At 47.0% G+C, this 68,847-nt stretch overlaps 5 protein-coding genes across 6 annotated transcripts in view; 2 read left to right on the top strand and 3 right to left on the bottom strand.

The window, feature by feature from the left end:
- Positions 1 to 4,391: 4,391 nt before the first annotated feature.
- Positions 4,392 to 10,094, bottom strand: Hapln2 (hyaluronan and proteoglycan link protein 2). Its single transcript, XM_028753274.1, has 7 exons — positions 9,968 to 10,094; positions 9,432 to 9,487; positions 6,364 to 6,505; positions 5,799 to 6,152; positions 5,560 to 5,676; positions 5,257 to 5,439; positions 4,392 to 4,849 (listed from the first exon to the last, which is right to left on the bottom strand). The coding sequence occupies exons 3-7, from the start codon at positions 6,449 to 6,451 to the stop codon at positions 4,566 to 4,568; spliced, it is 1,026 nt and encodes a 341-aa protein (XP_028609107.1). The 5' UTR covers positions 6,452 to 6,505; positions 9,432 to 9,487; positions 9,968 to 10,094; the 3' UTR covers positions 4,392 to 4,565.
- Positions 10,095 to 24,374: 14,280 nt separating this feature from the next.
- Positions 24,375 to 34,528, top strand: Gpatch4 (G-patch domain containing 4). 2 transcript variants are annotated; one of them, XM_028753290.1, is made up of 9 exons: positions 24,379 to 24,438; positions 25,172 to 25,271; positions 30,217 to 30,344; positions 30,740 to 30,813; positions 30,912 to 31,004; positions 31,098 to 31,184; positions 32,447 to 32,538; positions 32,808 to 32,858; positions 33,053 to 34,528. In XM_028753290.1, the coding sequence occupies exons 3-9, from the start codon at positions 30,266 to 30,268 to the stop codon at positions 33,789 to 33,791; spliced, it is 1,215 nt and encodes a 404-aa protein (XP_028609123.1). In that variant the 5' UTR covers positions 24,379 to 24,438; positions 25,172 to 25,271; positions 30,217 to 30,265; the 3' UTR covers positions 33,792 to 34,528. The 2 variants fall into 2 exon arrangements, with proteins under 2 accessions (XP_028609124.1, XP_028609123.1); XM_028753291.1 differs by lacking the exon at positions 25,172 to 25,271 and having other exon boundaries at positions 24,375 to 24,438.
- A 77-nt stretch (positions 34,529 to 34,605) lies between these two features.
- Naxe (NAD(P)HX epimerase) lies at positions 34,606 to 36,620 on the bottom strand. The gene is made up of 6 exons (XM_028753292.1): positions 36,440 to 36,620; positions 36,243 to 36,351; positions 36,029 to 36,139; positions 35,833 to 35,946; positions 35,096 to 35,243; positions 34,606 to 34,862 (listed from the first exon to the last, which is right to left on the bottom strand). Exons 1-6 carry the CDS (start codon positions 36,601 to 36,603, stop codon positions 34,660 to 34,662), a joined length of 849 nt encoding a protein of 282 aa, XP_028609125.1. The 5' UTR covers positions 36,604 to 36,620; the 3' UTR covers positions 34,606 to 34,659.
- An 8,414-nt stretch (positions 36,621 to 45,034) lies between these two features.
- Ttc24 (tetratricopeptide repeat domain 24) lies at positions 45,035 to 51,028 on the bottom strand. Its single transcript, XM_028753374.1, has 10 exons — positions 51,017 to 51,028; positions 49,903 to 50,587; positions 49,537 to 49,740; positions 48,027 to 48,155; positions 47,793 to 47,905; positions 47,376 to 47,474; positions 46,284 to 46,381; positions 46,067 to 46,164; positions 45,380 to 45,470; positions 45,035 to 45,116 (listed from the first exon to the last, which is right to left on the bottom strand). The coding sequence occupies exons 1-10, from the start codon at positions 51,026 to 51,028 to the stop codon at positions 45,035 to 45,037; spliced, it is 1,611 nt and encodes a 536-aa protein (XP_028609207.1).
- An 8,543-nt stretch (positions 51,029 to 59,571) lies between these two features.
- The window catches only part of Iqgap3 (IQ motif containing GTPase activating protein 3), a 39,264-nt gene continuing 29,988 nt past the window's right edge, over positions 59,572 to 68,847 (top strand). The window contains exons 1-5 of the mRNA XM_028753275.1: positions 59,572 to 59,608; positions 61,509 to 61,596; positions 64,360 to 64,516; positions 65,249 to 65,326; positions 68,478 to 68,554. Of these exons, the coding sequence (XP_028609108.1) occupies positions 59,572 to 59,608; positions 61,509 to 61,596; positions 64,360 to 64,516; positions 65,249 to 65,326; positions 68,478 to 68,554 (437 nt within the window). The remainder of the gene's footprint in view (positions 59,609 to 61,508; positions 61,597 to 64,359; positions 64,517 to 65,248; positions 65,327 to 68,477; positions 68,555 to 68,847) is intronic.

The following is a 68,847-nucleotide window of genomic DNA, read 5'->3' on the forward strand; positions in this document are numbered from 1 at the left end:
ACTGGCCTGGCCACTAGTGTACCATGAGTCCCCCTCCCCCTACCTCTGCCCCTCCCCATCTTCAGTTATCAGAAGAGCTGGTCCTGCCCTCTCACTGGCTATAGTACTGGCTATAGAGAGTGGACTGTGCACCTTGGCTGGGCAGCACAGTGAACTGGCTCTGGGGGAGTGAGTCAGGTGAGCCAGGCACGGAAGCAGGACTCCTGCTGGCCCTGACTCCTGCTGACAGCAGCATTGGGTGGCCTAGCCAGAGCAGTGTCAGAGAGCTTGCCCTGGTGGTGTGGATAAAGGAGAGCTGGTGGACTGACCAGCTCAGCTACCACGCAGGCCCAGATCCAGGCTCTGAGATGGCCCACCCCAAAATCTACATCATCTGCAAATGGTTGGGTTGTGTGAAAGTTCTGCTGATCCAAAGCTGCAGGATCTCCATGACACAGGGCAACAACAAGATAACTGGGAGGAGTCCTGTTGGGGACCTAATATTGATGGTGTCACAGAAGCCAGGGACCTTGAACCAGATCAATGACTCACTGGAATGAACATTTGCAAGTGAAGCTGTGTAGACAGAGGGATCTACTGTGGGGCACACTGAGATATCTTCTATGCTTTGTTTGTTTGTTTGTTTGTTTGGAGTTTTTTTGTGTGTATTGTCGTTTGTTTGTGTGTCTGTGTTTTATTTTGGGGGGAGATTGCAAGGGCAAAGTATAGGATAAAATTTAAAGGTAGCAGTTGCTGGTGTTTTTTTTTTTTAACCTGGTTAACTCCCAAATAATTGAGACAAGACCTATTGATTTATTCAACAAGCTTTAAGCATAATAACTGAGCAGGCGTTCCCAACCCTCTATGCTGTCTTAGCTCTTTTCCAGCCACTCACTCTGAGATAGTTGCATTCTGTGTCTCCTTGGCTCCGCCCACTGTTGTTATCGGTCCCCATGGAGAACTCCATTGCAGACTCCTCATCATGCCCGACCTAATGCCGAACCCCTTCCTCTTCCTCCGCCTGCCTCAGGTCCCTTCTCCTCACCTGCCTAGTTGTGAACTCCTCCCTGGCTCTCCTCCCTGGGACCCCTGGCCGGGACCAGAAGTTCAGTCTTTATCTCCTCTTCCCAGTCATTGGCTGTTCAGTCTTTTATTAACCAATCAGAGATAGTTGAGGAACATTCTTTACACCATATTGATAGAGTCTTCAATCTTTATGACAGTGCTTGTGCCCAGACTGTAACAAGATCTTGGGACACAGAAATCAGCATTTGAACACGAAGAGCAAAAGAGTCTCCTCCAGCAGCAAACAGTGGACACGAGGGCATGGGGAGATGAGCAGGACTGGACTGCAGGATATGAAACTCATAAAGAATCAATAAAAGATTTTTTAAAAAAAGGATTAAAAAATGAAGCTTTTCTGTTTTTCTATGAAATATATCTATGTTTTAAAGTTTATTTTGATATTAAATGAGATTCAATTTTTAAAAATGTGATTTTTAAGGCTGAAAAATATTAGGGATAGAATTATAAACCCTTAATTTATGAGAATTACCGATTTATTGTAAACTGTTAAAAGTAATTAAGACAGAGAAGATAATAAAGCCAGGCATGGTGGTGCATGCCTTTAATCCCAGCACCTGGGAGGCAGAGGCAGGTGGATCTCTGAGTTTGACATCAGCCTGGTCTACAGAGTGAGTTCCAGGACAGCCAGGGCTACACAGAGAAACCCTGTCTCATTCCCCTGCAAAGATAATGATCTTATAAGTTATTAAGTGTCTTTAATGTGTCCCAAATTGTGTTTGTAGTCAAGCTAAGTACAAATGTAATTCATTTACAGTGATAAGCTTGGAGGGAGAAACCAATTTATACCTCCCATTGTATATATTGTCAGTTAAGCCTAAAACATGTAACTCAGAACAATTTTAAGGTAAACTTAAAGTTTATTTAATATAAAATAATAGTCAAAATCAGGTGTATTTTAAAAGCTGTTGAAAAATTTGAAAGCTTGAATAAAATGGGTTAAATTACACTCACGTGGCTACACTTTCATGGCAAGACATCCCAGGCTCGAGCAATCCCCTTTTCCTTGGATGGGACACAGACCCCATCAGAGTAAATTGCATGTTAGTGTCATTACAAGAGTAAGACTCCTGGGAAACTATACTTCCAGGAAGTTTGCTGCTCCTGTCTCTGGCTGTGTAGGCCAGACCTGGGAACCCTCCTCCTTAGCTCCAGGGAAAATGAATCACTCTTCCTGTCTCACATGACAGGGGATGAACTCTGTCACCCAGCAAAGGGTCTTGCAGTCTGCATTTACATCCTCAATGTCTCCCCAGTGGACATATGGGGACGCTGTGAACAGGAAAAGCCTGTACCAGCTGCCTGACTGGCATGGGACCTGCATGCTAGTTCAATTGGCTACGTCCTCTACTCTGCCTTTCTATTATTCCTCGTAGCTGACAGGAAATTACCTGATTCCATCAGAAGTCCCTCAGAGAGTTTCAAACACTATACAACAGAGGCTCTGACACAGGGTCAGTTAGCCTAGCAGGCTCAACTATGGACATTCGTTTAGTACAGAGTTATAGGTGTCACTTGGACCCACCATTACTGAGTCCTGAGGGGGAAGAAACCTGGAAACCCATCATAAGGCTTAAGAAACCCAACAGTGGACATTTGGAGATAGGGATGGTTAGATCCCCGAGGCACCATAAAGTGACAGAGGCAAAAAGAGACCAGAAGAGACTGTTTATTTCAAACAGCAATGGACAGGCTTTCTCCTGATGGAAAAGGGGTGCCTTTCAAGGGAGAAGGGAATGCTCAGAGTTTATATGGGGAGTGTTGGAAATAGAGACGTTAAATGTAGCTTCAGGGGGCTACCTGCCATTCTGAAGTCTCTACTTCCTGGAGTTGCTTGTCCAGACAAGGCCATTTCAGCTTTAGGAATGCCCTGTCCTGGCTATCAAGATGCAGGTGACAGAGGGTGATGGAGTTAGGTGAAGGCAGTGGGGGAGGGGCTGGAGTGTCAACATAGGGACAGGGGATTTCAGCAAGTCTTAGGGCAACTCAAACTTCCTTGGTCAGGATCTGGTTTTATTTCTTCAAGGATTATGACGCTCTTTTTTTCCCTTTGGATTTATGGTAATATTAGTTGTCCCTTAGTAATAATAAATAAAAATCACCAACAGTCCCTGGTTCCATAGCTGGTTTCACTGGAATCCATGGTCAACAACCTTATTCATAGCCCCAGGGGTCTGATTGTCTTTGTCCTCCTACGTCTAATGATCAGGCCCTGCCTAATTAACTGATTGTTACTCTTCATAAAAAACCGTGATTTAAAAGTAACTGAAATATACGGATGAGTGACGTGTCCTAGGTAAGACTGTCTTGTCTTGACTTCATTTTGGTCTGCTTAGACACTTCTCAGCCCCTTGACCCTCCCCACACAGTCTACACATTGGGGATTTCCATGACTCTGAGCATGGTTCAGATGCATTAACCAAAATAATATGTTTATGATAAATGAAGAAGGCATAAGTTAAAAATAATTGCTATGCTATGCATGAAAAAAACTACTATGTTCTGCCAAAAATAAATGTTGCAAGTTTACTCTGACTCTCATCTGACATTGATGTAACTGTGGTTTGTATCTTTAAAAATGCTATACCCCTGAGCTTGGGCACCAAGAGACTCAGCCACTCTTGATCACAGCCAAAAATAAAGGACTCATTTGCTTTTAATTGTCTTTATCAGCATGGTTGTATCTTTCTCAAGTGGATTTACTATAGTGTGCAAGCTCACAGTGTGTCTGCCTGGTGCCTGTGCAGGTCAGAAGAGGGTATTGGATTCCATTCAACTCCTGGAATTGGAGTTACACGGATGGTTGTGGGCCCTGATCCTCTGAAAGAGAATCAAGTTAGCTTAGCTGCTGACTTCTCAGTCCACACAAATTTACTGTCTTTCATTGTAGACTTTAGCTGGATGTGATCCCAACACTTAGGAGGTAGAAGGAGGCTGATCTGTGAGAATTCAAGGCTAGCCTAGTCTACACTGGGACTTCTAAGACAGTCAAGGAAAAATTGAGAGGCCCTGCCTCAAAATAAATAAAATTAATAAACTAAATAAAGCAGACCTTGGAAGTGCTAAGTACAATTAGAAATGAGTTTAGTTTGAATATTTGTTTTGTAATGTCCAAACAGCTCTGGAAGTTTGGAGTGCTACTGGAAAATTTGAATAAGAAACCTTTGGGTGGCTGGTTAGACATAATGGCAGCCTGGGTTCTCAGGTAGATGGCCAGGCCTGCTGAGACTTCCTCTCCTCCTTCCTCTCCTCGGTCCTTCGTGCTGTTGGTGCTCTCTAATCACAAACCCAGTATATTGCTGAGCCATAGATGCAATATATGTTTGTTCTTATCGAACAAAAAAGGTGCCATGTTATTTTATTGGTCATTTAATGCTCAGGACGCCCTTTTACCCAGGAGCCTGGAGCACCGCGCTGGCCTGGGAAGGCAGGTGTGGGGGCTTGGCCTTCATCTGTCCAGAGGGGACCCGCCACTCTGTCGCGCGTGGCAGGGCAGTGCACTCCTACTTCTCCGCATAGCAGTAGGTCCCGTAGGCCGCCTGCTGGGGCCGGGGGAAGCCGAAGCTGCGCACCCCGGGGTCAGGGAGACCCCCGCAGCGCGGCCGCGGCGTGGTGATGGGGAAGCGAACGCTGCCGTCCGCCAGCCAGCCTCCGTCGCACCGATCCAGCCCCGAGAACTTCCAGGCGGCGTAGAGGTGCCCGACCTTGGCTACCACAGCTCCGCGCCGCCGGCAAGCCGCGTGGGCTTCGGTCAGCGTCAGCCGCCCGGGCACGAAGAACACCTGGCCTGGGAACGTGAGCCGGTGACCGGCCCCCTGAAGCAGCTGGCGTGGGACGGGGACCGGCCGCGAAGCTCCGGAAACGACAACCCGAGAACCCCTCACCGGACCGTGCGGAGGAACATCGTCTAGGATGCTCCCGGCCTGACATCAGACTCCGCCCACACCCTGTCTCTCTGTCCGGCTCCTGACACTGGCCCCGCCCCCAGGCCCAAGCCCCGCCCCGCTCTTCCTCCAGGCCCCGCCCTCCACACTGGGAGCTGACCGGCCCCTGCTCAGCCTACAAGTCCAGCTCCTGCCACCTCCCAGGTCCTTTCCCCCGGCCAGGGAGTCCTTCCCCCGGCTCGGACCCGGCACCGGCCTTTCTGCAGGCGGAGTCCCCAGGCCGGGCCCCGCCTGCCCGCAGTTGGCTCACCTGCCAGGGCCGAGGTGAAGCAGAAGGCGTCGTAGCGGTCGCGGCTGCGGTCGCGGGGCCCGTAGCTGCGGATGCCTGGCCGCCCGTGGCCGCCGCACGGAGCCCGCGCGGTGAGCACAGGGTATCGCACGGAGCCCTCGAGCAACCAGCCGGCGTTGCACCAGTCCAGCCCCTCGGTCCACGCTGGCGGAGGAGGGGGTGGGGAAGACGGGAGTCACCGGTGCAAGCCAGACTCTAGCTCCCCGCAAGCTCGCCCGGGCCAATATGCAGCCAGCGGCCACCAGCAGGGGGTCCGCCGCTCACCCTGGTAGAGTTGGCCGTAAGTGGCCAGGCGTCCGTCCTGCTCCTCACACGCCTGCTTCGCCTCGAAGTAATTGAACTGGTAGCGGCCCCGGCTGGGTTGGTACGGAAACACCACACCTAGGGAGCGGAGAGCGTGGGTAAGGCAGTTGGATGCCGCGTTTAGCGCGGGCAGGGGGCTGGCAGAGGTGAGGTGGCCCGATACAGCCAGGGAACCTCAGTGCCCGCGCAGGAAAGCTCACCCTCCAAGCGCAGGGTCAGTGCCACGCTCTCGTCCTCGATGCCATTGATGAGCTCGCAGCGGTACCGACCCTCATCCTCTAGACGTACGTTCTTGATGATCAGGGAGGCATCCAGCCGATGCCCCTTCCGCAAGCTGGCGCGCCCTCCCAGAAGCCCGTAGTCCCGGGCGTGCAGTCCGTTGGTGATGAGGATTAGCGTTTCCCGGAGCTCCCCGGGCTCCACTTTGCTCCAGCGTACTTTGTAGCTGGGAGGCGAGGTGCCCAGGACGCAGGGCAGTGTGGTCGTGGCCCCACGACGAGAGTGAATGACTTCGTGGATGGGGGGCAGGAGGTAGTGGGGACTCGGATGGGGGGCTGAGCAGAGGGGCCACAGTGGCAGGCTTCTTATCTCCCCTGCCCCAAGTGCCCATTCAGACCTAGTCTCCAGAGGCTTTCCTCGGGCTCATCCTTACCTCTCCCCACTGATTCTCACTCCCTAGGTACTTTCAACAGTTGCCCCTTTTATTCGCCCATCCCTTGGTCCCCTACCCCAGTGTCCTGGTTGGGGGCTGGGCTAGGATCTTACCCGGGTTGCCCAGGGCTTTGTGAAAGCTGGTGAAGGCCCAGGGGAGAAGGAAGCAGCAGAATGCAGGAAGAGGGATCCGGCTGGGCATGGTTGTGTCAGCAAGCACTGTCTGCAGGGCACAGGTGAAGGTCACTCCTTAGGACTGGAGGGAAGGATGGGACGGCAGAGATGAGGATTGGCTTCCTGTTGGGTGCATGTAGGCTGCAAGCCCACAAACCAACGGGGCTGATGACAAATCATCTCAGCCAGCAAGTCCTGACTTAGCATCTCCTTTCTGGGTCCCTTCATCCCAGCTACTTCCCAGGCCTTCCCTTGGAATTTTAATCTCTGTATTCATTCGCCAGCATCACTTTCTACCCCAGAGCCAAATTAAATATGATTTTTCCTGCTTGGAAGAGTGGCTCTCTCTCCCCTCTTCCCTCCTTCCCTCTTTCCCTCCTCCCTCCTCCCTCTCCCTCTCCCCCTCCATCTCCCCCTCCTGCTGATAAAGTCAAACCTCCTTCACCTCCAAGGCTCCAGGATGCAGCTTCCCCTGTTGTCAATAACTCCCCTAATGACTCTGTACTGGAGTCTAGGCGCCCTGGACTTGAGAGTCGGAGATTGGCCTGACCTCTGGAAAACCTTCCCTCATTCTTCAGTCTGTCTCACTGTGGCATGTGAAGTCTCCTGGAGCAAATGGGGAACTTTTCCCTAAGACCCTTACTATCGCCTAAACTACCATGCACACGAGTGGGTAGGCTGTGTCACTAGGATTTTCCAGGAGTCACAATGCATGACACCATCAAGTTATCAGGACAGTGTAAACTGCAGCTGTCTGTCTGGGCTATGGAGTCTCCTCCCCCACACCCTGTTTTTTGATCATTTCTATTCTTATCACCTTGAACTTTTTTTTTTAACCAAAAGGTGGACTGATGACCCCTTGTTTTTATTTATTTTATAGACTGGGCTCTTCCATATGCTACATGCATAATCTTAAAAGAGTAGCTGACCCTCAGCCTCAATGTCTTGGTTAGTAAAGTCATAGTTGTAACATCCTGCCTATGGTAGCTAGTCCTCACTGCCAACTGGAGAGGACTTAGAATTACTTGCCCGGCAGTGGTGGCGCACGTCTTTAATCCCAGCACTTGGGAGGCAGAGGCAGGCGTATTTCTGAGTTCGAGGCCAGCCTGGTCTACAGAGTGAGTTCCAGGACAGCCAGGGCTATGCAGAGAAACCTTGTCTTGAAAAAACAAACAAACAAAAAACAAAACAAAACAACAGCAACAACAACAACAAGGAATTACTTAGTAGACTTTGAGGCAAACCTCTGGGCATGTCTGTGAGAATGTAGCCAGAGAGAATTAGCAGGGAAAGAGGCCATGGCAGGAGCACCAGACAGAAGGAAACAGAAAAGGAGAAAATGGGTCAAGGCCCAGGATTCCCTTCCAAGCCCATGCTGGTGAGAACTGCTGTTTTGCCATTTCTCCAAGGAAACTGAGCCAAAACCAATCTTTCTTTAAGCTGTTTATGTTGACTATCTTGGACATAGCAACAACAAGCATAAGTAACACACTATACTTCACAGCTGTGAGAATTAGCTGAATGAAACATGTATTTGTAAAACACTTAAAACAGTGCCTGGCATGTAACATGTGTGACACATGCTATAGAATACAGAGTAAGGCCAACCTGTGCATGCACTGCTCTGAGTTAACATTAAGGGAAGAAGACACCAGTAAAGAAAGGCCTTGAAGAGTATCTAATGTGCTGGGTCCTAAAGATCAGTTTGTAGCTAAAGAAACAGGTTAGTTACATTAAGAACTTTCCCGCCAGGTGGTGGTGACACATGCCTTTAATCCCAGTACTTGGGAGGCAGAGGCAGGCAGTCAGCCTTGTCTACAGAGATTTTCCCCGTGCTATACAGAGAAGCCCTATCTTAAAAAAACAACCAAACACAAACAAGACAAAAAAACAAACAAATAAAACCCACTCCACCAAAAAAAAAAAAAAACAACAACAACAAAAAAAGGAAAACCACCCTCACCTTTCCAATAGGGGTTGAAGACACCAGTGTTTGGTTCCCAGTACCCATGCCAAGCAGGCCACAGTTCCAATGGCACCCTTTTATGGACTCTGAGGGCACCTACTTTCATTAGCACACACCCACACTTACACACATACACATTCATAATTTAAAAAAATCTTCCAATAAAAAAAATAAAAGCCGGGTGGTGGTGGCGCATACCTTTAATCCCAGCACTTGGGAGGCAGAGGCAGGTGGATTTCTGAGTTCGAGGCCAGCCTGATCTACAGAGTGAGTTCCAGGACAGCCAGGGCTATACAGATGAAACCCTGTCTCGAAAAAACAAAAAACAAAACAAAACAAAAAAGTGCCATGGTAGTACATGCCTTTAATCTCAGCACTCAGGAGGCAGAGGCAGGTGAACCTCTGTGAGTTCGAGGCCAGCCTGGTTTATATAGAGAGTTCTAGGACAGCCAGGGTTACACTCTTTCTCAATTAAAAATAAAAGCATGTGGGACAGGAGTCCATATGGGACAACCTGGCCATTGAGAGTGCTTGTTATGTTTAAGAGCTACCAAGATAGCTCAGTGTCTGAAGATGATTCCCACCAAGCCTGATGGTCTGGGGTCATTTCCTGGGAACTCACACCCTTAAAGGAGAGAACTGACCCCCAGAAGTTGTCTTCTGACTCCATTCACTCAAGCACGGCACAAGCACACCACACCACACATAAACACATAATAAATAAAAATCCAATAAAAAAAGTGGACTGAGAGTGATCCAGAATAAGGTACCACGGACATGTTTAAAGTCCAATCTGACTTAGGCACTTTACTGTATACTTCTGTTCTGACCCCTCTGGCTATCCAGGGAGGCATTGATGAATGCCACAGGTGCAGTCACACAGCTATGAAAGAAGGGTTGTCTGGGGTTTGAATCCAGATCGGACCAGCTTGAGTTCTTAGTCACTGGTCTAGAGTTCTGTATTTCAAGAGCGGCACACATGTAACATTTCCATACCCCTTGCAGAAAGAAACAACACAGCAGCCAGTAGCCCACTGCCTACCTGCAAGATGGTCTCTCTTCAGCGGCAAAGGGAGCCGTGCTCAGCAGCTTCCTGTCCTGCAGAAGGAAGACGTTGCACAGTGGGTGCATTAGTGATCCTGGAGTTCAAAGCACCCTAAAGTCTCAGGGCTTGAGCACCTGATCAAGATGTTGTGGCTCCTCTGACACTGTTCTACAGAGACTTGCTTCCTGTGCTTAAAGAATCCAAGGCACTGAGGCCTATGTTCATGCAGCACACTAAGCCAACTGTGACTGCATCTGTGCCACTTGATGTCCTGGGGCCAGGGCAAGACTCCAGTTGGGATGGTGGGGGACAGAGTAAAGCAATCCAGGCGATTACCTAAAAGAGTGCAGAAAGTGGGTCTTGCTACTTACTTCTCCTGTCCTTAGACCAGGGGTGGGACAGACCGACTGTAAATACAAGGGTGCTGGTCCAGGAGAGGTGGGGACAAACCCTAAATGTGAATCCAGCTCTGTATTTCCATATGAACCCCGTCCAAACAACAGAATTGCCCTTCCCCCAACCAAAGCCCTCACCTGCGCCCTCTGTGCCAGGCAACATATGGCCTTTCGGAAGAGGCTTTCAAGATGGGAATCAGACTTTCAGGATGTCCGGCTGCTTCAGGACCCTGACCCTTTCTGTCTGTCTGTCCTTTTCTTTTCTGTCCACACCCTATTGGAAACACAATTTCCCATTGTCTCTGTCTTCTCCCCCATTGTTGGGTAACAGGGACTCTTTATTCATCCGTTGGGCAATGGCATGGAAATGTCCACAGCTGGGTATGTGGGATGCAGGACAGGCTGGCACAAACCACCGGAAAAAGGCCTGGGTGGGTGATTGGCACGCAGCAGAGATTGACATCCAGTAAGGGGATAGGAGAAAGTTGAAGTGGGGCACCCTCAGTACTTCTAACTCCAGGGTCATGGAAAGATCGTGTGTGATGCTGGAGGACCACCTCACCCATGTGGCACAGCGGGGCAGCTAGGATTGCTCCTGGCCCGAGAGGTAGAAATCACATGAAAATGTTTCTGTCCCTGGAAAGAGACTCTTAGCAAGGAGGGACTATGGGAGTTCTCTACCTATTTTTATTTTATTATTTTAGATGTATGAGTGTTGCTTTTAGAAGTATAGTGGTGTATGTCTGTGCACCATGTCTGTGGTGCCTAAAAAAAGGCTAGAAGAGGGCACCAGATACCATGGAATGGAAGTTACTAATCCTAGGGGCTGTAACTTGCATGCTGAGAATGAAACCTGAGTCCTTTGAAAAAGCAACAAGTGCTCTTAACCCCCAGCCATCTCTCCAGCACCATGGGGATCTCACTAAAATAGAGTCATCTGATTTCACAGTTCCTCCTTCCTCTGCACCAGTGGATGAACTTTTTTAAAAATTTCAGGAAGACTGGTGATATACTCTGTAGGTTAAAAACCACATCCGGGCAACTGAATTTAATCACCAGATACACAGTGGAAAGAGAAGACAGACTCCCAAAAGTCGTCCTCTGACCTCCACACCCAAACTCAACCTGAAGTACCTCACATACAACAAAACATTTGGAGAGGACACAGATGTGGACTACCACTTGAAATGCTGAAGCAGGAGGATTGCCATGAGTTTGAGTCTGCCTTGGGCTATGGAGTGAAACCTTCCTCAAAAACAAAAACAGGGCCAGAGTGGTTAAGAGCACTAGCTGTTTTCTAGAGGATCTCAATTCAATTCCCAGCACACACATAACAGCTCACAGCTGTAACTCTAGTCTCAAGGGATCTGACACCCTCTTTTGGTCACAGTAGGTGCCAGGCACACATATGATGCATAGGCATACATGCAGGAAAACATCCACATATATGAAATAATAAGATTATAAAAATAAATGTCTGAAAAGGAGGATACTTAGTCTTTCAGGTGGAAATTTATTTCCTGTACAGCCTTTCTGGCCTCTCCTCATGCTGAAGTCCACTCCCACAGACCGAGTGACAACTCACACACACATACACTTGGTATGGCATGGTTTTTATGTATGTACACCATATAGACAGGTGCCCATCAACAATTCAGAGTAAGGCTAAGGCTTTGGCTTCTGTCAATGCAGCAGACCTGCCCCCAAGACAGTTATTTACAATCCCTTAAAGCTTCAAATTTTTTCTTCCTCCTTCCTTTCTTTTTTTCATATTTTATTATTTTTAGCTGAGAGTGATGGCACATGCCTTTAATCTCAGAACTCAGAGGCAGAGGTGGTAAGTCCTGTTAGAGTCTGAAGCCAGCCTGATTTACATAGCAAATTCCAGGACAGACAAAGTTACATAGAGAAGTCCTGTCTCAGAAAAAAAAGAAAAAAAACCCCAAAACTTTATTTGTCATTTTTTTAACAGATTTATTTATTTTATATATATGAGTACACTGTAGCTGTCTTCAGACACACCAGAAGAGGGCATTGGATCCCATTACAGATGGCTATGTGCCAACTCATGGATGTTGGGAATTGAACTCAGGACCTCTGGAGGAGCAGTCAGTGCTCTTAATCATTGAGCCATCTCTCCAGCCCCTATTTGTTATTTTTAGTCATGCATGTGTCTGAGTTTGGGTAAGTGCATGTAAGCTACTGAGGAAGACAGAAATGTCATGTCCCCCAGCCTAGAGTTATAAACAGTTGTGAACTCCCTGACAGGGCCCTGGGATCTGAACTCAGGTTCTCGGCATAAACGGCTTAGGCTCCCAACCACTGTCTTTCTAGCCCCTTCAGATTGCTCCGAGCCATCGTTTTCTCTGCTGAACAACCCTGCCTGGTAGTTTCAGGATTCTAGACTTATCTATTTTAAAAGAGGGGCCCAGACACTGAAGATATGAGGGACGATGCTGTGCACTAAGGCAGGGCTGTGACTTAAGCGTCCCAACTTTTTGTTGTTTGTATCCATTATAGGTCTCATTATGGTAGACCCAACTGGCCTGGAACTCGATATGTAGACCAGGCTGGCCTCAAACTCACAGAGACCCCCCTGCCTCTGCCTCCTGAGGGCTGGGTTTGAAGGCAGTTGACCCCTTCCTCCACTCCTATCCCTTAAGTGTGTATCAATGTTTTATTTGCATGTGTGTCTGTGCATCAGGTGCATGCCTGCTTCCTGCACAGGTCAGAAGAGTCCATCAGATCCCCTGGACCTGGAGTTACAAATGGTGCTGAGCTTCCATGTTGTTTTAGGAATCGAACTCAGGTCCTCTGGAAGAGCAGCCAGGGCTCTGGACCACTGAGCCATCTCACCGGCCCTCCGATTTTTCTGCTAACCCTTCTGTTCTTCTTTTGATCTCCTTAAGTCTGATGAACCCCCAGAATATCATTTGGGTATATTTAACAAGGGACCAACGGGGTTATACTCTTCAGGGCCTGGTTGACTGTCCTTCTCCAAGCAGCTACACCCCCAATCCTGCTGCTAAGCCCTCCCCTCCTCCTGGGACTTACCCATCCATTCCTAGTGAGAGGACAAATAGCCTGCTGTCTCAGGGTTCAGGACGGCCTGATCCCATGCATCTGATTGGCTTTCTCCCAAGAGAAACAGAAGAGAGGGGAGGGTCAAATCTAGAGAGCTGGGGCTCCTCCACGGAGCCTGCTCGTTCCCTCTACTGTAGTTACACATTGGGTTTCTCCATCATGGAAGGGCTGAGCTTGGCCAGCTCAGAACTACTCTCGCTGCAAGAGGAGGCCTCTGAGGAAGACTGAGGAAAGAACCCGCAGTGTGTGTATTCAAGGCTACTCTCTCAGCTCAGGTCTCCAGACCCTGGAAAGAGGAAGCGGGTAAGTGCTACCAGGCCTTGCTCTCCGGACTTGACTCCCCGTCTGCAGCTTCGAGGCTTCCGACTTAGTGGCCATGGTAAAGGCGAGCGTGGTCCCAGTTTACTACCAGATGGTCTTATGAGTTGCTGGAAAGGCTGGCAGGATGCCACTGCAGAAGTTGGGAGAGAGGTAAGTATGATTGGCAGGGCTTCCATCCGTTACAGTGACATTCATACAGCCGCATCCAGGGGCCTCTTTGGGCGGCTGAGTCTTGCCACACTAAGGGGCGAGCCGGAGAATGAATCATGAAGACATTACGCTTCCAGTCGGGACGCTTTAAAATGAGTTAGGGTGAGGGTTCAAGTAGGGAAACGAGAAGGTCAAAGGGGAGGGTCCTGGAACGGAGAGATTTGACATTACTAATTAGCAACAGCCACATCTTCTCGGGTTGAAGGAAGGCAGGAAGAAGGAGAGAGGAAGCTAAAACATAGACATATCTCAGCCTCCTGGCGCAGTCGATGTAGAGCCCACTGCCCTAGCAGGAGACTGCGGCTCCTCTCGCTGTCCTGTCAGCCTAGAAGTCCTGGCTGGGATTCAGCAACCTGTTCTCCACGCTGATCTCATTATTTGGGACCCTTGAGTAGGAGTTGCCCAATAACCTGCCGAGAATCTAGAACCCAAAGGAGTCTGTGGGAGGAAAGAAGTCGGGGCGTGGTGTGTGTGTGTGTGTGTGTGTGTGTGTGTGTGTGTGTGTGTTTGCACGCACGCGCATGCACAGGCACCTTCCTGATGTCATGTTCTCACCTCAACCTAGCAGAGACCCAGAGGTCCAGGAGCTCTTCTCAGGGCTGTTGAAGACTCGCCGACAGACTTTTGCTTATGAACAATCATGTCAACCCACCCTGCAACTGTCAGTCCACTATTAAGTCAAAAATTTTGCCCAACTGCCCCTGTAGATAGTGCAAGATCTTGACCCTCACTCCATTAATCCATTTTCTCCTGGGCCTCAAAGCTCACTGTTTCTGAAGCCTAGGCAGCCCTTAATCTCCAAATCCTCCTAGCTCAGTCTCCTGAGAAGCTGAAGTGTATTTGAGACACTAAACGCAGCTTCTCTTTCTCAGGCCTTGGCTGTCTTCCCTGTCTCTTGGTGCACACACCCAGACTCACTGTGGCCAGTCTTAAACCCAGAAGTGGGGTCTACAAGTGTGGTGCCTTCACTCTCAGGCTGGATGGAATGGTTAACAGAAACATGCATGCCCCATTTCTCTACATTCTTCCAAACAGCAGAAACCAACCTCAGCAAACAGGACTGTTTATTTCAAAATGGCGAGGGGCAGACGCAGTGGGCATGACAGCTTCTTCTTGGTTGTCAACTTAGTTACATGTGGGATTAACTAAAACCCAAACAGCTGAGCTCACCTGTGAGGGATCATCTTCATCTAATTGAGGAAGACCTGGCTTTGTTCCTGGAGCATCCCCTATAAGACTGCAGTGGCAGTGTGTGTGCGTGTGTGTGTAAAGGGCTTGGAGATGAAGCACTCCGGAGACAGTTTCAGGGAGCAGCATCTGCTGTATTGCACATGAGCAGTTTATCTTGTGGGAGCCTATCTACTGTGATCGTTTAGCAGATTACCTCAGATTGGACAGCAAGCACTCGTATCACCAGGGTCTCTGTGCAGAAGAAGCACATAGACAGGTGACTTGGAGTGTGCAGACTCATCAGCAGGCAAGCTACCACCCACAGATGCTACCTCAGCATTCAGTGCTCTGACTCTGGGAATACCCAGGAGCATGGTGTGCCATGTGTCTTAGAAGTAGTGTGCTCAAAAAACAAAAAAACAAAACAAAACAAAAAAACCAAACAAGTAGTGTGCTCATAGTCAGACTGCCAGGTCATGCCTGCAGTCTCTCCTACAAAAACCCACCCTGAATCTGGATCTTTTGAGGTGGGACCACACCTTCTGGTAGCAGTCTCTATAGAGGACATGGAAGAAGGAGGTTTTTTCTCTTTGCCTGCTTGCCCTTGCTCTTGCCTCATTGGTCTTAGAGCCTATGTATACTGAAGATCGAGACATCCAGGCTCATGGACTGAACAAGTGTTGGATTCTTGGACTTTACTTTGGAGTCGGCCATTGTTGGACTAGCTGAACCACAGCCTGTAAACCACTCTAATAAATCATATATGATTTATTCTTGTTCTTAAACCGAGAGACTCCCAGGAAGGTGGAGGGAGGAGGAGGAGAGACAGGAGAGACAGAATGAGTCTGTGGGTGTAGAGTTGATTCAAGGTGTGGTGGTCTGAATAAGAATCTCCTCACAGGCTCATATATTTGAATGTTTAGTCATCAGGGGCAGCACTACTTGAGAAGGATTAGGAGGTGTGGCCTTATTGGAGTAGGTGTGGTCTTGTTGGAGGAAGTTGATGGACCAACCTGATTTTATTTTAAGATTAGAAACCATCTATGCAACCTGGCAGTGGTGGCCCATGCCTTTAATCCCAGCACTTGGGAGGCAGAGGCAGGCAGATTTCTGAGTTCGAGGCCAGCCTGGTCTACAGAGTGAGTTCCAGGACAGCCAGGGTTACACAGAGAAACCCTGTCTCACAAGAGCAAGTATTTTTGCTATTGTTCTCTTGCTCTCTTGCCTCTAGCTCCTCTCTGTCCCCTTGCTTCTCCCCACTTCCCTTCGCCCTCTCTGCACATGGTCATGGCCGGCCTCCACTTCCCTACTCTCTCTCTCTCTCTTCTTTCTCCACCATCTTCCCCTGTTTCTCTCCCCACCTTTGCCCTCTGCCCTGAATAAACCCCCTACCCCCTGGGGGGGGGGTAGAAAAGAAACCATCTATGTTACAAGGTCAAAATAAGTTCATTCCTATTTTCTGTAAAAATTTAAATTTGATCATGTTTTAATCCATTTTCTGGAATTTTACATGTTCCAAATCCTATACCATTACCTGATAAGATTAGATGTTCTGCTTCATAGTTTTGAGATATTCTGCCAAGTTTCTTCAAAACCAAAAACCCTTGGAAGTCTTCTAGCCTTGTAGTTTTTTGGCTACAAAATTTCTTTTCTACTGTGTTCAAGGCTCTTCTCTTAAACATGGAGGTAGTTTGTCTAATAGAAAATAAAGCTTGCTTAATTAGACCAAAAAATTGGGTTAGTGGTCTTTACTCTCATTTAGCAGGGTTAAGGAAGTGTGTCACTGGGGGTGAGCTTTGAGTTTTAAAAAGCCCAAGACAGGCCCAGTGACTCTCTCTTTCTGCTGCCTGCAGATTTGAATGTAGAACTCTCAGCTCCTTCTCCAGTATTATGTCTGCCTGCATGCCACCATGCTCCTGCCATGATGATAATGGACTAAACCTCTGAAACTGTAAGCAAGCCCCGATTACATGCTTTCTTTTATAAAAGTTAGAGTGGTCATGGTGTCTCTTCACAGCAATAGAACAGTGACTAAGACAGAAATTGGTATCAGAGTTTGAAATATTTATATAACAGGCCTGACCATGCTGCTCATTGGCAGATGTGACCTTGGGGACTGGACTAGAAAAGCTGTTGAATACTTAAGGGCTTAATTACCCTAGTAGGACCTTGGAGGACAGTGGGGCTAAAGGCAATGTAGATTATGTAGCCCACCTCAAGAAGTTTCAGAGGAGAAGAATATTAGTAAGTGGCTGAAGGGACTGTGCTTGTATTTGGTGAAGAATGTGGCTGTTTTCTGTCCTTACTAAAAAAAAAAAAAATCTTCCTGAGTCTAAATTGAAGAGTTTTGGACTAACGGCACTGGCAGAAGAGATTTCAAGACTCTGATATTGACTGCTGTGTAGTCATTAGTGATCCCTTGTATGGTGATCTATAAAGTAGGTGTGACAGTGATTAGTCCCACTGCCCAGGAGTGCTGTGCCAGAATGAGCCAGGAGAAGCATACGTGGGCTACAGAGTATCAAAGAAGAGGACGAGGAGAAAATAGAGTACTGTACAGAACCATCTGGCCTGGGTGAACGGGATGAAGGCCCACTGCAGCCAGAGTTTCTTCACACCATCTGAAAGGTCTTTCTGCAGACATATCAGGATCAAATGGAACAAATGGAGCCTGTTGTAGGGTGAGAGCCATTGGGAGAGCCTGTGGAACATTTTGTTTGGGTATAGAAGGAAGTTCTATAAGTAAAATGTTTAAAAGACAGGGAGAAAATAAGAGGATAATAAGAAAAAAAGAAGCGGTCAAGGGTCAAGGGGAGGAGTCAGAGTGGGAGGAGGCTTGTGGTGAATTTTTTATTTGGTCCTTATGTCTTTGGGTCTTGTCTCAAACCAGCTAGTACTCCTCTTGGAGTTCACCTGAGCTACAGAGGGGTTTAGGGACACTAATGTTTCTTAACTGTTTCCATCTGACAAAAGGGTAGTGTAGAAGGGGCAACCGATAAATTATCTCACAGGAGAGTCCCTCCGAGGGACTGAAGTAAAACTTAGTAAATGGCAAAGCAAAGATAAAGAACATAAGAAAGCCATCTGGTAACTGCATTCCTGTAGCACATATGCCAAGAAGGCAGTGCCTGTAGCGTAGCGTATGAAAAGTGAGTCAGACTGCTGGTACTATTGTCATTTTTACTGAGCATATAGTTAAGAAAGTAGGGTCGGGCAGTGTGGGTACACTCACGCCTTTAGTTCCAGCACTCAGGAGGTAGAGGCAGGCAGATCTCGGTTTGAGGCCACACTTGTCTACAGAGGATAGCCACAGCTACACAGAGAAACCTTGTCTGAAAAGGTCAAAATCTATCTATCTATCTATCTATCTATCTATCTATCTATCTATCTATCAATTCAATCAATACTCCTCTAATAAGGAACCATGGGTGGTTAGAGTGTGCCTCCTGGAATTAGCGTGGGCTAAGAAGAAGAATTGAAAGCAGGGTAAAGGGCATGACCAGTTAACGAGCATGCAGGTCCCATCCCAGTCAGGAGGTGGGCTTATGTTTAAGGTTCCTGTCTTAGTCAGGGTTTCTATTTCTGCACAAACATCATGAGCAGGAAGCAAGTTGGGGAGGGGAGGGTTTATTCAGCTTATACTCCACATTGCTGTTCATCACCAAACACAGTCAGGACTGGAACTCAAGCAGGTCAGGAAGCAGTAGCTGATGTAGAGGCCATGGAGGGATGTTACTTACTGGCTTGCTTCCCCTGGCTTGCTCAGCTTGCTTTCTTATAGAACCCAGGACTACCAGCCCAATGCTGGCACCACCCATAATGGGCTTTCCCACCCTTGATCACTAATTGAGGAAATGCCTTACAGCTGGATCTCATGGAGGCATTTCCTCAAGGGAGGCTCCTTTCTCTGTGATAACTCCAGCTTGTGTCAAGTTGACACACAAAACCAGCCAGTACAGTTCCTTGTTCACAGCATCCCCATATGTCAGTTCTGGAGACACTGAGGGCAGAGTTGTTTGAGACATTTAGGATGTGGATGCAGACTCTGAGATCATCCATTAAGTCAGGGAATCCATCCTCCCATCACGTGAGACATGAGGAGTAATTCAGCTTTCTTAGAAGCAAGAAGGAGGTTTTTGTGGTTCTGCTGATCCAGCCAGATCCAGTCAGATGTTTGAGGGTCTCATTTCTCCATGTGTTGTAGGTCTATTCACTAGAGAAGACTGTTCAGACATGGGTTTAAGATAATAGAAAGTTGGGTCTGGAGAGATGGCTCATCGGTTAAGAGCACCAACTGCTCTTCCAGAGGACCTGGGTTCAAATTTCAATATCCACAGGGCAGCTTATAACTGTCTGTAACTCCAAGATCTAACACCCTCAAACAGACATACGTGCAGGCAAAATACCAATGGACATTAAAAAAAAAAAAAAAAAGAACAACAGATAACAGAAAGCCTTTATTAGCTGGGGGTTCCAGATCCCAGTGTAGCCTGGAGCCTTTCTCTGGGTCGAGCTTTTAAGCACAAAAACCATGTCCTGGGTTGATACACTTCAGTTAGCAACAAAAGTTAGCGGGAAACAAGACTACAGAAGCTAAAAAGCAAGGTTAGTACATTTAGAGACTTTCCCATACCCATGGACTTTGATGGATTAGACCTTTGTTTTAGTTTTGGCAGGTGGTGCTGTCTACATGTTGAGTTTTACAGCCTGCATAGGGCTTCCATCATGGAGTCAGTTGTGCTAATGTCTGGGGGCCTACTAAGTCTGTTACACATTCTTCCTTGTCCTGTAATGAAGTTAGTAAGTGACTCATTCCACTCAGATAGCAAAGAGTAGACGGATGATCCTAGAACAGCTGTGGTGATCACTGCGTTTTCTAGGGGACTCGTAATGATCGTGAATGGAAAGGACAGCCAAGATATCCTGCAAGGGAATAAACTGATTTTAACATAGAACTTTCGCACAGAACTCCTGTGAACCTGGAATCCTGCTGTCATCCCAGAGATCTATTCTGAGATCCACTTGCATTCAGTTTGCTCTCAGAGGTCTGGGGAGACTAGGATAACAGAATTTATTTGGGCATTGAAGAAGGGGTTCAATCTAGCAGACTGAGGTGAGGGCACCTGTGTTTGATTAATCTTAGTTGCCAACTTGATCAGGTCGAGAATCAGCCACCTGGGAGATGCCTTGCATAAAGAAACCTGCCCTGCATCCTGTGGCCATTCTGAGGTGGGGCCTTGGACTCACTGGCTAGCAAGGCTGCTGAAATGCCTGGGCCTTGGTGTGGGCAGAGAAACAGGAGGGGCTGTCTTGTTCACATTTTGCAGTTCCAGATCCATGGTTCCTGCAGTCACGATTTGTCCTCTCTGACAAGTCGTCCCAGTGGGGACATAATCTTGACTTTATGGCTCACTGCCCTTGTCTGGGAAGCCCTTTGGGGGAAGGGGGAATAGAAGTTAAGTTTGCACTCTGGGGGAAGTTGCAAGCAGGAGTGGAGTAGCAGGAAGAAGGAGGATTAAGATGAGCTGGGAGTTTTATGGTGTGAGGGGCCTCAAACCATTCTCCATTGTGTTTTAAGAATTTATCTAAGTCAGTTTAGATATTAAAATCAAAAATTTCAAATTTGGGCCACTGGTGGTCATTGCCCAAGGTATACTGAGGCAGAATTGTACCTGGAGTGGAACAAGGATGGCTGATCTCAGATCTCCCAAACGGAGGCTTTTTAGATCAGCCTACACACAGGCTAACGGTATGTAATTTAGAACCCGTGGTATGTACAGAACCAGGTAAAAACAGCTATCCAGGGGCATTCCATACGTTCCTGATAAACCAAAAGTGCCTGGAAAGTAGGAGGGTGTCCCCAGACTAGTATTTTTTTTTTTTTTAAAGAGCCAAGAGCTCCCAGACTGCAGACAGCTCCCATAATTCTCACCTGAGCAAGTCCTGCAGGGCCTGTGGAGAGTTCCAGAAAGCTCCCACAGTTCTCAGCTGAGCAAGTCCTGCAGAGCCTGTGGAGAGTTCCAGAAAGCTCTTATAATTTTCACCTGAGCAAGTCCTGCAGGGCCTGTGGAGAGTTCCAGGAAGCTCCCACAATTCTCACCTGAGCAAGTCCTGCAGGACCTGTGGAGAGTTCCCACAGCCTCAATTGAGCAAGGTGTGTGGGTGTATGGAAAGTGCCCAAAACCAATCTCAAGATGAGACACAAGGGTCCTGCCCTGAGCCTCTGAATACCTTGCCCTTATGTTTTTGGCTGTGTTGGGAACCTGTTCTGGTTGATTGAAAATTGCCTCTTCTCTAGAGTCAGTGAAACTGACATGGGAGGGGAGGAATGTTAGGGTTTTTTTTTTTTTTTTTTTTTTTTGGATAGGAAAGATGATGGTGGAGAGGGGAGGATCTTTTTTTGTTTCGTTTTTTTGTTTTTTGTTTTTTCAAGACAGGGTTTCCTCTATGTAGCCCTGGCTGTCCTGGAACTCACTCTGTAGACCAGGCTGGCCTCTAACTCAGAAATCCACCTGCCTCTGCCTCCCAAGTGCTGGGATTCAAGGTGTGCATCACCACTGCCCAGCAGAGAGGGGAGGATCTTGAGAGGGACAAACAGGTAAGTCTGCCCGTTAGGTGGTCTTGAAAAGACTCAGAAACAATGCTAGACAATCATGTTCACCAGAGCCCAAGCTGTCAACGACCTTCGGAGACTTGAGGCTAGCAGGAAGCATCCAAGGACTGATCCAAGGTGAGAAGGGTGGGAAGAGAGAGAAAGGTCAGGTGAAGGAGTGGCTACCTGAAAGGCAGATGGTCCAGTCAAGCTCATGTGGGTTTACATAGAACACCAGTGAGGTCCCCAGGGCCAGAGACCCCATCCACAGAATTTACATCATTCATGGAAGCAGAGGACACAAAGTCTTGAGGCACTAGGTAGACTGGTGGCTGTTTCATCTATATAGTGAGCTTGGCTGGCATCTGTACTCCCAAGAGGAATGGGTCCCAAGAGTAGGCAAGGATGGTAAGAAAGACAAAAGGTCTCATAAAGAGGGCTTGGAGCCATTTGCTAGGGTCAAGGGTCCAGGTGCCCTCCTTGGATTTCTAATGCTGCACAATATTGGATTGCTGGGGCAGCTTAAAGAGACAGGAGGTAGAAAGAAGATAGTCCGACTTCAGCTGACAGGACTGTCTATTTCAACCTGACTTACAAAGTAAGTTCTGGGCTAGCCAGGACTATGAAGCAAAACTCTTTCTCAGAAAACACCAAGGAATTCAATAGAGAGGCAAAACAGCAAGGATAAAAGCAGAAGGTTCCATACTGGACTCTACGTGAAGCCTGACTGTGATCCATGACCATGGGTTTGGTTCTGCCCTTAAGACAGGTTTTCATGTAGCTAGACTGGCCTTGAAATTGCTATATAGCTAAGCATGACTTTAAACTCATGATTCTCCTGGTTTCACCTCTCACATGCTATGTATACAGGCAAGCATACCATAACATACACCAAGCATTTGTGATACCCTCTGCAAACACCTAGAGCCGGACATCTAAGGACCCACTGGCCTTGTCTATTCCTTTTCTATTCCTTTTCTATGACCAAGGCAACTTAGAAAAGAACGCATTTAATTTTGTTTTTCTTTTTTTCTTTTTTTTCGAGACAAGGTTCCTCTGTATAGCCCTGGCTGTCCTGGAACTCATTCTGTAGACCAAGTTGGCCTCAAACTCAGAAATCCACCTGCTTCTGCCTCCCAAGTGCTGGGATCAAAGGCATGCGCCACCACTACCCTGCTTAATTTTGTATTCATGGTTTCAGAGAATTAGAGTTCATGACCACCATGAGAGAGCATAAAAACAAACAGGCAGGCATGGCACTGGAATAGCAGCTGAGAGTTTGTGTCTGATCCGCAAGCACAAGGCAGAGAGGAAACTATTGGGAATGACATCGGCTATTGAAACCTCAAAGTGACACTGTTCCTCCATCAAGGTCATGCCTCCTAATCCTTCCCAACAGTTCCACCAACTGGGGACCAAGAATTTAAACATGAGAGCCTAGCAACATTTGTGTTCAAATTACTACAGGAGGTGGTGTAAAAATGTGTTGGTTAACAGGATAGTGAGATGTTCCTATCTGTAGTGGTTTGGCCCCATAGATTCATGTGTTTGAGTGCTTGGTCCACAAGGAGTGGCACTATTAGGAGGAGTGGCCTTGTTAGAGTTGGTGTGGCCTTGTTGGAGGAAGTGTGTCTTCTATGCTTGAGCTCTGCCCAGTGTGGAATTCCAGTCTCCTCCTGGCTGCCTGTGGAAGACAGTCCCCTTCTGCTGCCTATGGATCAAGATGTAGAACTCTCAGCTCCTCTAGTACCATGGCTGCCTGCAAGTTGCCATGCTTCCTGCCATGAAGGTAATGGACTGAACCTCTGAAACTGTAAGTCAGCCCTAATTAAATGTTTTTCCTTATAAGGGTTGCTTTGGTCATGGTGTCTCTTCACAGCAATTAAGACACTATCCTAATATGGTCCTCACACAAATGGCACACAGATGTGACTAAACAACTTGTTACAAAGGAACTTCTATTCTCTTGTCTGGGTCAGGGTAGTAGAATGATTCTCTCTCATTCACCCATTGCAGCTCTGTTTCTGCTATTGTGTGTGGGTTCCCCTCCCCCTTTTAAAGATTCATTTTTAATTATGTGTTTCTGTGAGTGGGTATGTGCATGTGTTTACAGATATTAGCAGAGGCCATGGGTGTTGGGTCCCCAGGAGCTGGAGTTTACAGGTATCCAACATGGGTACTGACAACTAGATTTGGATGCTCTGAAAGATTCACCGCTGTACTTTCTTTTCTTTTAAAATAATTTTTAAGGATTTAATTTTATGTGTGTGTGTTGCCTGCATGTATGCATCTGCACTTCAGAAGTCAAAAGGTGTTTGATCCTCTGGAATCCATGTGGGTGCTGGGAACTGAACCAGAAACAAACATTCTTAACGGGTTAGCTATCTCTTTTGCGCCCAGTGTATTTTCTTTATTATATCCTTTGTTCTAATTGCGTTCTAGATAGCAAGCAAATGGCTATTCCGGTATGGGGAGGCAATATGAAACGCCCTTTTCCCTTTGTTTTTGGGCAGCCGCAGAAGCCTACAACTGCTGGTGGGGATGGTGTACTTGTGCAGCTCCGGTACTGCCTTCGGACCCCGTCTCGCCTCCTCTTTCCGGAGCAAGTCTACATGCTCCTCCAAGTTAAGGGTCGAATCTTAAGCGTCCTTGAGTTCCCAGTACGAAAGGGACTAGTTCTGGCACAAGGTAATATGCAAACAACGCTTATTCCACTGAACTGCAGCGCTGTGTAGAGCCTTATTATTTTTTTTTTAGATTTATTTATTTTATTTATGAGTACAGTGTACACTGTCGCTGTCTTCGGACACACCAGAATAGGGCATACAATCTCATTACGGATGGTTGTGAGCCACCATGTGGTTGCTGGGATTTGAACTCAGGACCTCTGGAAGAGCAGTGCTCTTAACCGCTGAGCCATCTCTCCAGCCCGTGTAGAGCCTTAGTGTCCAACGTCCGTAAACCTCAGGCGAGGACGGCCTTGGGAAAGCTCGGGATTGGCTCCTCCCGAAACAGAGGTTAGGGGGGAACACTGGCTTCCGGCAACTGCGGGAAGGAAACTTGCACAGAGCCAGGAACTCAGTTTCCGTGGCAACCACCTAGAGGTGTGGCCACTGTCAGGACGTCTCTATGGTTTCTGCATCCTAGAGGGACCGAAATTCACTTCCGGGAAGATGGCGGCACCCAAGTCGGGTGTGACACGTGCTTCCACGGAGAGAAGTGTACACTGACGGTAAGGAGCTTGCTTTCCCCAGGGGCAAAGGCGAAAATCCGAGAGTGGTTCCACCCTGTTGACTCTGTGGCTGCGGGGCTTGGATTTATAACAGGAGGAAAAGGCGGCGGCTGGTGCCAACGGGTGGCTCGGGCCTTCCTTTGGAAACTGGCTGGAGAGGAGGCAGCGTCTCAGTGTACTACTTGCAGCCTTCACAGATCAGGCTGTGTCTACCCACGGCTGTCCATTACAAGTGCGTTAAAAGCGATTCCTACTGTGTCACTTGGTTCAATCCAAAAACGCTGAACGCATTCTCGCTGTAATTGTCAAAGGCTGGAAAATAAAGCTTGTCTCCGACTTCCGGGGAGTGTGGTTTTGAGTTACTGTGATGAAAAATAGGATGTGAGAAGTCTTATAGCAGAAAGAACAAGCTGTAAAGCCCCAAAGCAGTTGCTCATGAAATGCGTCACTACCAATTCTGGATCTACTACTTGCCAGTTGTTTGGTTCTTTAATTATCAGTGTTCGATTTCTTCTTCGTAAATTAAGGATAAGTAATACCTTCTAATAAGATGTTGGCAGGCATCAATATAAGATGGTCCACGTGAAGCAGTTAATAGCAGGCTGGTGGTGAATCAATGCACCACAAGTGTGGGGTATGATTATTCTTACTGTTAAAATAATCAGAGATAATTTCTGAGAGGTGATAGTTGCATGGTGACCACAGCATCTAAATTTTACTTGTGTTTTCATAGCAACAAGCAAGGTAGCACCTGGAAGAGAGGCAGGCCGGTGTAACCCTGGCCAGCCAGGCTACTTAGTGAGACCTCAAAAACAAAAAATCCAAGAGGAAAGGTAGGACTATTTCTTCACCCTGTTTTTCTGTTGCTATGCTCACAGTTCCGTTTTCATTTGGGCTTCATGTAATTACCCTTCCTAGTGAAAAGGTGGATAGACACGTGATTCTTCCTGAACTCACCGACATGAGACACCTGCCAACACCCTGCTTCCATTTTATAAGGTTTTGTGAGCTTTAGGGTATTTAGCTATGCAGAATCGGAGAATATTCCTAGACACCAGAGTACACAAGAGCATATTCCCTTAACAAAGGAATGTTATCACTGGGGTGATACCCGGGAAACTACACAGTCTACACAGTCATAAGAAAGAGAAAGAGACAGAGGGAGGGAGGGGGAGAGAGAGAGAGAGAGAGCATGCGAGCGAGCTAGGCATTAGTGTATGCTTTTGAGGCCATCCTTGTATACAGAGCTAATTCCAGGACAGCCAAGGCTGCAAAAACCTGTCTCAAAAAACAAACAAATGGGTTGGGGGGCAAGTAATAATATGGGAGGATTTCTGAGAAAAGACTTTGACCTCATAGGTCTCTAGAAAAGTCTCAGCCCAAAGGGGGCCCTGGGTCACATTTTGAGAACTGATAGAACGGATTATTATTATTAATGTAATATTCCTTTATTATTTAATGTATATTTAATGTATAATGTTTTTGCCTGCTTGTATTATGTGCATCCAGTGCATGCTGGATGCCAGTAAGCGGTGTGGGGAGATGTAAGCTGCCTTGTTCTTGCTGGGAACCAAACCCCTGTTTTCTGCCAGAGCAGTGCTCTTAACCACTGAGTGATCTCTCCAGGTCTCACAACTTGTTTCATACATCATATCAATTATGTCATCTCTTCTAATAGCCTCTTGTTGCCACTATTTAGTGCATTGGCTTCATTGCTGTGCTACATAACAAATTTCTACAGATTTAGTGGCTTAATTCAATAAATAAGCAAACCTAAAAAGAATTTTTGTGTACAGGTGTTTTGTCTGCTTGTATGTCTGTGTGCCACATGCATGACTGTTTCCCCGAGGAGACCAGAAGAGGGAACCTAATCCCCTGGAACTGAAGGTTGTGAGTTGCCCTATGGATACTGGGAATCAAACCCAGGTCCTCTGTCCTCTTAACCACTGAGCCATCTCTCCAGCCCCTGGGATGTGTGTGTGTTTGTGTGTGTGTGTTTGTGTGTGTGTGTGTTTGTTTGAAATGTGTATGTGAGCACATGTGTTGGAGGCGGTGCATGCATATTGAGGCCAGAGGTCAACCTCAGGAATTAACCACCTGTTCTTTTGGGACTGAGTCTAACGGATTAGGCTGGGTAGGCTGGCCATCACTGGGATTAGAAGTGTACACCACCATGCCTGGCTTTTTGCAAGGTGCTTTTGAAGTCTTGTCCTAAAGTCCTGACCACTTTTTATCTCCTAGTCTCTTCAGTTTTTAGAGGAGTTATGTTACCTTGGTGTTTTGTGTTCCTTGAGATTTGCACATCAGGGATTAGGTCATTGGTGGAATTTAGTGGGTGGGAGAGGTGGCTCAGTCATTAAGAGTACTTCTCTTCCAGAGGACTTGCATTAGTTCCTAGCACCCACACGGTGGCTCACAACCGCTTACAACACCAGTTCTAGAACAGCCTCTTCTGCCTTCCGATGGTACTGTGCGCACATGGTCCATTTACATGCAGTCAAAACGCTCATACAATTAAACTAATTTTTTTTTTTTAAGTTTTAAAAATACCTTTCTTCTTTCAGAAGTATTCACAGTGTTCAGTAGGGACTCTGCTATTCTAGGGCTGAGCTGTCTTTTTCTTCTAGACTAATGATTAGAAATTAGAATACCATCTGCATAGTCAGTATCAAAGAGTAGGCCTACTGTGAAATACAGTAATAGCCAAACAGAAAAATAAGCACCAGTCATTTCAGGGAGTAACAGAATATGTACAAAGAGAAGAAACTTGGGGTAGGACAAGTGGTCAGTCCTGCGTTGGTAGAGAAAGGTAAAGGGGAATTATACAAGAGAGAGTGGAGGGCTGTGGAGCCAGGTGGTTTGGGCCGAAAGCTGATCACAAAAGAGAAATACAAGCAGATGTGAAAGGACATCCTACCCCCTGGAGTCTAAAACACATATGAGGTCCTGTAGACCTGGCTAGTCTGTGTTCTCTGAGAGAGACAGGCAAAAGGAGAGAGAAGCAGACCAGGACAGAGCTGGCCCTCTTCACGTTCCCAGTTGCAAGTGCTGGCCCTGGCCTGTGTGATTCCTGCATGTTCAGCACACTGCCTGACTTCTATATTTAAGTCCCCTGCAGACTCTGGTCCCACCGAGTTCCACATCAAATGCTTTAAAGACCTTTCCCTTAAATCTAGACGCTCCTGTGTCACTTGTGTGTTTCTTAAGAGGCTAATCCACAAGAGGGGACCCTTTTGAAATGTTGTTTACAGCTGTTTTAACAGCTCCAAGAGAAAGCCAGGCATTTGCACCTACTGAAGTGTTCTTGTAAGGACTCTGCCTCATTCTGCTCTTGAAAGTGTCTGTTACTGGAATTAACTGAGGCACGGGGCAGGTTTTCTGAGCCCATTTCTCTTGAGCCATGTCTCCCACTCTCTGATGCTGACATTCCTACTCACTAGGAGTAAGGAGCTCCCAAACCAGACTCTGGATTTTTATTTGCTTTGTAAAGTTCTCTATTTTACTTTGCTATTACACCTAGAAACATTCAGGTGTCACTTACATATTATTAAATACCTTTTCCCAGCTTATTCCTTTGAGACTTGGACAGCTCGTGCTTGGATGGACGGCAGATGCCTGTCACCTATTGGATGGAATTCCTGTTCCTCATTCTTAAGCCTAATATATAATGTTGAGGAGTATTGCCTAAAGTTGCGTTGGACTTCATAAACGGTATCTAACAGACTTTAGAGCTAATGGAAATTTGCCCTTTAGAGCTGCCTTTTTGAGAAGCTCAAGGTTTACTCCAGGAGCCCCACTAGTCAGGTTTAAGTTTTCTATAGCCAGAGTGGTGGCTCACACCTTTGATCCCAGCACTTGGTAGACCGAACCAAGCAGATCTCTGTGAGTGTGAGGCCAGCTTTGTCTACATAGAGGGTTTCAGGCTAGCCAGGGATACATAATCTGAAAACAAAAACAAAAAGCAGTTGTGTCCACAACAAATTATCTTAGCACAAATTGATATTAGTAGTCTATGTTTTTAGTAGCTTGTGTAATGTGCCATCTTACACTTTGGAGGTAAATTTAGTGTACAAGTAGGTAATGCCATTTTGTGGCAAAGGGAAGTGTGTGTGAAGAAATTTCTTCTTCTCTGAAGAAATTTGGCTACTTAGAATCAGGGCTAGTATTCAAATTTCCTGAAAAGGCAAGAAACCCAGCCCTTTTTTCCTCACTTGTAAGATGAGGATGATACCTATTTGATAGGACTGTCTCTGAGCTGTAATGAGGTGATGCTGCATAACAGCCATCCTTGTTTACTTAGTGCTCAGTTAGCAGCCCCTTCCTATACTAGACAGTTTCCAATGGAAGCTTCTGAAAGCCTGATAAGGCAGTAACGCAGGCGGAAGCTTTGGCCCCCACACCAGGTCAGTGCAAATATTTGCTGGACAATAGGTGTAGACTGTGGGCTCTCTTAAGTACCGGTCTCGAGCTCAAGTTACCAAACACCTCAGCTTTGTTTTCACAATATAAACTGACTGCACATAGGTTTCCTGGTTTGAATTCTTCACACATTAGTTTTGTGACTTAGTCTAGCAAGCTGACTATGCTGTCTTACATGTTAGTGTGTGTGTCAGAGAGAGAGACAGAGACACAGAGAGAGAATGAATATGGGTATGGAGGGTGGAAGGCAGCCCATGGAAGACGGTCTCTAGGATCAGTTTTGACAGGAAGCTCCTTTACTCGCTGAGCCATCTTTCTGGCTGTAGATTCCTTTAGTCCAGGACTCAAGGCCAGTGAATGGTGCCACTAATTGAGATTTCCCCACCTCAGTTAATTTAAAAAGGCTAATCTCTCACAGACCTGTACAGGGGCTAACTAATCTGCAGGTGTAGCTGGAGGCTTGCCATATAGGTAATTCCTGCTCTGTTGACTTAAGCTACTTAAGGCTCAGCTTCCTTTATCACCTGAGTAGGGTGGCAAGATTGAATGCAAGTTTTCACATTCACATTCGAAAAGCTTCAGTGTAGCCTGATACCACATATCTAGGTATCAGTATTAACACTACCCCTCCTTCATCCTGCTTTGTGTTGTGTGTTGGCCCCTTTGACCAGAGAGAGGACTCCCCAAAGAACAGTCTTCCCCCTGGTGACTCCCAAGATTCAAGAAGAATTCAGGGGCTGGAGAGACGGCTCAGTGGTTAAGAGCACTTCTGCTCTTGCAGAGGATCTGGATCCAGTTCCTGCATGCATATAGTGTGTATACATACACTTGGGCATACACACAAACTATTTTTTTTTCCAAAAGAAAAGTCTTACACAAGCAGCTTTATGTACTTTAGGCACAGACAGGGTCTCAAGCATTCCAGGTTAGTCTCATGCTCCTAGTCAACCTTGAACTCCTGAGCCTTCTGCTGCCACTTCCCCAGAGCTGGAATTACAGACCTTCCACACCTGGTTACACAATGCTTGGGGATTGAACCCAGGACCTCATGCTAGGCAAGCATTCTGCATTCTACCTACTAAGGTACACTAAGATACAGCCCTAGCCCACACTACCACCCTTTTTTTTTCCTCATTGAGGGTCTTGTATAGCACAGGCTGGCTTCAACCTTTCTATATAGTTGTAGATGATAAGAACTTCTGATCCTCTTGTCTCCACATTCCAACGGCCGGGATTACATGTGTGGGCCAGCATGGCTTATTTTACATGATGCTGGGGTTGAAGCCTGGGGCTCTGTGTGTGCTATAGAAGCACCCTGCTATCTAAGCTCCACCTCCAGTCCTTTCTTTCCCTATTCAGAGGATGGTGCCACATTTTCCCTGGTGAGAACCTGAGGACAGACCCTACCATGAGTGTCACCGCAGAGGTCAAGAGTCGTGGGATGAAGTTTGCTGAAGAGCAGCTGCTGAAGCATGGATGGACTCAAGGTCTCTTCCGTATCCTCCCAACTCCCTGCTCTCCTCTGCCCCGTGTCAATTCAGCCAGAGCAGAAACTAGTTTAAAGAGAAATCTTTAGAAGCATAAGTTTTCTGACCCATCTGGATTAGGGAAGAATGGGAGAAATCCTCATTTTGGATAACGAGAGACAATGAGGGGCAAGTGTCTGGGCAGACTGGAGGAGGCGGCAAGGAGATAGACAGGAAAGTTAGTTCTCCCTCAGACGGAGGCATTTACTAAGGAAGGCTATAAGGAATGGAGTGAGGTAGGTTTCTGAGAGGCAGAGTATACTCAGTGATCAGTATAAGGAATGGCAGTTAGCCCTGGAAGACTTGATGAGGGATCAGGTCAGGCTACAAAATAAATCACTCACTCTCCTCTGCAGGCAAGGGCCTGGGCCGGAGAGAGAATGGCATTACCCAGGCCCTCAAGGTGACACTGAAGCAGGATACTCATGGGGTAAGACTGGGAGGAGGTCAGCATGAATGGGAGAGGGGACTCAGGAGGGCCAGTGGGCGGGGCTCAGACTGTGACTTCTACTCATTATTCACCTGGAGGTGGGACACGACCCTGCCAAGGAATTTACAGACCACTGGTGGAGCGATCTCTTCAACAAGACTGCCGCCAGCTTGGTAGTAGACTCGGGGAAGGTATGAGCTTGTCAGGTATATCAAAGAAACTTGCAGGCCTGGGTGGGGTGGGGCAGTACAGCATGCCACTTTCTCACTGATACTTCCCAACAGGATGGAGTGCAGATAAGGCGTCTTTCTAAGGAGACCACCCAGCGCAGTCACCCCAAGCCCAGTTTGCTGTATCAGAAGTTTGTGAAGGTACTAGAGTGAGAGATCCAGCTCTCAGCTGCTCCCATCTCCCTGAGTCCTGATCCACTGCCTTGTGTGTCCAACTGATTCCCAGGATAGCCCAGTACACCCAGATCCTGTGTCCAGCCTTGCCGTGCCCATACCCTCACCCAGAACTGAAGTGTTAAGGTTCCATGGACCATTCCATCTGCTGGGGTAGCAGCGTGCACCACCACTGTCCAGCTCCATGCTTTTTAGTGAGACTGTCTCTGGCCCTTTATGCTTCAGGTCTGTCTCACTCACTCCTTTCAGGGACCGGTGTACACTAGCCAGCAGGTCTTTTTTTCCTCCTTTAAGAAGCCATGTTTTCCCACCTACCCTTTCCTCTGTCAGTTGTTCTTCCTTTACCCTTCACCTGCTAACCATGTCTTGCTGCCAGATTGGGATTACACATACACACTCACTAGAAACCACTCCCCACACCCTGGCCTGAGTTATCTGTGGGACAGGCAGCAGTCATCATAACTGCCCATGTTGTTACATCTGGACTAGACTCATCTCATCTCATTCTTTTTCTTCCTGCCTGCCTGCCTTCCTTTCTTTCCTTCCTTTCCTTTCACTTTGGTGTGTGTATGTGTTACATATGCATGGGAATGCTTGTGTGCAGAATGCCCATGCATGTGTGCAGATGGAAGCTAGGTATCTTTTTTATCTCTACCTTATATACTGAGCTAGGGTCTCTACTTCAGTCCAGAGCTTGCCAATTTGTCTAGTTTAGCTATCAAGCTAGCTTGCTTGCTGAGACTACAGGTGAGCAGTCTGCCTGCTCAGCATTTATGTGGGTGCTAGAAATCTGCACTTAGGTCCTCATGCCTGCATAGCAAGTGTGATTATCAGCTAAGCTATCTCCCCACCTGGATCCATTTCAGCTACATGGCCCATAATAGGTTATGAGTCTAGTTAAACAAGAATACTGGGGATAGGGGTGTTGTCTTTATTGTCAGTCACTGGTACTTTCTCCACTATGGACACTCAGAACACTTTTCCCTGCTTGTTCTACAATCAGCCAGCTGTGAGCCAGAGAGGCCCTGACTGCTCTACTTCCCAATAACTGTAGCCCATCATCTCGTGCACAAATTAAAATGCTCAGGCTGCATGGCTTTGCAAGGAACAATGGTGAGGGCTGTCAAATTCATGCCTTGGACATGAATCCCTTGGGGTTTCAGAAATGGAGGAGAATTGGTAATGGTATTAAGGTGGCTTCATCCATCTCTGTGGTCCTTTTCTTCTAGACAGCCACACTAACCTCAGGTGAAGAGAAGCCTGACAGAGATTTGGGGAGCTGCAGTGATGTTGACAGCCATGAACCCATGCCCCCAAAGATGTGAGACTTTATTTTGGTACTGAGGGCATATGGGAGAAGCTTTGGGATCTTAAGAGAATGAGCCTAAGCCTAATGCTTGACTGAGCTCTTGTTGAAGGAGAGTAGTTGTGTATTTGTGGAATTAATTAGATTGTACTAATCCTTGTATTCTTAGCACTTCAAAAAGTGCCTGGTTTTGAACAAGAGTGAAGATGAATATTTTTTAGAGAGAAAGAAAAAAAAAAGCCCTCTTACCATATCTGTTTGTGACTTGTCATCTGCCTTTACAGTCTGACTGATGAGATGCTACTCAAAGCTTGTGAGGGGCGAACAGCACACAAGTAAGTTGTGGTCCCCTTCTGGGTTCTCCATCTTTTCTGCCCATGCCTGAGGACAGCATGGGCCACCTCCCAGTTATTCCTATTCCAAGGGAATAACTGCTGTTGTTGACAAGTCCGTGTTTGAGGCTAGCCCTCCCTCTGTCCCAGCTGTCTCTGTAATACCTTTGCTGACTTGGACCCATCATCTGTCTTAGGGCTGCCCGGATTGGAATCACCATGAAAGCCAAGCTTGCTCGCCTGGAGGCCCAAGAGCAGGCCTTTCTGGCTCGGCTCAAAGGCTCAAAGGCCATGGACACCTCTCAACCACTGACCGACAGCAAGCCTTCCCAAAAAAAGAAAAAGAAGAGGAAGAAGAGAGAGGAGGAAGAGGCTGCAACAACTGAAAAGAGTCTAGGTGAGGAGGTCCTGGAACACACCGACAAGAGCTTCAGGAAAAGCAAGAAGAAGAAAAAGAGGCAGAAAGATGAGAGAGGGGGACCGGCTATAGGAAGTGAAGAGGAAGAGGCTGCAGGAGAGAGTGGACGTGGGGAACTGAGCACAGAGCAATCTGATCAGTCGTCCAGGAAAAAGAAGAAAAGGAGGAGGCAGCACCACGAAGAGAGGGAGATGGGAGTCTGTGATGAAGGAGGCAGAGATGTGGCAGGCGGGCCAAAGGCAGTCAACAGTGGAGCAGTTAAAGACCCCAGGAGAAGCAGCAAGAAGCGTCAGATGTGTGGGGAGGACTTGGATACCCAAGAGGAGGAAGGGAAGGCTGACCTAATGAGAGGAGAGAGAAAAGTCCAAAGAAAAGACAAAAGGAAAAGCCAGCAGTGCTATGAGGAGCTCTTGGATGTCAGCAATAAAGATGATGGCAGGACTTGGGAAGCAGAGGATGAGGTGGGCGAAGTCAGCCACACCCAAGAGAAAGCCAAAAAGAAGCGGAAGAGGGACTGAGGGTCTAACATGGATCTCGGCTCACTCCTTTTCAGGGGTAGCCTGGTTTGGGGCAGGTTTTCCCCACACTCCTCTGCAAGCAGCTCTGGAGCACCAGTCTGCTGAGGGGAGCCAAAGCATTCTATACTAGCTGAGGGGGTGAACGTGGTCCCCTGTGAAACTTCCTGTCCAAAAAGTATAAACCTGGTGCCTGGCAGCTCACCAGCTAAAGGATGGTGGGAAGAGGAACCAGGATGCAGGAATATTTGGAGTGTCTCTTCTAAGAAAAGTCTGAAAATGGAGACTTACATGAAAGTCTTTTTGTTTTTGAGACGGTTTCTCTGATATAGCTTTAGCTTTCCTAGAACTCACAGAACTCCATATGCCTCTGCCTCATGAGTGCTTAGATCAGAGGCATGCATGCACTGACACCCTGCAAAATGTTTTCATTTTAAATACCATGAAGGTTAAGAGAAACGTACATTGATACGTATGGGTTGGGTTACCCTCCCAGACTGCTTGTTTCTAATCATGATTAGGTGAGAGCTTGGGCCCCAAGCTTATAGGTCATTCCCAGCAGGAGAAGGTCTGAACACAAAGGAGATGGCACGCGGAGACTTGAAGAAATTCTGTTAACCTCTGGGGGTCTTGCTACAATGCTAAGCTGAATTAGTTTAGAGGCGTCATCTACCTCCCTGTGTATTACAAATAAGTAAGAATCATTCCTGGGTGGAAGATATCACACCTGAGTTATTTTCCATTGCTTACAAATGCTGGTCTGTTTCTCCAGAGAAAGCATAACCCACTGATAATTATTAAGGCCAGGAGACTCCAGTTTCAATACAGAAGATACCAAGTCTTTATTGAGAAACCTGCCTACCCACCTCCCTTACTGTAGACGGTAGACACACTCTGTGTCAGGGTAGGATGGCAGGTTCAGCTGGTACTTCTTTTCTAGAGCAGGTGGTACAAAACGACCCCCAAGGTAATGATATCGGCCAGTAAATAGGGTTGCAGACTTCTTGGGTGCCGTCAGTGAGATGAGTAGGTCTGGTTGGATTCCACTAGGGTTTCCCTTCTCTACATCCCATCCTGAAGAGAGAAAATAGTATAAGCAAGTACAGAAGGCCTGGTCCTGAGGAAGAGGGAAACCCCTCAGTCCCCACTTAAATTCTCAGTCCCATGTACTATTGGGCTCAGGTTTCCCCACAGGGCAAGCCAGCATGAACTTTGCTACCCAGCCCTAATGTGGGACAGTCAGTCCCCTGGGTACCAGTCTTAGCCAGGTTTAAGCACAAGTTCCCCAACCACCTGAGCCTCAGCACCTGAGGGAATGTCGATGCTAGCAATGGGCACAGTAAGTCCACTCAAGACACTCAGGATACTGTGGAATGGCTCCCGAACATCACCCTTGAAACTGAAGCCGAAGATGGCATCCACCACCAGTTCATACAGCTCATCAACCATCATGGGCTGGGAGGGTGCAGGAAGAGGAAAGGATGTCAGGAACGGTCATCACACAGAGGGCTGTCCCTGCACCCACTGACCACAGAAGCGTAGATGTAACTGGTTCCTAAGGCACAGACTAAAGAAGAATCACTCATTCGCGCCAGTCTGAACCCAGGCATATTTTCTGTTCTGAGTACTTGTCTGTCACTGGTGAGTGGGGCGGACAGCCAGTCTCAGATTTCCTGAGACTGGAAGCCAGAAGGGACTAGTTCTGCATGTCAGTATCTTCATTCATAGAATAAGTCGGTTTGTTTTGTTTTCTCATTTCCCACCCTTAATCCATGCATCTACAGGAAAGGTTCAGGATGAGGCCTGGAGGGCCAGATTACTGTTAGCTGCTGTGGGAGGTGTTTGGCTGCAGAACAGGAGTGCCTGGAGCTGCTAGTGTTGGAAAGTCGTGGAGCGCGCAATATGGAGGGGCTTCTGCACCACTTTTATTTTTAAGAGCGCTTTTTAGGGCAGACAGACACTAGGCAGGCCGGCTTGGTCTGAAAACATGAAGGGAAGGGCAGGGGCAGTACTTACTGGAGAGATGAGGCATCAACCCACCTACCTCTGGGGGCATTTCACCGAGGAAAGGAATGTCCATTTTCTGACACTGAGTCACTAGCCCAGTGAAGAGTGGTTTGTTAGGTCTTTTGGGGTAGTAGATAGTTGGCTGGTAACCCTAGTTGAAAAGGAAAGTAGCTTTTCAATCTCCGATCTTGAATCCTTATACCTTGCCACAAAAACTCCATTCACATACTCACAAAAAGTTTGAGGTGTCGCGCACAGACCAGCCCATCCCCTCCGTTATTTCCGGGGCCACAGATGACCAAGACAGTCGGGGGACTCTTGGACATAGACGTGGGGGGATAAGCCTGAAGGCAGATGTGCAAAGGGTCGGGCAGTCACCGATGTGTGTACCACCGCCCGGGACTTCCCCTCCCGCTCCTCACAAAGGCTTCTCGCTGTGCCACATACCTTGGCAATGGCCGTGGCACAGCTCAACCCGGCCAGCTCCATGAGTTGATCCACGCTGAACTGGTATTCGTTAAAAAGCTCCTCGTCCACGGCCTGAGCCTCCTCCTGGCTGAGGGAAGTCCTGGCCTGAGTCCGCCCCTGGGGTGCTGGGGCCGCGGCCTGCCCCGCCCCGCCCCCGCGGGAGAGCGCGGCCGTACCTCAGGTACTTCACCGCAGCGCTCGCCATGGTCTCCGAGGCCCGGCGCTGTGTTCCCCACCAAATGGGCCTTGCACGGCACACACTCTGCCGGCTTGCGATCCGTGGCAGGTGCGAGCCTGCAACCAGCAGACCCAGCCCCAGCAGTGTCCGCAGCCCGGACATTCGACTAGCAGAGCGCCCCCTGCATGGCGCATGCGCAGGGCCCGTCCCGCCCCAGCGTCTTTGGCATCGAACCGACCGTTTCTAGTCCCAGGCTCTCAGGCGTTCCGCGCACCTTCGTTCCGGCCTGCGTTCTCACCTTTCCCCAGAGTTGCAGAGTTCCATACTTCTGTACAGATGCGCTTCGCTTCCCGTGCAATGTTGGCTGGCCTCTATCTCGAAGCAGTTCTGTTGCCTTCAGCCTCCTTGCTGAAAGGTGTGATTACACGCATGCTTTGTGTCCAGCTTTTATAGTTATAAGAGAATTATTATCTCTTCTAGGGAATATCTTTGACCTCTCGCTATCTATCCCTGCTTTTGTTTGTTTGTTTGTTTTTAACACTTAAAAATACAAGGGTTGGCCAGGCAGTGGTGGCGCACGCCTTTAATTCCAGCACTTGGGAGACAGAGGCAGGCAGATTTCTGAGTTTTTGAGGCCAGCCTGGTCTACCGAGTGAGTTCCAGGACAGCCAGGGCTACACAGAGAAACCCTGTCTCGAAAAAATCAAAAAACAAAAACAAACAAACAAAAAAAAAACCCAAACCAAACCAAAAAAACAAGGGTTGGAGGGAGGAGGCGTGCACGTGCCCTGTTGCACATATAGAGGTCAGAGGACAATTTCTGTGCCTCCGATCTCTCCTACAACAATGTAAGATCCGAGGATCGATCACAGGTTGTCAATCTCGGCAGTCAGTGCCCTTGCCCTCCGAGTGGTTTTGTGGGCCTCTGCCCTCTCTGTTTTACTTATTTGATGTAGAAAATAGAATTTTTAAGGCTGTGATAGTGGCAGGAACTTTGGATTATCCGTGTAATTGAACTTCGAGTCCAAGGTTCCATGGTCTTATTCAGGACCTCACTAGCTTTATTTTCTGATTTCACTAGCGTGTGAGTGGCTTCACTTTTGCAAGTTACTCAAGACTCCTTACAGATTTGCTAGAAAATATTTATTTAGTTAATTTTTGGTCAGCTGGTTTTGTTTTCAATTGTTTCAGAGTATGAGTATGTGTACATGGCCTCAGGTGCCCTTGGGAACCAGAGGTGTCAGATCCCCGAAGCTACAAGAGGCCTCATATGGCCTAGGCTGCCCTGGATCTTATGTTGCCAAAGATGCCCTCAAATGCCTGATCACCCTGTTGAGTTCCGGTCTGGGCCACTGTGGCTGGTTTTATTTAAGTTTAGTGGTTCTGCTGATTCATTTATAAAACACAATGTGAAGCATGTTTATTCGGCATAGATAATACGTTAAGCACTTACAGGTGCCGAGTGCCAACATGAACCACCTCATTTCATATAGCAACCCTGTTATTCCCATTTCAAAGGTTAATAAAAAGAAGAGAAGGAAGAGGAGGAGGAGGAGTTAGGAGAAGAAGAAGAAAGGAGAAGAAGAGGATGAGGAGGAGGGAGGAGGAGGAGAAGAAAGAAGAGGAGGAGGAAGAGGAGGAGGAGAAGAAGAAGAAGAAGAAGAAGAAGGAGAAGGAGAAGGAGAAGGAGAAGGAGAAGGAGAAGGAGAAGGAGAAGGAGAAGGAGAAGGAGAAGGAGAAGAAGAAGAAGAGGAAGGAGAAGAAGGAGGAGAAGGAAAAGAAGGAGAAGGAGAAGGAGAAGAAGAAGGAGGAGAAGGAGAAGAAGGAGAAGAAGAAGAAGGAGAGCACCTGCCCAGTGATAGTGATGGCTGATGGTGGAGCTGGAATCTCAGCAGGCTGACCTTCAGCCTTCTGCCACTTATCCTGTTGCAGAAAGATATAAATAATGGCTTATCCCTCCTGAATTCATCCTGATGGGCTGTAACTATAGAACAATACAAAAAATACCCCATCCACAGAACTCAGGAGACAACCAATGGAAGCTGCTTCCACAAAGGCTGCCTCTGAGTACCAATTGGTAGGTACCCTCTGTTGCTACCATGCAGCCTTTTGGGTTTTCCTTGAGGAGTGGTTTCAAATCTAAGCAAGAGTCACATGGATTGAGTCCCTGCTGAGTCCCAGAGATTTTGCATCTATATTCCATTTTAATTCTGTCAAACCCATAATGTACTTTTAGCCGATCATCGATAAGAATATTCAATCAGATAAATGGGTTAGGCAATGGCGGTTGGTTAGGCGCCTGATACAATAGCGACATTCCTGTGCGGCAGACGCCATCATTTGCTCCTCAAAACCCGTTCTCCTTTCCTAGCAGAGCCTGATATTCATCTCTTTGTGGAACGGCACAGCAAACCCAACATTCTTTAGTCTCCGTCGAGCCCAGTAAGAATGGCCATGTAAGGGCTGGAGAGATGGCTCAGTGGTTAAGAGCACCGACTGCTCTTCCAGAGTTCCTGAGTTCAATTCCCAGCAACCACATGGTGGCTCACAACCATCTGTAATGGGATCTGATGCCCTCTTCTGGTGTGTCTGAAGAGAGCAATGGTGTACTCATAGACATAAAATAAATACATAAATAAATAAATAAATCATTAAAAAAAATAAAACCATTTGCAAAATAGTAGTTCCTATAAAAAAAAAAGAATGGCCATGTAATTAAATGTTGAACATTTATGAGCAGAAATGATATGGATAGACAGACAGACAGAGATATAAAACCACTCCCATATTCTTTTGGAGATGTGTGTTATTTTGTTTGAGTTTTTTTGTGTTTTTGAGACAGGGTCTTACCATGAGCTCTGGCTTTCCTAGAACTCACTATGTATACCAGGCTGGCCTTGAACTCACAGAGATCTGCCTCTCCCTGCCTTCCAAGTGCTGAGATTAAAGGATACACCACTGTGCCTGGCTTCATCATGTACTTTTAAAAGATATCTTCCACATCTTTTCTTATTGCTGGGATGGATTGAAGGCATGATGCTGTCTTAGTTAAAGAGTTTCTATCACTGTGATGATTCCTGACCAAAGAGTAAGTTGAGGAGGAAAGGGTTCAAAGCTTACACTTCCACATCACAGTACACCATCAAGAATGTCAGAATAGGAACCCAAATAAGTCAGGAGCCTGGAGCAGGAGCTGGTGTGGAGGCTGTGGAAGTGTACCAGCTTGCTCATCGTGGCTTGCTCAGCCTGCTTATAGCCACCAGCTCAAGCATGGCACCACCCACAATGGGCTAGGTACACCCCCTGACTAACTAAGGAAACGCTCTGAGGCTGGATCTTATGGAGGCATTTTCTGTCCAGGTTCCCTCCTTTCAGATAATTCTAGCTTGTTTCAAGTTGGCATAAAACAAGCTGGCTCGGTGCTATTGGTGGAGCTGCCTTTTCCTTCTTTCCTTGATGGCCTTGTGCATGCTAGTCAAGCTCTTTATCACTGAGCTGATCCCCCAGTCCCTGCAGCAATGAGGTGGAAACCCCATGTTAATGTCAGAGTCAGGGCTGTAGAGATGTGTCAGCAGGTAAGAACATTTACTCCTCCTGCAGAGGAGCCAAGCTCTTTCCCAGAACTCATGTTAGGTGGCTAACAACTGCTGTGGCTCCAGGAGAGCTGACACCTCTGGCCCTTGGGCACCTACACTCATAGGGATATAACAACACACAGATACATTCACATTCAATAATGATAATAGTAATAATTATTATTAAGATCCAGGTATGGTAGTACACACCATTAATCCCAGCACTTGGGAGGCAGAGGCAGGCGGATTTCTGAGTTCAAGGCCAGCCTGTTCTACAAAGTGAGTTCCAGGACAGCCAGAGCTACACAGAGAAACCCTGTCTCGAAAAACCAATAAACAAATAAATAAATAAACAAATAAAATTAAAAAGAAACCAAGGAATAGAACATCCATCCAACAAAGACAACAGTAGACATCAACACCTAGAATCACCTCAATCATCCTGACTCTCATTCATCAATAGTCAAAGTGCAAACTTGTAACTATAGAAATTAGTGTGGCACTGATAGAAACATAGAAATCAGCTAAGCTTTATCACTCTCAAATATATACCCAAAGGACTCCACATTCTCCTACAGAGATGCTTGCCCATCCATGTTCATTGCTGGGCTACTCATAATAGCCAGAAATTGGGAAACAGCCTAGATTTCCATCGACAAATAAATGGGTAGTGAAAATATGGTACATTAACACAATGGAATATTACTCATCTGTTAAAAAGGTGAAATTTTCAGGCAAATGGACAGACAGAGTTAGAAAAAATGCTGAGGGAAGTAACACAGACCCACAAAAGAAAATATATGGTATGTATTCTCTTATATGTGGTTGTTAGATTTAAGCCTTCAATAGGCATATCAGCATAACCACAGAGGTTATGTTCAGAACAAGGAACTAGGCGGGAGAGGAGGATCATTTTGGAAGGATCTCCCAAGGAAGGAGAAATAGAATATGTATAGAGAGACTAGGGAGAGACAGAAACAGGACTAAACAGAAAAGAGAAGACAGGGGTAAGGGAGGGAATATAGGGAGTAATACTAGGGGACTATTGCCAGGGCTACTGGTTATTCTCCACAAATTGTTGCTAAGAACCTATTGCTGAACACAACATTCACATATCTCATTGAACACAGAGAAACTGCGCTATGTGCTAGGTGCCTAACTAGAGCCTTCACCCCTACTGACTAGCGTTCATGGTACTGGAAGGCACTCTGCATGCTACCAGAGAAAGGTAACCACCAAACCAGCTACAAAATCTGCTATCTATGGTGCTGACCTGCCTGCATGGCACTAGTGGCACAGCATTGTGATTGGATATCTAATTGGGTTTAAGGCCTAATATATGATATAGAACCTATGCCCAACACTGTTCAGGTGGCCAAGAACCTGAGACTAGAGAGGCCGTGGCCCTACAGGGAAAACCAAGTACTATCATACTGTTTAAGAAACAGCAATAAAGTGAGTCCTAATGACATTCAGCTACAGCCGTAGATTAATGTCTGGCTCAGTCATCATCAGAGAAGCTTCCCCATGTAGTTGATGAGAGCTAACATGGAGATCCACAACTGGGCAGTGTACAGTGAGAGACAGTGGAACAACCAGTCCTAAATAAGGTATCTTCATCAAACCCCTCACAGGGCTGAGCAAGCTATGCAGAAAGATTGTAGGACCCAGAGTAGATGATGGCACCAGGAAACAGTGTCTTCCAGACAAGGCAAGGCTGGAGCACATGTGAACTCACAAAGACTGTGGCAGCATGGACAGGGCTGCACAGGTTCAAGCCAGACAGGATCCAAGGGCTGAGAGGGGGAAGAGGGCATGACCTTCCCTAAACAAGAAGTTGTCTCAGATTGACAACCTTTTTTTTTTTTTTTAAAGGTTTTTCGAGGCAGGGTTTCTCTGTGTAGCCCTGGCCGTCCTGGAACTCACTCTGTAGACCAGGCTGGCCTCGAACTCAGAAATCCACCTGCCTCTGCCTCCCAAGACTGACAACCTTTTGCAAAACAAAAATTAGTTTTCTCCAGTGAACTCTTGCTGGGTATACAAACACACACTGCTCCATGCCCAGCAGTAGATGGCCAACACAAAACAAACTCAATGGCGTTTTGTTGACTTCCTCTCATTGCTTTGATTGGGTAGTCTTTCACCTTGCTGGTCTTTTGCTTGTAAGTTATGGTTTCCAGTTTTGTATGTTTATGGAGTTTGTGTGCATGTATGTGTTGATTTGTTTTGTATTTGTTGTTTTAAATTTGCCTGTTTGAGAGAAAGAAGGTGCACAGTTGGATGGGTAAGGAGGATCAGGGAGATGGAAGATGGGAAACCATGATCAGAATAGGCTGTATGAATCATGAAGGAAGGAAGGAAGGAAGGAAGGAAGGAAGGAAGGAAGGAAGGAAGGAAGGAAGCTGGACATGGTGACAGATGCCCTCAGGAGGCAGAGGCAGATCCTTGTGACATCAAGGCCAGCTTGGTCTACACTGTAAGTTCCAGGACAGCCACGACTACAAACCTGTTTCAAATAAAAAAAGATAAATGTTCTTTTTCTCTGTGAAACTGGTCATTTTCCCCACTCCCTCCTCACCCTCTCTCTTTTGCATAATGCTGGAGATGGAATTCCAAGCTTCTTGTTTGGGAGACAAGTTCTGGACCACAGAGCTATACTCCCGGCCATATTAACCAGACTGTGTCTCACAGTGTTACACTCCTAGCCGTTAAATGGACTCCGTCTGTTTAAACCTCAGGGCACAGTTAGAAAGTATGTCTGTGGGATTGAGTTTTTTTCTCTCCTACACCTTTTTTTCCCCCCTAAGGATTTATTTATTTATCCATTTTACGTATATGAGTACAATGTAGCTGCCTTCAGACACACCAGAAGTGGTCATTTAGATCCCATTACAGTTGGTTGTGAGCCACCATGTGGTTACTGGGAACTGAACGGGAAGAACAGTCAGTGTTCTTAACCACTGAGCCATCTCACCAACCCTCTTCTACACCTTTTTAATCAATTTCATTTACTTATGATTTTAGCATGATCAGAAGTAAATTATTTTTACTGCAGCCTAAAATAAAATACATTCATTTACTAATTATCAACATGGGGTCAGGGTCTTTTTCCTGAAGTTGGGGCCAGTGAGTGAAATGTATGGTTTTGGGGTTTTTTTTCTCTCTCTCTTCTTTTCTCTTCTTTTTCTTTCTTTTCTGAGACAGGTTTCTCTGTGTGGCCCTGGCTGTCCCAGAACTCACTCTGAAGACCAGGCTGACCTTGAACTCTGAGATCCACCTGCCTCTGCCTCCCAAGTGCTGGGATTAAAGGCGTGCACCATTACCACCTGGCTAGATTCCACATGGTTTTTATTCAAACCTTACCAGTTACTTGTCGCCCACAACTTCCAGTTTGCTTCTTTTTTTAAGATTTATTTTATTTTATGTGTATGAGTGTTTTGCCTGTGTGTAGGTCTGTGAACCATATGCATGCCTGATGCCCTCAGAAGTCACAAGAAGGCCCTGGATATCCTGGAACTTGAGTTATGAACAGTTAGTTGTGAGCCATCATGTGGGTTCTGAGAATTGAATCCCGGTCCTTTAGAAGAACAGCAAATGCTCTTAACGGTCTCTTCAACACCCCCACCCCGAGTTTGCATTTTTATGATTGATTTATTTTTATTTTATGTGCATTGGCATTTTCCCTAAATGTGTGTCTGTGTGAGGTTATCAGGATCCTTTGGAGTTACAGACAGTTGTGAGATGCCCTGTAAGTGCTGGGGAATGAACCCAGGTCGTCTAGAACAGGAGCCAGGGCTCTTAACTGCTGCGCCATCTCTCCAGGTCAGTTTGCTTCTTTAAAGAAAATCAGCTCATGAACATCTGAAGCAAGTAGAGCGCCAGATTACTCCAGAATCTCAGGATTGGGGCCGTTTTGTAAAACCTCTCTTGCTTGTATCTAAGGGCAGCTTTTGAAAGTGACTGACCTTGACCTGGAGCCAGCAATGGAGTACTTGCTTAGCACAGAATGTGGCTCTCAGTCCCTGGCTACAAGGAAAAGAAACAGAAACAACCCAAAAGGTGACCTAATTTGCACGAGTCTGTTAAGGATCCAACTCAGCTTTAGTAGAAACAATGCTTCTTTTTACACTTAGGTCCTAGGTTTACATTTTGTACTGCTGGCCAGCTCAGCACAGAGGTCTGTGTCACTCAGTTCTACCTCCGGATCCTGTTGGTGTGACTGGATCTTTAACCCGTTTCATCTCTGAGCTTTCTTTTTCTCATCTTGGTTTTGTTGTTGGATTTTTGTTTTTGTTTTTTGGGTTGTTTGTTTTTGTTTGTTTGTGATAGTGTCTCACTACATAGCCCTGGCTAGCCTGAATTTGCTATGTAGACCAGGGTAGCCTCAAAATCATAGAGATCTGCCAGCCTTGGCCTCCCTAGTTGTTTTGTCTTGCTATGTAGCTCAGGCTGGCCTTGAAGCGGCCATCTTCCTGCCCTCTCAGCTTTAGGATTATAGGCCTGTGTCACCATGACTTCTTTTCCTCCTGCATTCCTGGAGGAAATACCTGTAAATGTTCAGGGTGTGAAGCATGCTCAAAAAAATGTTGTAACATCATTATTGTTGCTGTGACCTCAGGTATCCGTGGGGGATAGTAACCAGAGTGTCTGCTCTCTCCTATCTGTTGTACGGCATTCATGTCTCCCACATGAAAAAGGGGTCATGGAGAAGCACAGTGGTTCCAAAGTCATCTGAGCTAGGAAGCCATTTTTAGAACTGGCAAAAGCTTTACCAGTCATGACATCCTAATCCAGAAAAGCAAGGGTCAGTGTTCACTGTTCATTTCCCAGTTCTGTCTACTAAGTTAAAGTCCCCCCAAAGAAGAGCAAAGAGACTCTCAATGCCAAGCCAGCAGAGCCCTTGGCCTGTCTGTTCAGAAGCACCATGTCCATACAGGCTAAAGAAGCTCCTCCCCCAAAGCCCCTAAATGCATTGGGAAGTTCCTGCAGAGGTAAGCACTGTAGCCAGCAGGTATAGGTCACATGATGGTGCAGAGGCCAGACTGGATGCGTGTCCTTTGGCAGTTCCTGCCGAGGGCTTCCTTGGTCCATATGGATGACCTAAAGGAGGCAGAGGGGCTGCTATGGGCCGAGAACCATGGCAGGCTGCCTCCTGGGCTGCAGCTTCTCATCCCTGTTTTCTTTAGGACTCTGCTCTTCTCAAGCCTGCAGACAGGCCTTGCAGGAGCCTGCGATACTGCCCAACCTTAGATGCTTTCTTCCCTCAAACTAACGGTGGCTATGCTCAGTTTTAATTACCATAAGCCACCTCTTTTGCTCGTTCTGCCCATCCTCCAGGTCCCCACCCCTCCTCCAGGACCTACCTATTGACTTGGAGCTTGTTGGGTGCTTTGATGATGGGATATTCCACTCCATTGGGACGTAGGCTTCCAGATGGAAGATGGGCTGCGACGCCTAAGCCTGGATGGAGGAGGTTGGATACATTTATCACAGGCCTCTTCACAACCAGGGCATCACACTGGGAAAGAGGAAGCAGGTGTGGGGACAAGTAGGGTGGATGTAACTATACATTGATCACTTTGTGGAAGATGCCCTGGACAAGCCAGGTGCTTGGTAAACACAAATCCTCTAGTGACAGAGGAACGATTCCCTAGAGGGAAGCACATTGGAAACACATCAGGAATCTAAGCCAGCTCACAAAAGAGCAAGGCCTTCATCTCTGCCATGAGCTTGACAGCTTCAGGGACAGCCTAGTAAGGAGTGAAGCCTGACATGGAGCGGGCTCGCCACACACCCTGGGCTCTAAGGTACAAAGTTTAAGTTGCTGGGAAATGAAAGCTAGGGAATAGGAGGCAACACACACATCTAGGAAGGCCTTGAAGGAAACAGGCCAGGCCCCCATGGGATAAGCAGAAAGATGGGACAGCTGCTGCAGGCAGGGGGAGCCAGGGGTGGGGTGCAGGCACAGGGGGGTTGGGGGTGACCAGGAAGGTGAGATGAGGGTTCTGATTGCAGGAGTGGAGTGTGTTCCTCCCACTCTTTCTACTCACGGTTCTGTCTCAGAGATCCTAACATATTGGCCAAGTTCATCAGTTCCTCCATCTTCTTCTTCTCACAGCCGCCTTCTGACTCTCCAGCTTCCCACCTACTGAAAGGTTTTCAGGGACAGAGAACTGGATGTGGCCAGGCTGTGGGACACCCCTGGGGTCAGCTCTCCACCCCCAGCCAGCAAACCTGCTCCTACCATGTCAGGACTTCTTGGCTCACCTGTTCTGGGTTTCTTCTGCACTACTTCGTACCCTAGCTGAGGTCTTTTCCTCTAGGGGGGCCTTCCATGAAGTCTGGAGCTTTCCGGAAGTGGGGGGCTGGTGAATGTACAGAACACAGCATGGGAGAAACCCACCTGGCTATCACTGCCCTTCCAGCTACCTTCAGGGAGCCACAGTGACTCCATACAGACTTCCATGCTGGAGACAGCTCAGGGGGTTTCCGAGACTCAAATTCTGAAGTAACGCCCTTTGCTCTCTAAAGGTTCACCTACTAAATCTTAGATCAGAAATCAGGCTTGTAGACCCGACCATAGCTTGACCATTATCATGCGATGTCCAGAGTTAGTGAAAGGCTTTGACTGAGGCCTAAGACTTGACTTTTAATCCAACTCCCTACCTGTTCCAAGATAACTACCTCATCCCCCAGTACGGTAACTGAACCTACAGTCTCACATATGCTGGGCAAGCATTCTATACCTGAACTATACCCTCCCTGCTTCAGGTGAATTTAATTGTGTTTGAAGAGTATACAGTGTTCTGGGCTTTAAAACAAGAGGGTACTCAACCCATTAAATCCCTATAATAAAGCATAAGTTTCAATCCCTGGGGTGAGAGGCTATTTCCTATAGAGGAAAGCATTTGGAAGACCCATGAGCTGTGGAGAGAGACTGGGAGGCAAAATGAGCTAGGCAAAATGAGGTAGAGTCAAAGGGGACCGGTAGAAGCCCTACCCAAGAGACAGCTCCTGGAGTTTTCTTGGAGCACCACTCCCATCCTGTGGCCATTTAGGGAATTGCACCCAAGAACCGCTTCCCACCTCTTGACACAAATGGCTGAAGGGCCTTGGCCTTAAACCCAGCGGGGCTTGTGACCTCAGCTAAAGTCCTGAGAAACAGCCCGCGTACAAAAAGGTATGTCACAATCTCCGTCCACCTCCCTGCCCCACCCTCAACAACCTGATATACACACATCCCTCATACAAGCCCAGAGGCAAATGAACACGGAGTGGTTAAGTGTGGCATTCCTGAGAACATCCTTTCTGGGGTGTCTTGTCCCCACTCCCACCTTCTGATCTTAGGTGTTATACTACCAGGAAATGAGCCTGGGCTAGCTTCTCCTGAGCCACGAAGGTCCGCATGGCATCTGTCAGTTTGGCCACAAGACGTTCTCGTACAGAACCTGGTTCGTGCTGGGGAGAAGGGGACAGGGGTGGAATTAGGACTGAGCTATGAAGTCTGCAAAAATAGGAAAGGGACAGAAAGAAAGTGCGAGAGATCTGATTCCCTCTCTTTGTGCTCTGCCACCATGCCACCAGGCCGCTATGCCACTGAGCGCAAAACAGTAGGCAGACTGCCTCTTTCTCCAGGTAACAGCCCTGGGCCTGGTATGGTGTTTCTCATCAGTAAATACGTGGTGGGAGCAAGGAGCAAGGCCCAGCAGTATCAACCGGAGAAGGCCTCTGAAGGAGGGGAAGGCAGGAAGTCAGAGGCCATCATGGAGTTCTCACCTGACACAGGGCCAGCGCTTCCTTATAGTATTTCAAGGCCTGGTCATGTTGCCCCAGTCTGGCTGCAGCTGCCCCAAGGCCCTCACACGCTTGCCACTGTCCCTTCACATCCCCTAGGAAAGAGAGCTCGAAAGATCTTCTCATGTTCCCTGTTCCACAGACCCTTCTGGCATTGTGTACCCTCGGTCTTTTCGTCCCCCTCCCTGAGTTCCAAGCTAAAGCTCTCATTCTTACCAGTGTCTTGGGCAGCCTGCAGGGCATGCAAATAGCTGTCCCAGGCAGCCCTGTGGTCCCCCAGCTGGCTCAGTGAAAAGGCCAGGCCGCTAAAGCTGCGACCTTGCTCCCACCGCTGGCCCACAGACCCTGAAATCAGAACAGGTCCATTTGAGTAGGGACTTGACTGCTGGGGCATTGAGATCATGCCCTCAGCAAGGGAGGGTTCCAGGAGTTCCAAATTCCAGCCTCAGTGCCTCTAGGTAACCCACATAGACCTAAGGTTAAGCCTCTCACCTCGCTTCACCCCAAATACCTCCCTAACAAGTTGGGACCCGTAAGTTAAGAGGCTATGTTAATAGGTTGAGGCAAAAAAAAAATTAAATTAAATTAAATTAAATTAAATTAAATTAAATTAAAAAATCAGAGATCTGTTTCTACTTCTGGAGTGCTGAAATCAAAAAGTGTGCATCACCATACTGGGCAGGTTAAAAAAAAATCTATTTAAGGGCTAGGCACCCAGGTCATAGTTGTGTGATTGGATGCCATGTTTTATTTGTGTGTGTGTGTGTGTGTGTGTGTGTGTGTGTGTGTGTGTGTTTGTGTAGTTCTGGGAATGGAATCCAGGGCCTTGTGTATGTCAGGCAAGTACTTTGCCGCCGAGCCACGCCCCCAGCTACCCATTGGTTTTTTTTGTTTTTGTTTTTTTTTTTCATATTTATTTCTGTAGGTACATGCCTGTGTACAGATGGAAGACGGAGGACTATTGCTGGAATAGGTGCTCTCCGGCATCCACATGGGTTCTGGGGAGTGAACTCAGGCCAGCATGCTTGGCAGCAAGTACCCTTACCTACTGAACCACCCCACCTGCCCCTCCTAGTACCATCTTTATGTGTAGAAACTGAAGCTCAGAGAAGGAAAGTGGTTTGCTGCTGAAGGAGGAGATTCAGGGCAGTTCTCCAGGCCTCCCAACCTCCAGCCCCAGACCACTGAGCCCACTACCTTCTGCTCTGTCTGGTTCTCCCATTTCAGGTAGTTCCAGTCTAATAACTGGTCCCAGAAATCCCGCCAGCCAGGACTCCAGGTGTGGAGCTGTACAGGTCAGGACCCAGGCTCCTCAGTCCCCTCCCAACCCTTGGGGCACCACCAAGTTCATTGGAAACATTTTCTTCTTTTTCTTTTTTGACAAGATACCATGTAACCCAAGCTGGACTGCAATTTGGTATGTAGCCAAGAATGACTTAAAGCTTCTGATTCTCTTCCCTCCATCTACTGAGCACTGAGATTGTGGATGAGCACACTACACTTGGTTTATGTGGTGCTGGGAACCAAATCAAGACTTTGTGTATGCTGGGCAAGCACTCCAGATATGTGTATATGTAAGTATGTGCAACACACATGATGTATATGTGTATGTGTATGTGTATGTATATGTGTATGTGTATTGTATGTGTATATGTATCCTCTCGAGGCCTGAAACCTTGTCTTAATCCTTTAGTCTTGGCCCAATTCCCCAGTCCCTGGGACCCACCGTGCAGTTTGGCAGCCTTCTGGTGAAACTCCTGGGCTTCCCAATAGTTGCCAAGGACACTGTGGGTCATTCCAAGGTTTTGAAGCACTGTAGCCTGCTCTGCTGTCTGTTGACACAAGGGTAGAGCCTGCAGGAAGGCCTCTACTGCCAGAGGGAACAGTTGGAGTTGGAAGTAACCCATGCCTAGGTCATTGTAGAATGGCCCTGGAGAATAGAACCAAAGTCACTGACAGTCAGAAGAGCCATAGCTAAGGCTGTACATGTATAGCTCCTGACCCACTCCTCCAGGTTCCCCAGCCTGCAGGATACCACCAAGCTTAGACTTAGCACCTCTTTAGACCCCACACCTTGTTTACTAAGGCTCACCCTGCAGTCCCGGGTCAGTGTCTGGGTCAGCATCAGCAAGCTTACGGCTCTCCTCCAGAGCCTGCAGCACATCACTCAGTCCATACTGCCGACTGCTCAGCATACATCTCACGGCAGCCGCCTGGGCCAGGGCTGCATCCCAGAGCCAGCCTGCATGGACATAGGCCCGGCTTGCTGCCTGTAAACTGCAGACTGCTTGCTTAGGCCATCCCAGGGCCTGGTAGCAGGCTCCTATTTTTGCCTGTGCTTCCCCATGGTAGCCCCGTGGCTGGTAATGGACCAGTGCCCTGTGGTACCAGTCCAAAGCTTGAGTCAGGTCACCAAGGGCATGATATGCTAAAGCCACATTGAAACATTGGTCACCATGACACCAGCCTTCAGACTTCTCTTCAGGGTGGGCTCTCAGAAGCAGCTCAAGACCTGTAGCTGGATCTCCAGTCTCCACATAGGCAGCCCCTAGGTTGAAGGCACAGGCTTGAAGAACTGGGCTATCTCTGGTTGATGGGGCCTTGGAGGCCAGCAGGAAGGCCTTCTGGAAGCTGCCCAAGGCCTCCTGAATCTGAGCAGCATGCAAGGCCCTGTGGCCAGCCCTGGTAAGGCTCTGGATCTTGGCTTTCTCTTGCAGCCTCTTCTTTTTCTCCTTTTTCTTCCTGCAGTTTGGGGGTTTGGGCACAGTCTCAAGCTTCTAGTGGCTGTCCTCAGGGATAGGGGAAGACCCAGGGTTGATACAGGAACAGAGGGGTCAGCACATCCGCCCTAGCTCTCTCCCTCTACCCCTCCAGTAGGAGCCCTCAAGGGAAATTTGGCTCGACCTCTGACCTCCTGGGAACCAAGGATTTCCCTCTGACCTCTTACCGTGCTTCCTGTGTTCCACTAGGCAGCATTTTGACTCCCTCTTCTTTATCAGGACTCAGACCGTGTAACTTTCTGAACGCTGCCTTCTGTGACTCCAATCCCCCATGTTACCAAAACCAAAAAAACAGACCAAACAAAAATCCATGCAAACTTCTGTAATTTCGTAGGATTTTTCTCCATAAGTCTCCCCCTAATGTCTACCCCCAGTACTGGGATTGAACCCAACTTTCAAGGCAAGCTCTCTGCTACAGAGCTGCACCTCCAGCTGCATGGATCACAGTCTGTCACTAGCCTGGGAATGAGCTGAAGGCAATTAGATCTTCAATGAAAGTTTGTTCAAGGGTTGGGGCTGGAGCACTGGCTCAGCAGTTAAGAGCACTTGCTGTTCTGGCAAAGGGTTCGGGTTGGGTTCCCAGCACCCACTTGGTGACTGACAGTCATCTGTAACTCCAGTTCCAGGAGTTCCAACTCCTCCTCCTTGTCTCCAAGGGCATGTATGCACTTGGTGCATGGATATACATGCAAGAAAAACTGACATACACGTAAAATGAAAATATTTTTTTAAGGGCTGGAGAGATGGCTTAGCAAGTAAGAGCATTTCCTGCTTTTTCCAGAGATCCTAAATTTGGTTCCCAGTACCCAGATCAGACAGCCTGCTCACGACCACCTGTAACTGCAGCTCTAGGGGATCCAAAGTCTCTGGTACACACACACACACACACACACACACACACACACACACACACACACACTTAAAACAACAAAACAATCTGTCTCTAAAAGGTTAGTGAATTTTTAAATTTGAGTCACAGAAGTGACTTATCCTTGTGGCTCCTGCAGGCACATGTATTGACACGCACATATACACATAATTTTAAAAATAAAATATTTTAAGCCTGGCGTGGTGGCATAGACCTTTAATCCTAGCACTCAGGAGGCAGAGGCAGGTAGACTCTGAGATCAAGGGCAGCCTGGTCTTCCAGATAACCAGGGATATACAGAATACCCCTATTTCAGGGCAGGGTAGGGGGAACCAGCAACGAGAAAAACTAACATATATATATATATATGTATATGTATATGTATATGTATATGTATATGTATATGTATATGTATATGTATATGTATAATTTAAACTCATCTTCAAGGGTCCATTTCAGTGACACTACATGAACTCAACTGTGCACCCACTATGTGCCATTCCCTGAAAATTATCATCTTCTTTAGTCAACTTCTACAGGATTTATTTTTGTTATTTTGAATTATGTATACATGAGTGTTTGTGGGTATACGCACCAGAGGCTTTGAATCCCTTGGAGCTGAAGTTATAGTTGGTTATGAGCTGCCCAGTGTGGGTGCTGGGAACTGAACTCAGGTCTCTGCAAGATCAAAAAGGTACTCAGAGCTGTCTTCTCAGCTTATCTGATCCCCAGTGTCTCCATCAAAACAAAACAAACAAACAAAAGGCTGTCATAGCAGCACACACCTTTAATCCCAGCTCCAGGATGCAGAGGCAGGCAGATCTCTGTGAGTTCCGAGGCCAGTCTGGTTTGCATAGTGAGTTCAGGAGAGCAGAGTTACATAAACCAAATAGCATACACAGGGCTACTCTCTCACCTCTTATGCATGGCATCTGTGCATACGGCCACCCTCTTGTGAACTGTGTGCTACTGCTTTATAAACCAATGGGAACTCAGCACAGTCAGCTCCTGGCACTCAAAGCTGAGCAGGATACTGAATTAGGAAGAGATGTCCAGGAGGAGTCTGTCTGCATTTACTATGCCCTTCCTATTATCTCCTTGACTTTCTGTCAGTCGATTCCCGCTGTGGTCTCCAAAGAGCTCTTAAGTTCAGATACATTCTTCTCATCAGCACATTTCTCTTGGACCCTCTCTCTTCCCAGGAAAGAGAAAAAAGCTGAAAAGCGAGGCCTCCCCCCCCTCCCCCGCTTTTTTTCTCTTTTACAGAGAGGAGGCAAAGGGGATGCTTCATTTCAAAGAAAGTTTCTCTGGGGTTGGGGATTTAGCTTAGTGGTGGAGAAAAGGGAGGGGGAGAGGGAGGGAGGGAAAGAGAGAGGGAGAGAGGGAGGGGGAGTCAGAGGGAGAGAGGAAGGGAGGAGGGAAAACTAAGAGTTGCTTCTGAAAATACACAGAATCCTGACTTCACAAGGCTCCTCTCCTTGAGGCACTCCTGGGCGTCCCTGCACAGTCGTGGGGACCCCCACCACAGGACCTCTTACCTCTGTACTGTTTTCTCCACAGTGGCTTTCTGGAATGGTTCTGCTGGCTTAGGTTACTTCTTACTAGCTTTGAGCTCAGAACTGTGTTACCAGACACCTGGCAGCATCCTCTCCTTCCAGGCAATTCTTTGAGTGACAGCTGTGGTGGCCTCTCTTAGTGGAGAATCCTAATGGTGCACAGACACTGTCACCTAAGACTTGTTCCCCTTCCTGGACAGCTGCCTCACACCTGCAGACACACCTTCCAGTTCCTTCAAATAATATATCAAAGCTTCATGAGACTATTAACCAATCATACCCACAAAGATTGTCTATCCCTTCCCATCTTCTCTCTGTAATTTAACTTTAAATTATTTTAAATTTCAAGGTAGGCTCTTGTGGTGCTCTTCTTTCCTTAGCTAGCTTCCTGAGTGCTGGGATTGCAGGCTAGGCCAGCATGCCCTGCTCAGTCTTTCCCTTTCAGAGAGAGATGTGACAGGCCAAAGAACCCAATCTGCTACAGGGTGACTACAAGGTTTTTGTTTGTTTGTTTTGTTTGTTTTGTTTTTTTGTTTTTTTAATTGTTTATTTTATGTGTATATGAGTACACTGTAAACTCTGTAAACTCCAGGTTCTGTTTGATGAGAGGACAGGAGGCCCCAAAATCACCAGGACTCACTAACTCACCAGCCCACTAACCCATGAACCTACTACCATCAATGGCTGCTTCTGAACATAAATTTGCCCATTTTCTCATTTGTCTAGGGAAAAACCTTTTTAAGTAGAGGGCCATCGCCAGAAACAGACTCCTGAAGTAGATGCGCTGACCACAGTTGCAACACAGGTTCTTTTTTTTTTTTTTTTTTCTTCGAGACAGGGTTTCTCTGTGTAGCCCTGGCTGTCCTGGAACTCACTCTGTAGACCAGTCTAGCCTCGAACTCTCGAACTCAGAAATCCGCCTGCCTCTGCCTCCCAAGTGCTGGGCTTAAAGGCGTGCGCCACCACCACCCGGCTGCAACACAGGTTTTTGTGCAAGCCTGGTACCCAGGGTCAGATCTGTGCTCCAGACAGGCTTAAGCTTCTGCTCTGACCTGGCTTGCAGAGGTGCTAGGACAGCCTGTCCAGGCCAATTAGGCCATTGAGTGGTCCCATATTCATCAGGCTTTCCTTGAGGATAATCTGGGGCAAGGTAGGGGCTGAAAGTGTTCTTAGAAGGAACTCTCTCCCAGGATCCTCCTGAGGCGCTCCCCACAGATCCTCTGTCATTCTGAACCATCATCCGGTTCCCTTCAGTGTCACATCCTCCGTGCCCTTGCAGCTCCTTCCATAATTATTAAATCACAGACCATCACCGACAATGCAAACAGCACCAACCATCACCATGGTCATGATTAACACATACGTTTCAATAATAACTTTAAATGTCAGTGGAATCAACTCTCCAAAAGACACAGACTGTCTGTGATTGATCAAGAAACAAAAGCCAGGGGCTGGAGAGATGGCACAGCAGTTAAGGGCACTGACTGCTCTTCCAGAGGTCCTGAGTTCAATTCCCAGGAACCACATGGTGGCTCACACCCATCTGTGATGGGATCTGATGCCGTCTTCTGGTGTGTCTGAAGACAGCGACAGTGTACTCATGTACATAAAATCAATAGATCTTAAAAACAAACAAAATCCCCAAAATCCATCTACCTGTTGTTGCTTCCATTTATCTGTTTTTGCCAAGAAACGCATCCTAGCTCTAAAGAAAGGCCTTGGAGAAAAATGGTGGATGGAGGTGCTTCGTCTACTAGAACGAGGGAGGAGCAGGTATCACTCTCCTAATAGCTGACAAACACATCAAACTAGAACAAATCAAAAGAGATAAGAAGACACATCATTCTAACGGAAGGAACTCTTAACCAAGAAGTATCACTATCTTAAACGCACATGCACCCAGCTCTGGGGTGTCCAATTTCATTAAAAAAAAAAAACGACTACTGTATTTAAAGACACAAATTGTTTTCAATCCATTAACAGTTGATTTCAGTATCCCTGTGTCATCTGGACCAAAAATAAACAGAAATATCATTCATTCATCATATATCAAATGGACTTAACAGAAGATTCCACCTAAACATCAAAGGGTCCACACTCCACTCAGTCAGACATGGGAAGTTTTCTGAAGTAGAGCACATCTGGGACACACAACAAGTCTTCACAAACTCAGAAACATGGAAGTAACTCCCTGTATCCTATCAGAGCACAATGCAACGAAACTTGAAGTTGACACCAAAAAAATTCTAGTCAATATGCAAATTCATGGAGATTAAACAACTCATTACTGGGGTCAGTGAAGAAATCAATCAATTAAAATCCCTGTAACTCAACCAAGGAGAACTCTGAACACATAGAAGGGAGCCCCACAAGACGAGTCTATAATGTGCCTGTGGTTTCTTTGTTTTGTTTTGTTTTGTTTTGTTTTGTTTTGTTTTGTTTTGTTTTGTTTTGTTTTGTTTTGAGACAGGGTTTCTCTGTGTAGTCCTGGCTGTCCTGGAACTCACTCTGTAGACCAGGCTGGCCTTGAACTCAGAAATCCGCCTGCCTCTGCCTCCCAAGTGCTGGGATTAAAGGCGTGGGCCACCACCGCTTGGCGTGCCTGTGTTAAAGAATCAGAAACAGCACAAATGAATGGCTCCAAAAGTTAGAAAGACAAGAGGAGCTAAATAAAGAATCCAAGGCCAGATAGATTCACAGAAGAATTCTACCAGTCGCTCAAAGCCAGTCTACAGCCAGTCCTTCACTAAAAAAAAAAAACTTGCCAGGTTAGCCTAGTCTACCAAGTGAGTTCTGGGACAGCCAAAAATACACAGAGAAACCCTGGTTTATAAAAAAAAGTAAAGTAAGTATGTAAGTAAACAAATACAAGAATAAATGAAAGAAAACAGAAGAAGCGCCGGGCGGTGGTGGCGGCCCACGCCTTTAATCCCAGCACTTGGGAGGCAGAGGCAGGCGGATTTCTGAGTTCGAGGTCAGCCTGGTCTACAGAGTGAGTTCCAGGACAGCCAGGACTACACAGAGAAACCCTGTCTCGAAAAAACCAAAGAAAGAAAGAAAAAAAAAAGAAAAGAAAACAGAAGAAGCACCCCAAACATCTACAAAGCCAACATCACTCTAACATCCAAACCAGGTAAAGGCTCAATTAAAATAAGAAAACTACAGGCCAATATCTCTGATGAACACAGACTCAAGACAATTCTTGCAAACGGAATACAGACATACACTAAAAAAGACCAAGTTGGCTTTATCCCTAAAATGCAGAGAGGGTTCAACATATGCAATAAATGTAACAAGTTACATAAGTGGACTTAAAACAATATGATCTCAGTGGATGCAGAAAAGAGACAAAATCCAACATCTCTTCATGACAAAGGTCCTAGAGAATGTGGGGTGAGAGGGAACATTCAACACGAAGGCTGTATATGAGAAACCCACAGCCAACCCTCTCCTAAATGGAGAAAAGCTTGAAGGAATCCCACTGAAGTGAGGAACAAGACAGGGATGTCTACTATTCCCACTCCTTTCAATGTTGTGCTTAAAGTACTAATTGGAGCAATCAGGCAAGAAAAGGAAATTAAAGAGAGACAAATAGGGAAAGTCAAACACTCTTTATTTGCAGATGACATGATACTATACATTAGAGATTCCCCAAAACTCATAGAAGCAATAAACTCATCAATGTTGCAAAATGCAAAATCAACTCACACTGTTTTTTATACGCCAAGAAACATACAGAGGGTGAGATCATGGACATCTTCCCATTCATAACAGCCTCAAAGAAAACAAAATATCTAAGAATAAACATAACTAAAAAGGTGGAAGACCTCTCCAATAAAAACCTTAAACCTCTGTGGGGGGGGAGAGAGAGAGAGAGAGAGAATAGAAACCAGAAAAACAAGACGCCGGGCAGTGGTGGCGCACGCCTTTAATCTCAGCACTTGGGAGGCAGAGAGAGGCGGATTTCTGAGTTCCTGAGTTCGAGGCTAGCCTGGTCTACAGAGTGAGTTCCAGGACAGCCAGGGCTACACAGAGAAACCCTGTCTCGAAAAACCAAAAAAAAAAAAAAAAAGAAAGAAAAAAAGAAACCAGAAAGACATCCCATGCTCATGGATTTGTCGAATTAACATTGTGAAAATGACTGTTCTACCATAACCCATTTATAGATTCAATGCGACCCCAATGAAAAATCTTTATCTCATTCATCACAGAAACAGACTTTTTATTTTAGGCAGGGTTTCTTTGTGTAACTGCCCTGGGTGTCCTGGAATTCACTTTGTAGACAAGACTGGCCTTGAATTTACAGAAATCCACCTGAGTACTGGGATTAAAGGTTATACCACAATACCCGGCTATCTTAAAGTTTATATGGAACCACAGAGGACTCCAGTCAGCCAAAACAATTCTGAGTTGAGAAGAGCAGAGCTGGAGGGCACTACCATTCCAGATATCAAGATATATTACAGAGCCACAGCAATAAAAACAATATGGTGCTCATACAAAAACAGATACATAGACCAGAGGAACAAACTTGAAGACCCAAACATCAGTACAGATAGCTTCAGCCAAAACCATGCATTGGAGAAAAGAGAGCATCTTCAACAAATGATGCTGGGAAAACTAGATGCCCACATGCATGAGAACGATGTTAGATCCATGTCTATCACCTTACACAAAATTTAACTCCAAATGGATCCAAGACCTCAGTGTGAAACCTGAAACTGCCAGAAGAAAACATAGACAGTACTCACTGGTGTCGGCATAGGAAAGGACCTTCTGAAGAGGACTCCATCTGACTAGGAATTAAAGTCACTCATAGAAAAGGGGGTTTTCACAAATCCAAGAGACATCTCAGAGCTAAGAAAATAAACTGTGGGAAGCCCACAGAATTGGAAAGAATCTTTGCCAGTGATTCATCTGGCAAAGGATTAGTATCCAGAATATACAAAGAAATTAAAAAAAAAAAAGTTAAACCAAAGTGACCCATTCAAAAAATGGGCCTAGTTCTTGCATAGAAAGTTCTAAAATGTAGGGTAAAATGGCTAAGAAATAGCTCAAAAAATGTTATTTGTCCCTAGTAATTAGGGAAATGCAAATTAAAACAACTGTGAGATTTCATCTTAACCTACTATGGCAAGTATCAATATCAGGACCAACAACAAACGCTAATGACATGGCAACTGTGGTGGGAAAGGAAAGGGGTATGTTGTGAGCTATGCTTTCCTGGTCTGTATTTCTCCCTTCTCCACATGTTGTGCAAGCAGCAGGTTGGTCAAGGTTCAATCTCATGGCAGACATTTGAAAAGGCTCTGTAATGGTTATTGCTAATTGTCAACTTGACAGAATCTAGAGTCACCTGTAAATTAGGCCTCTAAGAAAGTCTGTGAGGGGTTATTTTGATCATGTTAGTTGATCTAGGTAGACCTTTTAAAATTGTGGGTGAGATCATTCCCTGGACAGGGCACCCTGGAGCATACAAAAAGGAGTAAAGGAGCAATTTCATACATGTATACAAAGTGTTGTGGCTATGTTTATTCCTTATATTGTATCATTCTTATTTGAAATATTTCTATATAAAAGGAATATTATCTCTATAAGTAATCGTCACATTGATTTTGTTAGTTGTGTAGGAAGTCTTTTGTTTGTTGTTTGTTTTCGAGACAGTGTTTCTCTGTGTAGCCCTGACTGTCCTGGAACTCACTCTGTAGACCAGAGTTGGCATCAAACTCACATAGATCTGCCTGCCTCTGCCTCCCCTAGTATTAAAAGAATGTGCCACCCCAGGTCAAGTCTTTACTATTATTATTTTATTATTATTATTTAGTTATTCTTATTTTATGTGCATTGGTGTTTTGCTTGCATGTATGTTTGTGTGAGGATGTCGGATCCCCTGAAGCTGGAGTTGAGACAGTTGTAAGCTGTCATATGGATGTGGAGAATTGAACCTGAATTCTCTGGAAGGGCAGCCAGTGGTTTTAACCGCTGATCTATCTCTCCAGCCCCTGTAGGAAGTCTTAACCCTTAGCTGGCAATTTCAATCAGACTCCATGGTGGTGGGGCCTCCATTCCTTTCCCATGCCCTTTTAATTAATCTGTTTTTCTCTCCTGCCTCAAAATCAGCTGAAGCCTTCACTAGGAAGGTCTCTGACCTCCACTGCAGTGGATCTTTCCCTCTGTGTGGCACAGACCTCCAAGCTTTTGACTGTGTCTATCTCTTGTTGCTATAACAGCACTAGTCTAGAATATGTATATCCCTTCATTTGTCATCTAGTTCAGAGTATAACACCAAATAGCACACAGGGAGTCCATGGAATTCTATAGGAAGTGGGACAGGCTAGTGAAAGGGAGAGCAGCGGCAGGGAAGAAGTTAGAAGTTTTGTTAAGAAGTCAGCTGAGCAGCAGAGCCTTAGAGAAAGACCAAACCAGCCCTTAGCTAAGAGGAACTACAAAACCCAGGATTCCCTGCGGCACGAAAGGGAAGCGTCCCATCCCGGCGTGACCGCACTGAGGGGTGGTGTCCCAGCGGCGGGAGATTCAAAACTGGCAGGAGAAGGAACATGGAGCCGTGCGCCGCAGGCCGGGCTCGGACAGCCTGTGAGTGCGGGAAGGATCTGAGGGTGGAGCGGGGTGCTGCTGCTGGGGCTCGGTTTTCGCGGGAGTGGCTGTCCGGAGCATAGCTCGCTGGGGAGTTAGCCGAAGTGTGCTCAAGGTAACTGAGCAAAACCTTCAAAGGGGGCTCCCTCTTATCCCCAGGTTCTGGGGTTCCAGGGTCGGAGGGTGAATGATCTAGATGGCTCCTTAAAATCCAGCAGTTACTATACTAGCCAAAATGTGCCACGGGACGGGATTCCTCATTGAGACACTGCCTCCCAAATTACTTGCTGTCTGGTCACCTGGCCGCTTGTTTAAAATGCAGAACCTGGAGGGCCGGTTTGGCGGCGCACTCCGGTAATTCCAACAATTGTAAAGTGGAGCCTGAAGGTCAAAAGTTCATGGTCATTCTTAGCTACCTAATACATAAAGGACAGCCTGGGCTACCTGAAACACTGCTTTCTTAGAGAGAAACTCAGGTTCGTGGGAAGGGCTTAAAGGATTCCACTTGATCATCTGGGTGAAAAACAAAACCTCGGGGCAGTGGTGGCGCACGCCTTTAATCCCAACACTTGGGAGGCAGAGGCAGGCGGATTTCTGAGTTTGAGGCCAGCCTGGTCTTCAGAGTGAGTTCCAGGACAGCCAGGACTACACAGAGAAACCCTTTTTCGAAAAAAAAAAGAAAGAAAAGAAAAAAAAAAAGAAAACCAAAACTTGCTTCTCCACTAGGACACAAAGAACAAAATCTGTCCATCCACCTCGTGAAGGAACATGAGTTCCAGGATAACCATTTTGTGGTGGTTGTTTTTTTGTTTGTTTGTTTTTGAGACACTTCGGTATGTGGGCATGTGTGCGCAGGAGGCGAGCTCCTCATTTGCTCAAGGCCACTCCCATTCCATCTCAATGAATCCCCAAATCATAACTCTGAGGTGATGTCACTCACTTACTGGTTTATTTTCCATGCTTCAACAACCAACTCTTGTTCCTTGTAAACTCCTTCAGAGCAACCCGTGGATTTTCTGCCATTGGCCAGCACTTTCAAATCTGTATTTGGAAGTGTGTGTCTGTTGAACTGCCAATTCAAATAAGCCCAGCCCTTCCTGAAGTCATACTGCAGGATATCCAAGATGAGGAAATAGGATAAGGAGTAAAAATGACTGGAGTGCCCAAAGACAGATTGACCATGCTATTTCTTCCATATTCTCCGAGCTCATTTGTTCATTGCTCCTGTACGCAGCTGTCCCACACCCTGTGCTTATGTTTATAGTGTGTTCCCCACGAAAAACGGACGGACAGGTTTTTAAACTGTGGCTAAGGCAAACTAGGAATGCTCACTAACCCAGGGCCTGACAGAAAGGTCTTGCATGAATGACTGACTGTGCTAATGGGTGATTATGTCAGCCATGCTCCCAAGGGAGCACGGGCGACAGCAGGTCTTTGAGAAGTTAGCATCTAGTGAAGGCTGCCATGGGAAGCTGCACTCCCAGCTGAGGAGCACCGTGCGTGGTCCTGCTGGCGGCACTGAGGGGGGTTCTTGAGGTAGACTTGAGGAGAAAGATGAGAAGATGGCTGCATAGGAGAGAAGGAAATGTCTCTGGCACAGAAAGATGCTCCCTGCTAATGGGTACACTGGGAAGAAGAACTGGGGTATGGAGAGGGTGTCTGTGCTCTGAAGGTACTGCTGAGGGAATATGTCCAGAAGCGGCTTCAGACCTTCGGTCCCTGTCTTTTTTTTTTTTATTCATTTTTACTTATGTGCATATGTCCATGTGAAGATACACCTTGTGTGTATGGTTGCCCACAGAAGCCAGAAGAGGGCATTGGCAGTTGTGAGCTGCCCAGTGTGGGTGCTGGGATTCCTGTTTAACGCTCCATCCCTTGCCTATCTCCCCTCACGATTTAGATGACCGCCTCACAGCTGAGGAGATGGATGAGCAGAGGCGACAGAATGTCGCCTATCAATACCTGTGCCGGCTGGAGGAAGCCAAGCGGTAAGCAGGGTCCAGACAGGTGGACTTCTCTTGGTCCACTTCTGCCTCTCCAATTCCAGTCACTTGTCCCCAGAGCAAATGCAAAACAGACAAGGGGCTGTGCTGTGGGAAAGGGCGAGTTAAAATAATTTTTTCAAGCCAGCCATGATAGTACACACCAGTAACCTCAGTGCTTCCGAGGTAAGAGGATTAAAAAATCCAAGGTCAGCCAGAAAGGAGGTGGTGGCTCAGTAAAGTGCCTGATATGCAAGCATGAAAACCTGAGGACCCACAGCACACAGAGGAAGCCGAGTACAGCAGCATGTACCTGTAACCCAGTACTGGGGAGGCAGAGGTGGGCAGATCTATAGGATTTATTGGCTGGCCAGCTTAGCCAATTAGTGAACTCTAGGTTCAATGAGAGACCATGCCTCAAAAAACTAGGATGGGAAGTGATCAAGGAAGATGCCTTACATCAGCTGCTGGCCTCTGCATGCACACGCATGCACAGGTGTGCCCATATAGACAGGCACCCCACCCCCACCACTACCACACACAGAGTTCAAAGTCGGCTTCAATTTCATAGCAAGTCTGAGACCAGCCTGGACTTCATGTAAACCCTATTTCAAAAAAAGACAGACAAGGCCAGCAGTGACGGCACCCATCTGTAACTCCAGGACTCAGGAGGCAGAGGCAGGTGGATCTCTGAGTTTGAGGCCAGCCTGGTCTACAGAGGTCCCTGACAGCCAGGGCTACACAGAGAAACCTGTCTCAGAAAAAAAAAGAAAGAAAACAAAACAAAGTCTTGATTAGTTTCAGGTTCAATAGAAGATGCCTTATTTAAGATAAGATTTAAGAAGATGCCTTAGACAAGGTCTCTCGCTGAACCTGGAGTTAGGCTGCTGGGTTTACAAGTGCTTGTGGCTATGCCTGGGCTTTTATGTGGGTGCAGGGGCTTTGAGCTCAGGCCCCCATGCCTGTGTGGCAAGCAGTCTGACCTGTTGAGTGCTTGCCATTTCCCCACTCCCTTTTTCTTTCCTTAAAAAAATTTTTTTTTTACATTTAACTTAATGTGGATGAGTGTTTTGCCTGCATGTTTGTCTGTGTACCATGTGCATGCAATGCCCTTGGAGGCCAGAAGAGGGTGTCGGATCCACGGAACTAGTGTTACAGATGTTGTGAGTTGTCATGTGGGTGCTGGAATCAGACTCCGGACCTCTTAACTCTGAGCCATCTCTCCAGCCCTCTTTTCTTTTTAGCCAATAGTCTATGTTAATACTTTCCCAAAAGAAGGTAGGATAGAGCAGAGAGGAAATCAGATGTCCTCAGATGTCTAGTGGGAACAGCACAAAGCAGGGTCTGCTTGGCTCTCTTTGGAAACATACTATCTGTAGACCTCAGTATCTGGAGAGTCTATTCAAGGAGTCACTGTGCTTGACTTGTAAAAACCACCAGCAGTAAAATCCATTTATATTCAAACTGTGCTCAGAATCAGCTCATTGATCCCGGCAGCTTTTCACTGAAGCCAGGATGACCAGTGTTGGCTTCATTTCTGCAGAATGCAATTGAGTCTCAGAGGTGACGTGAAGGAGATGGGTTGGGAAGTGGGCCTCCAATTCTAAGAGCTGTAGCTTTTCTGTCCCTTGTCCTGTCCTTCTTCCATCAAACCACAGGGCCCCTAATACCTTCATTATCCTCATAACTGCGTGGTGAACTGAGGAGATCCGTCAGACATGAGCTTTCTGTACCTAAGTTCTCAGAACCAAACAATGAGAGAAATGGCAGAGTCCATTTGGTTTGAGTCAGGTATGTAACCAGACAAAGTGAGAGGTTATCTTACATAATAGGGTAAGAGTCTGGCTACACCTCCTTGAGGACAGGCTGTAGTGACAATTTTGGAATTTTGGGCTTTTTTTTTTCTTTCTTTTCTTTCTTTTGTTTTTTTGAGACAGGGTGTCTCTGTGTAACCAGCCCTGGCTGTCCTGGACTTGCTTTGTAGACCAGATTGGTCTCGAATTCACAGAGATCCACCTGCCCCGCCCATGCCTCTGGAGTGCCGGGATTAAAGGCGTGTGCATGATAATGCCCAGCTGGTTTCTTTAAAAATGCAGACATACTGTAAGAATGTGCTTTGGTTTTAATCCCAGGTGTGGGACTGTGAGGCTGCTTCTGAGGATCCAAAGCAGCTGACTATGATTTGCCCCATGCTCTAGCAGAGGCATGGTTTTGCCAGCTGCAGATAGTTTCTGCAATTGTGTGATGTTTGGAATTCTGGGACTTTGTCAGGGGTATATAAATGTGAGGGCTTAAAAGAGGCATTGGTGGCGGTTGTTCAAGAGGTGGGGGTTGGTTGCAGTTTGTTAATGGCCATGGTCAAAAAGAAAAAAAAGAAATTAGATTCTTCTCTCTCTCTCTCTCTCTCTCTCTCTCTCTCTCTCTCTCTCTCTCTCTCTTCCCCTCCCTCCCTCTCCCCTCTATCAACCGGGGGGGGGGGGCAGATAAAGGGTGGGAAAAAGAAGAACACATGAAGTAGCAAAGACCAGCTACAACAGGCAGGTATGGGGCCCACTCATGGAGGCTTTCCAAGGTGAATGAGGTAAAGGGTTGTCTTATTTAGGCCTCTGTGGCAGCTTAGGGAAAGTGGGGAACAGCAAGCCAGTAGGAAGAGAGGGGAAGTTTGGGAAGGAAAGGAATGGTGTGTCAGGTCACTTGAGGGATGGGCAGGTCCTGCAGATACCAGAACCTGTGTGGCTTGCCAGTGGGTAAGGTATGATCTGTTCACAGCTGGATGGAGGTGTGCTTGAAGGAGGAGCTTCCTTCTCCTGTGGAGCTGGAGGAGAGCCTTCGGAATGGAGTGCTACTGGCCAAACTGGGCCACTGTTTTGCGCCCTCTGTGGTCCCCCTGAAGAAGATCTATGACGTGGAGCAGCTACGCTACCAGGTGGACACAGTGTAATCAACCTCGCTTACCATCTCTTCCTCCCAAGATGTACCTTCTCACAGCCATATGGCGACCGTGTAATTTAAGGGTCCATATATGAGCTTGGCGTGGTATGCACTCAAGAGACAGAGACAGGTGGATCCCTGTGGTTTGAGGCTAGCCTGGTCTACAAAACTTGTCCAAGACAACCAGGGCTGGCTACATTAAGAAGCCCTGTCTTGAAAAACCAAAAAGAAAAAAGAAAAAAAAAGCCATACATGGTCATTTTTGAGGATAAAAAAAGTATAAATACAGGGATGGTATCTCTTCACTAGTGTCTCTCTGCCAGGTGAGTGCTCCCCTAACAGCAAGGAGCCCTGCTCCCTGGACCATAAGGTGCCCTGAGGTGCAAATGGCTGGGAGGTTTCCTGGTTACAGTGCACACCCAAGGCTCATTGGCCTTGCTCCCCTGAAGGGCCTCTCTTGTCCCTTCTCCATGCTCTACCCAGTCCGAGCCTCTTGTCCCATGCCAGCTTGGAAGCTTTACTGAGCCTTTACTCTCTGCGCCTGCCTTCCCACTGTCCAGCTGGATCACCGTTTCTGGTAGTTCTGGCTATTTTTCTGTTCCACGGGGCAGAGGATCCACAGGATAGGGTCCGTTGGCTCCTCCTACCCTTCTTCCTTCTTAAGCTGTCCTCTTCCCATAGGGAGTCCTGAGAATGGTAGAAACATCCCCTTTTTCCTCCCTTCCAGGCGACTGGCTTACACTTCCGGCACACGGACAACATCAATTTTTGGCTCTCTGCGGTAGCTCACATCGGTCTGCCCTCGGTAAGACTCCTTCTGATCCTTCAGTTCCTTGGGGCTCTGTGCTGAGGCACATCAGTACTGTCATGTGGTGGCACCCCTGTGTAAGGTAGATGGGGCTCGTGTTATCCAGGCATCTTCCCACCAGAACTGCAGAGTAAAGCAAGAGCCTACCGTATCCCCAGGTGGGAGACTTCAGGCTGGAGCCTTGGGCTGAAGACCCCACAGTACTCATGTTATACGCCTTTCCTCTGTGAATCCCAATTTGTTTCTTATCTATAAAGTAGGTATAGTAATTCCCATCTATAGTGTTGGCAGGAGAATTGCATGGCCCATGTAAATTCCCTTTGCAAAGCACTATACAAACTAAGGCTTGGCAGGATTCTGCAGTGTATGGGTCCTTTGTGTTTCTTTCCTGTACAAGGTAACTATAAAAAGATGAGGTAAGATGGCTCAGCAGGTAAAGGAGCTTGCTGCTAAATCTAACAACATGAGTTCAATCCCTAGGCACAACATGGTGGAAGAAGAGAACCAACTCCTACAGGTTGACCTCTGACATCTATTCACATTTTGCGGGGTGCGATGGTGCAAACCTGTACTCTCAGCGCTTGGGAAGCTAAGACAGCAGGATCATGAATTTGAGGCTAGCCTGCATTATATAGTGAACTTTCTCAACAAAGGAAAAAAGGTTGTCCTGATGGCACATCTCTTTAATCCCAGCCCTTGGGAGGCAGAAGCAGGCAGATCTTTGTGAATTCAAAGCCAGTCTGGTCTACAGAGTGAGTTCAGTTCTGGTCCAGGACTCATCCTGTGGGAGTGGGGCAGCTTTACTAAATGAGTGGCTGGATTTGCCTCTTCCCTAGTAGGAGGACAATCAGAACACATACTCAGGGTGGTGGCTCAGATTTCTGCGTGAGCCCCAGATGCCCACAGTGGTTACCAGTCCATGGAAATCTTTCCACCTCTCCTCGTGGTTTGCCTAACTTTAGCCTCCTGAGATTTTTTTAGTGTAGTCATGGAGGTTGGGGTCTTGGTGAAGTGTGGGGACTGAACAGGAGTCAGCTGGCATTTGGTGACAGTACACTGCCCTGTTCCTGCACTCTTGCAAGGCACACAGCAAACAAGGCTATAGAGAGAGACCCACTCCCCACCCTCACCCCCCAAAAACAAACCAACCAAACAAACAAACAAACAAACAAAAACAAAGGAGGAAAGGAGGGAAGTAGGTTAAGAGCATGAGCTGCTCTTGCAGAGGAGTCCAGGTTCGGTTCCCAGCCTCCACATCAGGAAGCTCTCACAACTGTCTGGAGTTTCAGGGTCTCCAATGCCCTCTTCAATCCTCAGTGGACACTGGCATACAAATGGTGCTCATATAGACAAGCAGGCAGGCGCACAAGCACGCACACACAATATTTTAAAATTTAAAATGAAATTAAAAGTTAAAGAAAGAGGAAAGAAAGAGGAGCTAGAGAGATGACTCAGTGGTTAAGAGCACTGGCTGCTCTTCCAGAACCTGGGTTCAATTCCCAGCACCCACACGGTGGCTTACGGCCATCTGTAATTCCAGTCACAGTCTGCTCTTCATGGGCACCAGACACACAAGTGGTATACACACAATGCAGGCAAAACACCTATACAGATTAAAAAAGGGAAAGCAGTCAGTCTCAGGTTGTGGACACAGCTCTGCGGTAGAGGATTTGCACGGGTGTGAGACCCTGGACTCCTCCCAGTTTTACATAAGGCAAAGGTTGAGCTTAGTGTTGCAACTCTGCTTTCAGTTTAGGAAGATAAGGCAGGAGGGTTGGGAGTTTCCAGGCAGGGCCTGGGTTACTCAACGAAGTGGACGGCAGCAGGGGTTACATTAGGGCCTTTTCTCAAAAGTGAAAGAGCAGCTGGAGAGATGGCCTAAGGTTTAGTGCACTGACTGTACAGAGGATCCAGGTTCAATTCCCAACATCTACTTGGTTCATAACCATCTGGAATGCCAGTTCCAGGGATCCCTATTCCCTCTTCTGATTGCTACAGGCACAGGGTAGGCATGTGGTACACATACATACATATAAGCAAGACACTTGTACACACAAAAGAAATTAACCACAATTTAAAAAAAAAAAAGATTTGTTTATGAGTGTTCTATCTGCATGTACACCTGCATGCCAGAAGAGGGCACCAGGTTGCATTATAGACAGATATGAGCCACCCTGTGGTTGCTGGGAATTGAACTCTGGAAGAGCAGAGGGTGTTCTTAACAACTGAGCCATCTTTTCAGCCCCAATTTTTTTTTTTTTTTAAAGAATAGGAGACATTTTGGTGGGAGACAGCAGCAGTGAGGGCATATGCTGCGTTGGTGAAAGTGGGACAGCCCCCAGCTCTGGTCCCTTGTTGAGAAGCTGGATGTCGCGTAGGATAGACTAAGCTTGTGTTTCAGCTCTCTCTCTCTCTCTTTTTTTAAAATAATGTTTTATGATTTCTTTATTTTTATTTTATGTATATTGGTTTTCTTCCTACATATATGTCTCTGTGAGAGTGTCAGATCCTCTGGGGCTGAAATTACAGTCCCAGAGTTATGAGCTGTCATGTGGGTGCTGGGAATTGAACCAGGGTTCTTTGGTTGAACCTTTTCCTTTAGAAGAACAGCGCTTAACCACTAAGCCATCTCTTCAGCCCCAGGTTTCATTTCTTAAAGAGATTTCTACAGATCAGAGGCCTTTGGCTTGGAAACTGGGTGGCATGCTTGGTGCCTTTGTGGGCCATAGCAATGCAAGCCGTGTTTGCCCACCCCTGGGGCGTGGTCAGCACCCCAGGACATTATCTATGTGGTGAACATCTCAGATCAGGGCCCAGATTCACTCAGACTGAGTGCCTGGGACCTGATTTCCCTACAGAAGACAATAGCCTGCATCCTGTACCTCCCAAGGTCCCATCTAGAGGTCAGCTGACCCTGAATACTCTGGGACTATGTAACTGGCTGTGTCTTGGCCTAGTAAGCCTTTTTGACATTGGTCTGAATGGGAATGGTTATAGGAACTGACTTAGAAGCCTGGGCTGTAGGCACTCACAGCTCTGGTTGGAGAGCATGGTCCCCCTTTCTTAGGCCAGCTTGGAAGCCATATTACACAGCCCTCCTCTGTGCCGTCCTTCCCAGTGTACAGCAACCGTCTGGTTTCTCCTCTAGATCTTCCTCCCAGAGACCACAGACATCTATGACAAAAAGAACATGCCTCGGGTGATCTACTGCATTCATGCTCTCAGGTGAGACAGCCCTGACTTTGTCAGCCAGTGTCCTCTCCCTGAATCAGCTAATAGCAATAAGTACAGTAGGAAGGAGAGAGGTAGTAGCCGGATGAGCAGTTCTCGGGAGGGTGAGATTTTAGGTCTGCATGGGTATTTATGTTTATATGCCTGTTTGTGAGCACATTTATGCGTCAGCCTCGTAAATGAAGGGACAGCAGGATAAAAAGCCCTTAGTTTGCAACTGGGACATGAATGAGTCAGAACCAGGGCCCATCGAGAGCATCGATGCAAGCCACTTAATGCTAGCACAG

The sequence above is a fragment of the Grammomys surdaster genome, unplaced genomic scaffold (assembly GCF_004785775.1).
Source record: "Grammomys surdaster isolate TR1022 unplaced genomic scaffold, NIH_TR_1.0 125946, whole genome shotgun sequence".
NCBI lineage: Eukaryota > Metazoa > Chordata > Mammalia > Rodentia > Muridae > Grammomys > Grammomys surdaster.

Bases quoted from the DNA above. Each gene is read 5' to 3' on its own strand.
- Hapln2 (XM_028753274.1), bottom strand. From the start codon at position 6,451: ATGCCCAGCCGGATCCCTCTTCCTGCATTCTGCTGCTTCCTTCTCCCC. The intron at 5,677-5,798 runs GTGAGCTTTCCT...TCCGCTCCCTAG, and splicing joins ACTGACCCTGCGCTTGGAGG to GTGTGGTGTTTCCGTACCAA. The intron at 4,850-5,256 runs GTGAGCCAACTG...TCACGTTCCCAG, and splicing joins CTTCACCTCGGCCCTGGCAG to GCCAGGTGTTCTTCGTGCCC.
- Gpatch4 (XM_028753291.1), top strand. From the start codon at position 30,266: ATGAGTGTCACCGCAGAGGTCAAGAGTCGTGGGATGAAGTTTGCTGAA. The intron at 32,539-32,807 runs GTGAGACTTTAT...CTGCCTTTACAG, and splicing joins GAACCCATGCCCCCAAAGAT to TCTGACTGATGAGATGCTAC. The intron at 32,859-33,052 runs GTAAGTTGTGGT...CATCTGTCTTAG, and splicing joins GAGGGGCGAACAGCACACAA to GGCTGCCCGGATTGGAATCA.
- Ttc24 (XM_028753374.1), bottom strand. The intron at 49,741-49,902 runs GTGAGCCTTAGT...TCTATTCTCCAG, and splicing joins CACTGACCCGGGACTGCAGG to GGCCATTCTACAATGACCTA. The intron at 45,117-45,379 runs GTAGGTCCTGGA...TGCCTCCTTTAG, and splicing joins AACAAGCTCCAAGTCAATAG to GTCATCCATATGGACCAAGG.
- Naxe (XM_028753292.1), bottom strand. From the start codon at position 36,603: ATGTCCGGGCTGCGGACACTGCTGGGGCTGGGTCTGCTGGTTGCAGGC. The intron at 35,947-36,028 runs GTGAGTATGTGA...CTTTTCAACTAG, and splicing joins CGCGACACCTCAAACTTTTT to GGTTACCAGCCAACTATCTA. The intron at 34,863-35,095 runs GTGCTGAGGCTC...TTCTCTCTTCAG, and splicing joins TAGCATCGACATTCCCTCAG to GATGGGATGTAGAGAAGGGA.